Source organism: Tiliqua scincoides, unplaced genomic scaffold (genome assembly GCF_035046505.1).
Source record: "Tiliqua scincoides isolate rTilSci1 unplaced genomic scaffold, rTilSci1.hap2 HAP2_SCAFFOLD_92, whole genome shotgun sequence".
In the NCBI taxonomy this organism is placed as follows: Eukaryota; Metazoa; Chordata; class Lepidosauria; order Squamata; family Scincidae; genus Tiliqua; species Tiliqua scincoides.
In genome coordinates, this window is record NW_027101672.1 from 32,179 (window position 1) to 102,703 (window position 70,525).

At 51.1% G+C, this 70,525-nt stretch overlaps 1 protein-coding gene, 1 long non-coding RNA gene and 1 other non-coding gene across 3 annotated transcripts; 1 reads left to right on the forward strand and 2 right to left on the reverse strand.

Annotated features, from left to right (window-relative positions):
- The first annotated feature begins 20,368 nt into the window (after positions 1 to 20,368).
- Positions 20,369 to 37,151, forward strand: LOC136636132 (acyl-coenzyme A synthetase ACSM4, mitochondrial-like). The gene is made up of 13 exons (XM_066611119.1): positions 20,369 to 20,506; positions 22,323 to 22,533; positions 23,016 to 23,223; positions 24,242 to 24,385; positions 26,570 to 26,726; positions 28,070 to 28,149; positions 29,713 to 29,836; positions 30,817 to 30,897; positions 31,058 to 31,159; positions 31,711 to 31,838; positions 33,670 to 33,769; positions 36,479 to 36,598; positions 37,065 to 37,151. The coding sequence occupies exons 1-13, from the start codon at positions 20,369 to 20,371 to the stop codon at positions 37,149 to 37,151; spliced, it is 1,680 nt and encodes a 559-aa protein (XP_066467216.1).
- Positions 37,152 to 49,622: 12,471 nt separating this feature from the next.
- Positions 49,623 to 52,375, reverse strand: LOC136636134 (uncharacterized). The gene is made up of 3 exons (XR_010793481.1): positions 52,362 to 52,375; positions 52,141 to 52,181; positions 49,623 to 51,571 (listed from the first exon to the last, which is right to left on the reverse strand). It is a non-coding gene; the product is annotated as an uncharacterized lncRNA (long non-coding RNA).
- LOC136636135 (small nucleolar RNA SNORD49) lies at positions 52,246 to 52,309 on the reverse strand. The gene has a single exon (XR_010793482.1). It is a non-coding gene; the product is annotated as a small nucleolar RNA SNORD49 (small nucleolar RNA).
- Positions 52,376 to 70,525: the final 18,150 nt, after the last annotated feature.

Consider the following 70,525-nt stretch of genomic DNA (forward strand, 5'->3'; position numbering starts at 1 on the left):
TTCACTAAGGCAAAGTCGTATCTGCTTAGGGCACTCAAAGGGGACACGGCTGTATCTGTGAATGACACCACCAGGCTTAGGGCTATGACCTTGCTGGCCACGCGGAAAATTATCTGCATGAGAAACCTTAAGAAACTGAAAGGGAGATATCCGGAGTGGCTCAAAGAAGACGAGATGGTACGAATGTTCCAGGAGCTGTTACGTTTTTGGGAGGGATATGCGGAGGAGCAGGGCAATTTTGGCCTCCAGGGCCCCCCTTTCCTCAGAGTCCCGGGAGACCTGCACTCCGCCATGACGATCGCCGAATTTGTGGCGTGGCTAACCAAGTTGGTGACCTACCTGAAACAGAGGAGGCTGCTAATGAAAAGGGAGGGACTCTCGACACCCAAGATCAGAAGCAAGTTGCTGGGATCGGCTAAATCACATGCCCGGGCGGCAGGAGGAGGGGCCCGAGATGGACGGACAGGGACGGTGATGGACAGCACTGACGATGAGGAAGGCAGAAGGGCCGGTGACGTTAACCAGGGGGCATCTCCGTTTTTAGGAATGCCCCCACAAACGGGTGAGATTGGAAAGGTGGGGAGGAAGAAGTTGGCGGTCTCGGGCTTGGCGCTGTCCTCGGAGACAGTAGCGACTCTTTCCCTGGATGCGGAGGGGAACGGAGGGGGGGAACTGGGTGAAGGGGAGAAGGGGACGGGTACATCCATTAGAAAAAGCTTATTTGAAGGGGGTGATGGGAACGACAGAGGAGGGATGGGGGGAACAGGACCTCACATGCAGAAAGCTGAGCTGGGGTTCGGAGATGGAAATGGAAGCTGATGGAAAAGGAGGTTGCGAGAGGGGGAGGGGGTGAAGGAGAGGAGGATGAAGAATGACAAAAGAGGAGGAGGGGTTAAAGCAGGGCAGGGAGGAAGGCAGTATGTCGCAAGCACCGGGTACTCGCTCTGTGTTTAATATCCCTCTGGTCAAGGAAATATCTGCTCGACCGGCCGGAATCGGAACTCTGGCGGGAGAGGGCGCAGAAGCAGAAGATGAAGGCGACATGGACGCGCAGCAGGGAACTGATTTTGTGACGGCGAGCAGTCAGGAAGACTCTGAAATGGACATGGACACGGTGAGGAGTGACCTACCGCAACATCGGGTAAGAAAAGGGGAGGGGAGCGTACAACGTTCCCTCGAGCGGGGGAGGCAAGGAGGTCAGCCAACGGGCCCCCGGCCGGGTGGTCCATCATATGCGAGGGCGGTGGCCGCGGGACCGAGCGCTGACAGGGGTGTGAGACTCGATTCGGTGGGAAGGGTTGGGTTTTCGGAACTTGACATCCTCGAAGACAAACAGTTCCTCAAGCAGTTTTACGAAACCCTGCCGGAGGAACATGACCCCAGGCAGAGGTATGTGGTTAGGCTGCAGTACAAAGGACAGGATTTGGAAAAAAAATCGGCAGGCAATACGTATCTAGGCAGGTGGTGTTTAAACGATTGAACGTCGCCAGGGAAGATATCCTGGTGTTGATCATCCCCCCTGGCTCTAAAGAAATAGACTTATGTTTTACATCTGAATTGGCATACCAGCGATTTTGGGATAAGCTAAGGGCCCAGCTGCTCTCTGATCCTAACTGTTTAGAGGAGTATAACTTTATCCCTTTGTTTAGGGGAGAGACCAGGGTCCTTATGGTGAGTTTTAGAATGACAGTCATTCTGGCAAGCGATCTTTCGAGGTGGCTGAAGCAGAGGTGTAGCGTCTTGGTGGAGCCGATAAAGAGGAGAGACGAGGAAGGTCTCTGGACAGGAGAATACAGGGCCATCGTCACCCTGCAGAGAGATCCTTACATGGGCCGACTCAGACACTTACCTAAGTATTTCTTTCTGGGGGCCGACAGAGGCGTCACTCGCTACGGCAGCCAACCCCCCGCATGCTTCAGGTGCGGCACTTTTGATCACCTCCAGAAAAATTGCTCCTTCTCGTTCTGTTCTAGATGCGGCACCAGGGGCCACAACGCGGCAGACTGCACGAAAGCAATTTCCTGCGGTCTGTGCGCAGGGGTGGGCCACGTATACCGGTTCTGTCCCGAGTCCTCTATCCTGAAGTTTATCGAAGGGATCGGGACAGGGCTGAGCGAGCCAGGGGGACGGGGATGAGGGAGAAGGAAGGGGAAGGAGAAGGGGAAGGGGCAGGAGCATCCAGGTCGAGCGGCAATAAAGCGGAATGGGAAAACGTGAGGAGGAAAAGGAGGGCGATAGAGTTAGAACGCACCCCAACAGCTAGGGAGGAGGAAAGGAGGGACGGGGGCTCGTCACTTAACAGGTTCGCAGTCTTACAGGATGACCCGGAGGAAGTTTCTGCGGAGGAGGAGGAATCGGGGGAGATGGAAGTTGCTGAGGAGGGAGAGAGTCACGATAAAGCAGCAGGAGGGCGGAAGAAAAGGAAAAGAAAGCAGAAGGAGGTCTTTCAAGGAGGAGTAAGTACGGGCAGGGAGTCAGGGCCGAAGCCTTCACACGCGTACAGTGAACAATGGCCATCGGTGGGAAGGGGAGCCGGGAGACCGAGGGCAACAGGGAGAGAAGGGGAGGTAGATGTCAACAGAAGGGATGGGACTGAGAACCCATGTGCTGAATTGCTCCTAAAGCAAAAGGAAGCCAGAGTATTGGTAGCTTCGTTGAAGGGGGAAAGGGAATGGTGGGAAGAGCAGCAACTGACTAGGCCGTCTGCAGAAGGGGTAGCAGAGATTGAAGAGTTGAGGGAGAGAGAGAAAGACTGTCACATTGAGTTATATATACTGGAAAAACAGCTGGAGGCTCAAATGCCAAAGGAGAAGGATAGGGAGGAGCAGAAGAGCAGCGGGGAAGGGGATCAAAGGAAGTCGGGAAAGGGGGCCGCAGGGAGATTGGAAAGGGAGAAAGTGAAGGAGACTTTACCAACCAAGAGAGAGTCCTCTCACATCTCTGATGTAACTGGTTTGCCTGAGGGACAAACAAGAGCAGCTGATCTCTGTGTAAAAGAAGGGAATGCAGGGGAGTCGCAAATACAAATACAAATAGAAAGGGGGGTTATCGAAAGTAAATCAGGTGAGCAAAACCAAGGAAGGGGTCCAACGAATGCTTCTCCTTCAGGGGGGGTTCGGAAAGCTTGGGAATGTCGGGGGGTTTCTCTGCAAGAGCAACAAGGGCTCCAGGACAGGAGAAGGAAAAGGAAGCGGAGGGAGTGGGTGAGACGGGGGAAATGAGCAGTAGGAGGAAAAGATTATTGGATAGGTCGCAGGAACGATTGTTATTAAGGATGAGGGCATTGAGATCTAAGACAGCCTCTTTGCGGATGGAAAGGGAGCAGTTAGAGGGGCGGCAGGAATCTTCTTCGGGGACGGAGAGGGATTTGAGAGTTGTAGAACTAAAGGAAAAAGAGCACGACTGTCAGATAGATTTATTCATCTTATGGGGAAGATTGGAGGCCGAAACCCAAGCCCAAACCCAAGCCCAAGCCCAAACCCAAGCCCAAACCCAAGCGCAACACGGGGAGGAGGTGGGGGAAAAGGATGGTATGAGTGCAGAGGAGTCACAAACACGAACACGAACACAAATGCAGGGGGTGGAAAGAGAAGCTACAGGAACTGAACTAGCTGAGCGAAAGGCAGGAACTGCAGCAACAGGTCTGACGAGTCGTCCCACTTCAGAGCGTGGTAAGAGGTTTACCACTTCAAAGCGTGGTAAGAAAAAGCTGATTTGCACAGATGGAAAGCTAGGCAGGAAATTAGATTCGGATGCGTTCGTGACGCTATAAGGAAAGTCCAACGGGAGTGGGAAGCTCAGCCCAGGGACGACCCTGTACATAGCGAACTCGAACAACGGTTGGACTCTTTGCGGGAGCTAGAGGAGAGTATCCTTGTCTATTTGATGGAGGTTAGGAGAAGGCTTGAACAGGGTGAATACTCTTCCTATGAAGATGAGTAAGTACTGAGGGGGTGATTCTATAAGTCTAGACCTTTATAAGTCTAGATTTTTAGGTTAATAGAACGGAAAAGAGTGTAAGGTATAGAACGGTATAAAAGGGTGAAAATTTGATGTTATGATGTTATGAGATTATAATGATGTTAAAATGAAAAGAATGTTGTATTGCAGAAGGGTGTTTACTAAAGAGGTGTTATTAGTGATGTGTTAAGTGGGAAGGTTGGGATTACATATTGTAATACCATGGGATGTAATGAAAGGGAACGTTACGTTAATGTTAGCGTTATGTCATGTAAAGGATTATGTCATACGGGTTGTTTTTTTTTTTATCATATTGCTTCGACGTTTTTCTAATCAATGTATTGGGGTACGGGTACCATTGTGTATAGACTGGTGTGATGCTGTATCGGGGAATTTTATGGACTTTGTATAACCGAACAGTGGTATTTTGTTAAGTCGTGTATTTTACCTGTATTTTTGATATTTTTGAAATTTAGCTTTTTCGCTATGTATTACTATGTATGTGCCTTTGTAGTATGAAAATTATTTAATAAAAATCTATATTCCTAAAAAAAAAAAAAATCTATATTCCTAACCCTAACCCTCACCCTAACCCTAACCCTAACCCTCTACGGGGGGTCCCCGCAAATGGGTGAGGAGGGTCGGACTTTCAGGCTGCCCCCTCGATCGAAGGGCAAGCAGAAAAAGACTGCTGTGCCCAGGAAGCTGATGTGGTGGGAGGCCGGAAGGGGGAGCAGGGAGGTGTCCCGGAGGGCGGAGGAGGATTCGGACACGGAGTCCCTGCATGCCAGGACCCTGAGCTGGGGATCCCAAGCAGACCTGAGGGAATGGGGTGAAAGGCGAGGGGCAAACTGTTTCCAAACGAAGATGGAGGAGGGAGGAGGGAAGGAAGAGGTGGGGGGTATCTCAGACGGGGGTCAGGTTGAACACGTTACTGGCAGTCTTCTTTCCACTCCCATGCTGTTCAAGGAGCGTGCGTCTGTGGAGAGGGCAGCGGCGGAGCTGAGACCCGAGCCGAGAACCGAGCTGAGAACCAAGCTGGACAGGACCCAAGGAGTCGGAGCTGCGGAAGCGGCATTGGACGAGACTGTGACCCTAGCGTCGGCGGGCGTGACTCCGGCGCAGAGGGACCGGGTCTGAGAAATGGGTGAAAGGGATGCAGACCGAGACACCGGAGCCAGGAGCAAGCGACAGGTGCGGGACAAAACGGGTGGCGTGAGTACAAATAACGCACCACATGATGGGGCTTTCCCCGTTTCTCCTTCGGCTGACGGAGGAAGTGGGGCAACCTCCGGGACTCATGCCGGGACTCACGCCGGGACTGCCGCCCCCCTCCTCCTTTCTCGTACGCTTCAGCGGCGGCGAAGGGACTGGGGGGTGTCAGAGGGGATCCTCGCAGACGACAGTACAGGGACGAGATAGATCTAGGGATGGAGTTCTGGGACGATGAAGCTTTCTTGCAGCAGTTCTACTCTTGCATACCTTAGGGTTAGGGTTAGGGTTAGGGTTAGGGAAGAGAGCGACCCGAGGCAGCGCTTCATCGTTCGCCTCAGGTACTGCGGTCAGGATCTGGAAAAGTTGACCAGGAGATACGTAATGGAAGACCTCCTGGGAAGACTCCTAAACTTTCCTATGGATGAGATACTGGCGGTGATCATTCCCCAGGGGATTAAGGAAATAGACATCTGTTTTATCTCTGAGAGGGGTTACCAGCGCTACTGGGAGCTGGATAGGGTAGCCGTCAGGGTGCGGCCAGACTGCCTGAAGGACTTTAATATGGTTCCTCTGTTTCGGGGGGAGTCGAAGGTCCTGACAGTGTCCTTTAGGACAACGGCAATCCCTGGGGAGGACTTGATGATGTGGTTGGGTAGAAGGTGCAAGGTTCTGCTCCCGCCCGAAAAGAGGAAGGACGAGTGGGGAGTGCGGACCGGTGAGTTCAGGGCCATCGTGGCCCTTGAACGGGACCCCTGCACCGGCCAAGTCAGGCACCTCCCGAAATATTTTTTCATGGGGGCGGAAAGGGGGATCACCCGCTACAGCGGTCAGCCCCCCGCCTGCTTCCAGTGTGGAGGTTTTGATCATATCCGTAAGGATTGCCTGAGAGCTCTGTTCCAAATGCGGGGTGAGGGGACACAGAACGGTGGTCTGCGACAAGGGCGTGACTTGCAGCCTCTGCGGGACGTCAGGTCATGCTTACCGGTTTTGTCCGGAGTCACTTTTTAATCGCAGTTTCCCAGAGGTGTTCAAGAGGGATTTGGACAGGGCCAGAGAGACGCAGGCCAGGGACGAGGCGAGGAGGTGGGCTCGCGGCCAGGGGCAGGGTGCAAGCGCCGCGGCGGAGAGCCGATCACCGGCTACATGGTCTCAGGAAAGCCGACCGGAGGCCCCAGGGAGCGGCGGAGCAGAGGGAGGAGAAGACCCGGGGGAGGGATCTTCGAACACAGGAGGTGCCGAAGGGTGGGCGACGGTCTCGAGAAGACCGAAAAGCGGGCGAGGCGGGAGAAGCAGCAATCGGGGAAGGAGACCCGAACAAGGAGCATGGGAAAACAGCTTTCAGGCGCTCCAAGAGTTCCAGGAGATGGGGTCTGAGCGTGCCTTAGGGTTACATGTACTGTGCCCCGATGGCGACAAGCCTGGCCACGGTGTTCCTGCCACCCAAGTCCCTCCTGGACGGCATGATGGGGCGGCTCTTTGAGTTCCTGTGGGGCACCAAGTTCTTCCCCCTGGTGTGGGCCACTGCCTATGGGCGGGTGGCCGAGGGTGGCCTCAGCACACGGGTGCTGGGCCAGCTCTTCCTGGCAGCCAGCTGCAGGGGCGTGGTCCGGTGGCAGTGGTGGTGGCGGGCGGAGGAGGAGGCGGACATCGCCCCGGCCACGGCAAAGGGCAGCTTGGCCTGGGCACGGCTGCGGGACGTCCTCGAGGGCATGGCCTGGGGGCACCGCTGGTGGACAGGGGAGGAGACGGGCTTCCGCCTCTCGGCGGCGCTCAAGCTCAGCCTCCTGGTCTACTGGCAGGAGGCGGCGGGCTGGATCCAGGAGTAAGGGGCGAGCGCGGCGCAGTGCAGGGCACCAGACGCCAGGGAGACGGCCCTCAGGCAGACCCTCTATGGCACCCTGGTGGAGGGTCTCCTGGAGATGGCCCAGGCGCACCGGCACCTCAAGCGGGCCCGCCTCTCGGGGTACCTGTTCAAGGAGGGGGCAGCCAGGGCCACCTTCAGGGACCGCCTGATCCCCACAGCCTGTGGGAGCTGCAATGGCAGGCATTCCACCAGGTGCTGCGGGTGGGCGCCACGAGCCCCTGGCTGGTGGAGTCGTGCAAGTTCTGCCAGCAGACAGCCTGCAACCAGCAGCCCTGGCCGCGGGAGATGGTCACGCACTTTGTCTGTGAGTTTGCCCCGGCCTGGCGCCTGTGGGAGGAGGTCGCCGGGGCCCTGGACCGGCTGAGCCTGGTGGAGCAGGGCTGGGAGATGGTCGTCTTGGGATCATGGAGCGGGTTCAGGGCTGCTAGCGTGGACGGCCGGGTGAACTTTGCTGCATTCCCGTGGGCGGTGGTGAGGCTCATCAACCTCTTTGTCCTCCTCACCCTCTCCATCCAGCAGGGCATGGAGCTGCGGGGCGGGCAGCCCACTGACGCCCAGGCATGGACCGCCTTTGTAGTGTCCCGACTCTGGAACCAGGCCGGCTACGAGCGGGGCGTCCTGCCTTGGGACAAGTATCAGCGGTGGTGGGGCTGGCTGCAGGGGTGCACCCACCCATCACCTGAAGGGTCCCCCTAGCACTTTAACTCCACTGTACGTGTGTCCATATTTGTGCCACTGTGTAAATTTGTAAATATACAAATAGTTGTATCTTTGTTTTATTGTTTTATTGTACTTGACCTGGATGGGTATTTGTGTTTATTTCCTTTGTACCAGGGGAGACGTTGCTCAGGGGGAGGGTGCTGTTTTGGGGGAATGTAACCTTTTACCTTTGAATTTGTATTTGTGTTGTACCGCTCTGCTCGCGGTTTCTGTAATGGGCATCTTCCCTCCTTGTTTTTTGTAGAACGGTGGTTTTAACCCAATAAAAATTCTATTTTCCTAAAAAATTCTATTTTCCTAACCCTAACTCTAAACCTCGGGCAGATACTGCTGCCCAAACGGCCCCTTCTGACCAAGGAATTAAGTCAGATAGAGGTTAAAAGAGATGTTTCAGACCTCAATGATAAATTAAAGATCAATAAGTCACCAGGCCCTGATGGCATCCACCCAAGAGTTAAGGAATTGAAGAATGAAGTTGCTGATCTCTTGACTAAAATATGCAGTTTGTCCCTCAAAACGGTGCCAGAGGATTGGAGGATAGCAAATGTCATGCCAATCTTTAAAAAGGGAAAGGGGGGGGCCCCGGGAAATGTAACCTTTTGGGGGAATGTAACCTTTTACCTTTGAATTTGTATTTGTGTTGTACCGCTCTGCTCGCGGTTTCTGTAATGGGCATCTTCCCTCCTTGTTTTTTGTAGAACGGTGGTTTTAACCCAATAAAAATTCTATTTTCCTAAAAAATTCTATTTTCCTAACCCTAACTCTAAACCTCGGGCAGATACTGCTGCCCAAACGGCCCCTTCTGACCAAGGAATTAAGTCAGATAGAGGTTAAAAGAGATGTTTCAGACCTCAATGATAAATTAAAGATCAATAAGTCACCAGGCCCTGATGGCATCCACCCAAGAGTTAAGGAATTGAAGAATGAAGTTGCTGATCTCTTGACTAAAATATGCAGTTTGTCCCTCAAAACGGTGCCAGAGGATTGGAGGATAGCAAATGTCATGCCAATCTTTAAAAAGGGAAAGGGGGGGGCCCCGGGAAACTATAGCCTAACATCTATACCAGGTAAGGTGGTGGAATGCCTCATCAAAGATAGAATCTTAAAACACATAGAGAAACAAGCCTTGCTGAGAGAGAATCAGCCTGGCTTCTGTAAGGGGTAAGTCTTGCCTCACAAACCTTTTAGAATTCTTTGCAAAGGTCAACAGGCATGCGGATGTGGGAGAACCAGTGGACATTATATATCTAGACTTTCAGAAGGCATTTGACACAGTCCCTCACCAAAGACTACTGAAAAAACTCCACAGTCAGGGAATTAGAGGGCAGGTCCTCTCCTGGATTGAGAACTGGTTGAAGACCAGGAAACAGAGAGTGGATGTTAATGGGCAATTTTCACAATGCAGAGAGGTAGAAAGTGGTGTGCCCCAAGGATCTGTCCTGGGACCGATGCTCCTCAACCTCTTCATAAATTACCAGGAGACAGGGGTGAGCAGTGAGGTGGCAAAGTTTGCAGACGACACCAAACTTTTCCTAGTGGTGAAGACCAGAATTGATTGTGAGGAGCTCCAGAAGGATCTCTCCAAACTGGCAGAATGGGCAGCAAAATGGCTGATGCGTTTCAATGTAAGTAAGTATAAAGTCATGCACATTGGGGCAAAAAATCAAAACTTCACATATAGGCTAATGGGTTCTGAGCTGTCTGTGACAGATCAGGAGAGAGATCTTGGGGAGGTGGACAGCTCGATGAAAGTGTCGCCCGAATGTGCGGCGGCAGTGAAGAAGGTCAATTCTATGCTTGGGATCATTAGAAAAGGTATTGAGAACAAAACAGCTAATGTTATAATGCAGTTGTACAAATTGATGGTAAGGCCACACCTGGAGTATTGTGTCCAGTTCTGGTCGCCACATCTCAAAAAGGATATAGTGGAAATATAGTGGATAAAAAAATAAAGGATAAAAGGATATAGTGGAAAAGAGGGCAACTAAGATGATTATTGGGCTGGGGCACCTTACTTATGAGGAAAGGCTATGGCGTTTGGGCCTCTTCAGCCTAGAAAAGAGGCTCCTGAGGGGGGGGGCATGATTGAGACATACAAAATTATGCATGGGAAAGATAAAGTGGATAGAAAGATGCTCTTTATACTCTCACATAACACCAGAACCAGGGGACAGCCATTAAAATTGAGTGTTGGGAGAGTTAGGACAGACAAAAGAAAATATTTCTTTACTCAGTGTGTGGTTGGTGTGTGGAACTCCTTGCCACAGAATGTGGTGACGGCATCTGGCCTGGATGCCTTTAAAAGGGGATTGGACAAGTTTCTGGAGGAAAAATCCATTATGGGTTACAAGCCATGATGTGTATGTGCAACCTCCTGATTTTAGAAATGGGCTATGACAGATACGAGGGCGGGCACCAGGATGCAGGTCTCTTATTATCAGGTGTGCTCCCTGGGGCATTTGGTGAGGCTGCTGTGAGATACAAGAAGCTGGACTAGATGGGCCTATGGCCTGATCCAGTGGGGCTGTTCTGATGTTCTTATGTGTGAGGTATTTAATAATTAATGTGATGGTTGTGCTTGCATTTGCTTCACTAGCTGTGAATGTCTTGGGTTTACATGGAATACATGGAACACAAAATAATTCCCCCCCCAACTCAGAGGTTTTCACACCCGCCCAATTCAATCCAGTCTCTTTTCCCCCACACCAGACGCACAGCCCTTGCCTCTTTTAAGTGTTGAAAAACACCTCAAAAAGGGAGAGAGTAAGCACAAGGGGATTAGAGACAAGTCATGCAAGTTAGTTAAATGAGCCAACAAAAAGCACACACATCCCTCCACAGTTCCTTTTGTTACACAGCCCTGGCCCTGCTCCCCCCCCCCCACTTGTGAGTCCAGAGTCCTTAGGAAAGTGTTCAACACAATTTAGGCAGGTTGGTCCTGAAGGAGGAGAGACATGTGAAGCAAGCACCAGTTCAGAGTTGCTGAGCTGCCCCTAAAGCACCAGCCCACCCCCCAGAGGCAGAGCCCAGGGCAGAGGCAGCAGCCTCACCAACCACCTCAGGAACAACCATGGCAGCTCCAGGTGAGAGGAGGTGGGAGGGAGACAGAGAGAGGAAGAGGAGGAGTTGTGGTAGTCCCAGGAGAGGGCAGACGGAGAGACACACCCTATTTGTGCCACCCCTGTGAGAGAAGGGGAGGGGCCAAAGGGGAGGGGCCTGCCCTACATAAACCAGGAGGCCAGGGAGGACAAGGCAGTTGGGAGAGCAGGCAGGTGGATCTGCTGACAGCAGCCCCTGCTCCTGACCCTGGCAAATGCTGCCAACCCAAAGAGGGAGAGCTGGGTGACACAACCCCCCCCCCTTCTTCTGGCAGTCTGAGGCCTTTGTGAAGGAGGTGTATGGGGTTTTTAGAGGTTAGGAGAATTATAAGGGATTATTTAATATACAAGAGCGTGAGGGGATAGGTTAGTATGAAGTAGGTGAGGGAGAGTACTTAACATAGAGGGAAAGCATGGGAAAGGAAGCTATGTCTTTGAAGTCAGGCAGAGTGATGGAATGGGAAAGGTGTTAAATAGCAGGAAGGGGGAGGAAGAGTTAACTTTGAAGTGGGAAGTAGAAGAAATCCAGAAGGCCAGATGGCCTTGGGAATAAGAAGGGCCCGGAGATGACACACTGGTGCAAGTGCTGATATCACGCCAGGGAAGAGAAGTACTGCGGGGGCTCTGAGTGGACTGAGGGCAAAAGCAGACCCGAGTGCATGATTGGCTGAACAGCAAAAGTGGGACGAGCATGACTCAGCAAGACTGTAAAATTATGATTGGCGGGCTGTGAGATAAAGCTGTGCTGAGGCTTGGCTCTGGGTCCCCTCTGGGGTTGGCGAATGCCAAGGAGAAACTCTGATTACTGTGATGGAAGGATTATGTAAGTGTATATAGGCATGTGTAGAGTAAAACTAGTGAGGTTTATTATTTTCCTGTAGCTATGTATATACTGACATCTCCAGCTACCCTTGAGAAGCCCACTGTGTTGGATGGTAGCTGCTTAAGTTACTAACCTCAGTTACAATAAAGAACTTTTTACTCTGATCCTGGAGTGTGTGTGTTCAGAGGCGGGACTGGATGGCTCAGGAGAAGCCAGGGGCTTGTGCGGGCAAGCAGCAAAGGGGGCTGGGGTGACCCAGTTCCCTCACAGCCTCCACAAGGGGGTCCCCCTCGGAAAGGCCAGGCGGGCCAGCCACCTCCCCTTCCCCCGCAAGGAGGCCTCACACCTTTGATTTCCAGCTAGCTGGATTCCATCCAACGATTCTTAGTGGTGGAAATGGGAGAATCTTGACATGCGTTACTAAGTCAATTCCAAGGATGGATTGAACATCTTCACAATGTCCTCATCCAAAATACAGCCATTTCCCGGACCACCAGACTTGCTCCTTGGGGTTGATAGGATCAGCAATGCAGACATTTGAATCAGGGGGTCCTCTTAGCGGGGACTTGTCCTTCAGCTGGATTCAGAACCTGCATTATCTCCTCCGCGCTTAGCTGGGGATGTTGACCTTAAATCACAGGGCACCATCTTAAAATGCTCAGTCACATCCATATCTGTCAACATTTCCTCCAGACCCCCAGCTGGAACCTCAGAGAAAGTTGCGAAACAATTTGATATAGAGACTGGTGGATTCAGGCCAAAACTGCCCTTTGTTGGGCAGGAAAAAGCCCCCATCTTGTTTAGGTAGAGGTGAAGTATTTCCTCCCCCCCCCCCTTCTGAGGTTGCGTTGCTTCTCTGTACATAGACCTCCAAGGACAAGCTCTGGAGCCACCAGCTGTACTTACAAAGAGCACCAGTTGTGCATGGAAAAACCAGACAAGAGAGACCCAAGAGCATTCGGTCAACCCTTCATCTTGCACTGGAACCAGTAAGTCTTGACCATCAGAGGTGCAGTCTGCCCGCTAAGGCGACACCCGAGTGCTGCTCGTTCTCCCAACTTCTATAGCCGCACCCACAAAATAGAGACAATTGTGTTCCATTTTGCAAGCATTGACAGCCACCACCCTTTAAAGAAGACACAGCAGTTCCACAATATTCACTGCTCTTTCGAGTCTGCTATGGTAGGAGCACCTTGACAAACACTGCCATGATGGCATGAAGTCCAAACACACTCACTCAGAAATGAGATGCACCTAAAGCGACCACAAGATCAGGAAAGCCACAACCACCACACCGGTGCTGCAGGAGAGGAAGCTCGGCGGGATCCAGGAAACGGTGCACGACAGCCCAAGAGACAAGCTCCGCTTTAGAGGCATCTTATTTCCCCAACCCCCCCTCCCCCGCCACACACACAGGCAATCTCTATCCTCACATTATCTGCACTCACGTGATTCCACTGGTCCCGTCTTCACCGACACTTGGAGTGTCAACTTACCACAGGGGTGTGGACTACGAGTGGGAAGCTGGAATGGTGCTTCTCCTGAAAAGAATGCTGGATTAGCAACGGCTCACTTAGAGTTTGAGTTCAGCCTCATTAATTTCAAGCCTGGACTCCATTCCATCCAGCCATCAATATTCTCCACCAAGTGATTCCTCTGTTTTGTAAGACAAAGTACCACAAAAAAATTAGAGTTCAAAGCTGACAGACCTCACCTGTTAACATTTCACAGCCACATTTGGATGGGACCCAGTCACAGGTGTCAATGCAGTACCCAATTAGGCTCAAAAGCCGTGCATTGCAGAAGACAGTATTGTGTCAGTCACCATCATCTTCTGGATAAATCGATCTGCTGTTAAGGCAGGTTTCAGCGGCATTGAGACCCCTTTCCCAGCTCTCATAAGAACATCAGAAGAGCCCCACTGGATCAGGCCAAAGGCCCATCTAGTCCAGCTTCCTGTATCTCACAGTGGCCCACCAAATGCCCCAGGGAGCATACAAGACAGTGATCTGGCAGTCACAGCAGAGACCAGAGTGTGCTGCCCAACGACAGACCAGAGTGTGCTGCCCAGAGTGTGCTGCCCAACGAGACCAGAGTGTGCTGCCCTGCTTTCAAATGTCAGGACTGCAACCCTCCCACGTTCTTATGGGAAGAACCACACCAGTCATCTCCAATGCATCAACCTTTTCACAGGCAGAAGGTGGCTTCCCTGTTGTTCCAAGATCATCCAGGTTGTGCCTGCAGCTGCAACTGAGAGGTGTCCATCTGGAAGACCGGGTCCCAGAGGAGTCTCTGCTTCTGTGCAGGGGCTTGGAAGGGGCATCTTCATTTCTAAACTGCAATCAGACACCAAATTATTTTTCCTGAATGGCATGGATACAAGCCACAGAACTGTAGATAAAACCCTGGGGGTTTTACACTCTGAATATTCATCAGGGGAAAAAGGTAGGAGACAGACTAGAAGGGGATGGATGAGCCCCTGGAAGGCAGGAAAGGTTGAACCACACCAATATCCGGGGCAAACAGTGCAGCCCTGAACCCACCCAGAGATCCGTCTGATCTGAAGAGTGGTTCCACGGCCAAGAAGTTTATTAGTAGGGCCATTGAGGGATATGAGTCCCCCGTTGGCAGCACAGCGTACCTTGTCAATGGTCCAAAAACTGATGGTGTGCCTTGACAGTTCTAGTGCCTGGTCAGTGTGCCTTGAAATGCAAAAGGTTGGAAATCTCTGGACTTGACTCTTGTTTGGTCCTATTCTGCCTTTCTTGTTTCCAGTGAGCACGGACTGGGGTGTGTGAGGTTCCTCGCATGGGAAAGGCCACTTCTACTTCCTAGTCTGCCTGCAACAAATTGTAGCTTTGATTTTTTTATAACAACCATGTTCCGCAAACACAGGAAGAAAGGAATTGACCCCTCCATATCAGCATCTTCCAAAGGATTCTGGTTCTTCTTCATGGCTCATGGCCACACTGAGCCTGGGAAACTGGCAAACTGGTTCCATCACAAAGCTGTTGATTGCCTTACAATGAAACTAATTGAGCAATTAACTGGCAAACAAAACCACACCCCACTCCCAGAAGAACAGGTGCCCAGAGCTTTCCCACAGGTGGATCTCACCACTTGGGCCTTTGGAAGGGATAATTTGCTGTGGCAAGGACAAAGCATTTAATTGCTGCTGAGGAAGGGGGTGGGTTTCAGGTCTCCTGCACTGCAGCTGGGCAGCTCACATTGATCAGGGTGGGAATGACCCACATGCCAGGCACCGAGCAAATCTGTACTCCTTCCTCACTTCATTCTGAGGGTGTCAAGGTAAGAACAAGGCTTGAACCCAACTCAGAGAAGAGCACTTGTCTTCGTAATGAGTTCCCAGGGGCTGCTGCCTGCCTGCTTGTCACCTCCCAGTTCGCATTGTTCTGCAGAGGCCAGCATAGCAACATAAAAAAAATGCTCCGCCTACTTTCAAGTCTCAGTCTCTGTCCTTATCTTTGCCTCCTCCGGCCACCCCAGCCTTCTTCAAAGGAATGGCTACCAGGGCACAACCCCCTTCAAGCGATGTGCTGGGGAAATGACCAGCAATGAGCCTCCCACACACCATGCCACCCACTGCTTGGACCAAACTACTTCTCACCCAGCCATTCAGCCTAGCACCTAGCCAGAAGTCTGAGATTTTGGAGGAGGAGGAGATGAGAGTGCTGGGGTCAGAGACATATCTAGGGTGTGGCAAGTGAGGCACCTGCCCTGGGTGCCACTTGAAGGGGGCACCACTGAGCAGCAGTTTCCCAGTTCCACCAGCCACTCCAAACCTCCAAACAACTCTGTGCTCAGGGACACGCAGAGGCTCAGCAGAAGCCAGGAAGCTGCTGGAGAAGGAAGGGGGGTGGCAGCCACATTGCAAAAACACCTCCGCTGCCCTCCTCCAAACCCAGAAGTGATGTCATGGAATCAAATGACATCACCCTTGAATATGCCTCTGGGTGGGCTAGAGCAGGGGTGTCCAAACATTTTGGCAGGAGGGCCATATCATCTCTCTGACACTGTCAGGGGTGGGGAAAAAATAATTAATTTACATTTAAAATTTGAATAAATTTATGTAAATGAATTTATTAGAGATGGAACTTATATGAATGAATGAAGGTCTTGCAGTAGCTCAAGGCCTATAAAAAGCCTTGCACAAAGCAAGGCCAGCCTTTCCTTCGCTGCCACTGCTGCATCACAGATGCGAATCAGCAAGTAGTGGAGGAAGCCGTCGGCCCACAGCTCAGGTGAGAAGTCAGTCGTCCTCATGCTGAGAGCAGTTCTATTGGGCCAGCATGGGTTTCAGCAAGTCTCCGGAGGGCCAGAGGCTCATTGGAGATTAAGAGTTCCCCGAGGGCTGCACTGGATGCCCCTGAGGGCCGCAAGTAGCCTCTGGGCTGGGGTTTGGGCACCCCTGGGCTAGAGTGTAACTGACACTAGCAGGGTGACCAGATACAATGGAAAACACAGTGCCTATACCTTTAACCACTGTATAAAGGAGGGAATTTTGGCAGGTGCAGCTTAACATGGAAGGGTTTAATAAGCTGCACCTGCCAAAATTCCCTCTTCTATAGAATTGGAGGTGGAGGTGAGCACTCCCTGCTAATCCCTACTGCCTGAGGCAACCACCTCAGCTTGCCTCACAGATGGGCCAGCCCCAGATGCCAACTTACTTGGACGTGCTTCATCTATTCCTAGCACAGTCCTTGGGTGGCTTTCAGCATGCACATGACATTGCCTTTAATTGAATCCTGACTCCATCTCTTAACAGATTTGAATGTCTTAGATATCTATATGCCCCTGGGCCCTTATGAACCATGACTAGAGGTGCTTAGGCCATAATTAACTTTAGGCATTTTGCCCAAGTTAATATGATGAGCAGAAACAAAACAGTTGGAACATGCAACAGAAGCAAGAAATGGCAGGTGAGCAGGACAGAGGCAGAAACAGGCAACTAAAAGCTGAGAATCCTTTTCAGTTCCATCATTGCTAACACGCCAATCTGACTTGCACACATGACGCATCATGCGACTTCTGCTAACAGGAACGGAGACATTAGTTGGTGCCTCTCTGAAACTGAGAAGGGGGAGAGCCTTCAGGACTGCCAGGTCGGACCCCTTTCAATCCAGATGGCCAGCTTAACCAGGCTGATGTGGCACCAGGCTGCGTGTTGTGCCAGTGATTCTGCCGGTACAGGACCAAATAGCCCCATAGCAAATGCTGGGGCTTTACAGCAGCGGCCATTTCAGTGCTGTTGCATCACGGCACGGGCAGCGCAGTTAGGATTAGTCTGTTTGTTTCATACCGCCGGTTTCAGTCCATGTCGCTTTAGCTAAAGGAGCCCAGGACTGCAGCCACAGTCACACCTGTTCAGTGCTTAACTCTCTGGGCATCCCTCTGTTGCATCATCTAGTGGCCCCGCATGGTGAAATTAGAGCTTCACCTCTGGAGGATTAGGCACTCCTCTCTAGCCGTGAATTGAGTCTGCAAACATACTCCTTCCTCCCTCCCTCACTGTCCTGCTTTTTATGTCTGCGGATAATTGGTGGAATGAAAAACTGCCTTCTCATGGGGGAATAATCCTTTCCTGTGTAAACCCAAATGCAACACAAGCAAGGATCCTGAGTGCCGTCAGGACACAAGGGCGGAGCTGCGAGGGGTTGTTACAACTCACGGCCGAATCACATAGATGACATACACATTTCATCGCAGCTGATCTTCTCCCGGTAAGCGCTCACTTTGAGGCTATTTACCCATCCTGGAACACTCAGCTCTGGACCTTGGCAACAGATCCACCCTCAGGTGAGTTCTGCAAGGCAGGCAGTTTGCAGTGATGGAGTCATGATGGAGGTGAGCCAGAGCCGACCTTAGGAGCTGTGGGGCCCAACTGGAAATTTGTGGGGCCAGGTCTGTACGATCTGAGAGACTTCATCTCTCTATGGTAGAATGGGAAGCAAACACTCCTGACTGTTCAGGAATTCAGAAGACAATGAAATTTGTTGCTGTTCTCTATCAAACCTGCAGTGTGGTGTTAGGTGTGAGTTGCAAAGTGTTGTGGCCTGTTTCTGACTGAGTAGATTACCTACCGCGGGGCCTCCTTAGGTACGGGGCCCAGTTGGGAGCAATTGGTCCAATTGCCTTAAAGTTGGCCCTGAGCTGAGCATACGCAGTTAGTCCTGGAGCACCAAAGAAGCTTTTTCAGAATGGCTGCAACTTTGGAAGCTACAAACGTTGGAAGAGGCCAAAAGCCAGGACTGATCCTCAGCCACATGCCCCAACGCACTGCTTGCGCAACGGTTTCTGGTATTAAAAATGTGATGTGGTATTTTAAAAAGTTGGTTTAAAAAAGTTAAGTTTTGAATAGCAGGTGCAGGGGAGCAATGGCAGGGGGGACCTGTGCCTTTCCCTCCTGCTTGTAGGTTTCCCCGAGTACAAGCCTCTGCGTGCCTACTCAGGAGTAAGTCCCATTGTGTTGAGTGAGGTTTACTTACAGGAAAGTAGACATTGGATTGCAGCCCCAGTCACTGGGCTGGGGGGTCTGAATCAAACAGTGCCCTTTGATGTTCTTAACTGCACAGTTAGGGGTCAGCTGGTAAAACATTTATTCCCATTTTAATTGGTGTAAACAATGCTTCCAGTTATCCTCTAGTGATGGCTGCAATTCCAAGACTGAGAAGCCAACAAATTGTCAATTGCTGGGGGGGGGGGGGGGACTAAGGTGAACTTGGATGGAGAGGGTGCATTGGGCACAACAGTTTAAAGCCTGAAAGAGGAACCTCCAGTCTGGTGGTCTTCCAGGACACAGGCACACTCTGGGGTGAAAACGCTCACCTCACCTGGAAGCACTGACAAAAGTCTTCTCCACGCACCGCATCGCTGGAGATCATGTTACCATCCAGTCCTCTCTCTGGGACATGTGCTCTGCAGCTCCCAAACGTGTGTTCAGGACCTTTTCACTGATGGCACTTGAATGGTGTGGGTATGAAAGAGCAGGGGGAGGAAAACAAGCCCAGGAGAGATGGGATCAGTTTGCCAAGGGATTTAATTGCAGGTTAGGAGGGAGAAGTCAGGTAGAGGCACCAGAACTCCGTGTGCTTCTGAAACTGACCAGGCAGTGGCTCAAATACCTCCTTGGGTCCCTGTGCCTGAGTGTACGAAAGAAGAAGCTGTGGAGGGAGAGAGGAAGGATCTGAGCTGAAATCAGACTGAGTGGGAGCGAGAGAGGGAATGTGGGATTTTGTGAGGAAGCTTCTATTTGCAGTCCAAATTGAAAGGGAGAGGTGAATCCAGAAAGGGCTCACAGTTATGGCTACTCTTTAGGTGAGGAGCCCAAAGAGAAAAGGAGAAATGTTATTGTGAACTCTGGCCAAGGCTTCCGGCTGCCTGACCAGGACCAGGGACGCTGGTGCCCTTCCCGTGCCCCAAACATGAGGGCAACTGCTTACAATTACAATTGTCTGTCTAAGTGGCTGTGGCAGCCATTTTAAGCAAAGCACACCATGCTTGGAAAGAGGATGGTTGTGCTCTGTTTAGTCTCTCTCTGCAAGCGGCTGCTGCAGCCATTTTGAGAGGCGAAACAGCTTCCATTTCCCACACCCTGCAGGTTAGAGAAACGGCAACAAGAGATGTTCACCAAGGTGATGTCGGGAAAAGGGAAGTTATTTCTGCCCTCTCTCCCAACCCCAAAACCAGGGCTGTTCCATGAAACCGACCAGATATGGGAGATTTAGGGTGGGCCAAAGGAAGTGGTTTCTCACACGGTGCAGAATTAAACTGTGGAATGCCACACAAGTGCTTATTTGTCTCACATGTGACTGATGTGAGACTAAAAGCTTCCAGGAATGCCAGCAGAAGCTTTTTTCTTAATGTAAATGGGACTCAAGGAGGGCAGCGGATTGCAACTGATCCCACAGCAGAGGCCAAGTGTGAAAGCCCCCCTTTGACATCTGACAATCTGGTTCACAAGCCTCCCCCCCATGCATGCTATTTCCAAAATAAGAGACATCATTGTTATTATTAAGAACATTTATATACTGCTTTTCAACCAAAAGTGGTTCACAAAGCAAAATTGACAATTGACAATAAATCAAATAATTGATTTATTATTCACAAAATAAATCAAAAAATGGTTAAGACCTATAGAACCTAACCCTAACCCTGACCCAATAGGGCCAATGGACGCTGAAAGCAACGTGTGTTTTGACTCAAAGGTCTATTTTTCATTGAGGTGGTAAACCTGTGTCCACGCCAGAGGTGGGTGAGATAAAGTCTGGGGGCAGATCCAGCCCTCAAGAGCCTCTAGCCATCTCTCAGACCCTTCTCCTGTGTGTAGCTTGGGTTTTGGTTCAAGTCATGGGCTTTGGACTCAGTCAAGACCATAGGAGTCAGTCTCATAGGAGACTGAGGGCCTCAGTGACTTTGCTGAAGCTCAATAGATCTGAGTCTAGTCAGTGGCCAAATGGGCAACCACCTAAAAACCCACTGTAGGCCAAGGGAGGCAGCAGTGCCTTTTCAACAGTAGTGCCCCACAGTGCAATTATAACAAATCATGGTACATCATCTCTTTTTGTTCTCTGAAAGAGCAACCTCCATGATCTCAGACACTGATCCATCATGAAGACACTGAAACTCCAAACACTAAGACCTACCTGGAACACCAGGCCACATCACAGAATGTTCCAGAAAGGCAGCAGGACATGGGCTTCACTCAACCTGTCCGATTTTGAAGCCATTAACCGGTGTGAAAAGAAAGTCCCTGAGTACTTCAACTTTGCGAGTGATGTCCTGGATGGATGGTCCCAGCGGGAAAAGGTAACATTTCTCTCAATACAGGCTCCAGATTCCTTGCTTTCACACAGTGATTGGAATTATGGTTTCTGAATATTATTTTAATCTGGAAACCATCTAGATCAGACGGGTCAATTGTCAAACATAAGGCCCGTGGTGGCTCTGCATTCAGCACCCATGATAATTGGGCTGTCCCAGTGCCACTCTTTCAGCAGCACCACTTCTGCTGAGAGTCTGAGAAGGAGGCCTCAGAAGACGAGGAAAGGTACAGGTGGAAGAGGAGTGAGAGAGGGAGAAAGGAGAGGCTGCCAAGGTGTCGGAGAGTCCAATTATCACATGGGCTGCCCTTTCAGCAGTGCCACTTATGCCAAAGCGCCACTTTGCAGAGCATCTCTCAGCTTCTGAGCTGCAAAGTGACACCTCTGCAGAAAGTGGCACTGCTGAAAGGGCAGCCCAAGTGATAATTGGACTCTCCGACACCTTGAAACTATGATCCAGGTTTGCTCATTTTCTCTCCTGTCATTTGAAGCTAATGAGTCTCCAAGTGAGAACCAAGTGGGTATTTCTGGCCATCATCTGCTTGACATCACTTTCTGCTTAACAGTGTCACCTCTGGCCTTCAGTAGGCCCCACTCCACAAATGCTATTCAGCCTGCTGCATGAAACGATTTGACACCCCTGATCTAGATAATGGTGGGTCAAGACTGGAGAGAGACTGGGGACTCAGAAAGGGAGACTACAGTCTGGAAGGCTGCATGCCTGTCTCATAAACAGTCCTTTGCACCCCCTGACAACTTCTGCATGAGAAAGTGGGCACGTACTCACACATGGTCTGCCAAGTCTCTGAAATCTAATGCACTACAGAGCATTTCTACCAGAGCTGACACCGCCTCCTGCCTAGCTGCTGCCTGTACTTCTGACATGTTTTGAAGCTGGGAATATTTGTCAGAACTTCCATGTTTTCCAGTGGTTCCTGCTCACCCAGGACAGCCCTTCTTTTACTGAGCTCCGCCCTGATAAGTCGCCGTCCTTAGTTGTCCCTTTCGTGATTCTTGCAGTACTGCCTATGTTCTCTTCTTGTCCTCCTGACAGGGCTGGCCTGTCCATGAGGACAACTGAGGCAGTTGTCTGAGGGAGCAGACTGGTGAGGGGTGCCCGCCTCCACCACTCCTGTGCCACTTCCCTCTCCTTGCATTTGAAAAGGAAAATAAAACTCAGGAGAAGGTGTATACCAGAGCAGTGGGAGGGCTAGAATGCAACATCTCTGGTGAGGAGAGAAATGGCTAGAGCACGTCTCCCCCACACTTCCTCTTTCACTCTACTCTTCTCTTCCTGTTTGAAACCAGAGAACATGAAGAGAGGAAACAGCAACAGGCATGCAAGGTGGGAGGTGTCATTCAGAGTGCCACTTCAGGTGCTGGACGATCTTGAGCTAGGAGGCTGAAGGGTATGATTTGCACTTTGGGTACAAGAGATGTTGGGCTCGATGTTCCCAAAATTTCAGACTTCTGGCAAAAGAGGAGTTGCATCTATGGGAGGACCTTCACCTGTAAAGCATACAAAGGGAGCCAGGGTGATGTCATGGTTCGGGAGACATGGAAGATCCAGGTTCAAGTCTCTGCTCAGTCACAAAAGCTTTCTGGGTGACCTTGGGTCAGTCACTCTCTCTTAGTATCACTGACCTTGCAGGGTTGTTGTGAGGACAAAGGGAGGAAACCATGTACAACACCCTAAGCTCCTTGGAGAAAGGGCGGCATAAAATGTGGAAAATAGCATAAGTAAAAACCTTTCTTGCAGATGATTCTCAAGTCAGCCTGAGTCTCCTGCTGCTGTTTTTCAGGATGGAAAGAGACTGTCTACCCCAGCCCTGTGGTGGATAAACGGCGAAGGGAGGGAAGTGAGGTGGAGCTTTGAGGAACTGGGATTTCTGTCTAGGAAAGTAGCCAATGTGCTCTCGGACCCCTGTGGCTTACAAAAGGGAGATAGGACCATTCTCATTCTACCTCGAGTCCCTGAGTGGTGGTTGCTGAATGTTGCATGCATCAGGACAGGTAAAAAAATGTTGCAACTGAGAGCCTGCCTATACCGGTGTTCCTTGGCAGTTGGTTCTTCTCCTTTTATCATGTTCTCCATCTCATGTTGTGATACAAGATAGTCCTGGGGTTGCTCTTAGCACAACCGTAATCTGCTCATGGCAGAATCGGAGCAGGGCTACTCACAGGTCAGTGGTCCATACGTGCCTGTAAGAGTGTTTGGCCGGCTGGGCCTCGGCCATTTGCCAAAAAAGTGGTGCTACAGTGAAGTGTTGGGGAGGTTGCTTGGATTATGATGCTCTTTAGAGGTTCTACAAAGACAGGAAAAGGACCTGCTTGAGTAAAACTAGCTCAGCTGGACTAGGGATGGATCTCTGGTCTAATTTAGCAAGGTGTCTCTTATGTTCTTAGAGTGGAACACTACGAGATTTGAACTCTGTGTATGTTCAGAGTGCAAAATAACAGCTAACCACAAAATTATGAATCTGTGGACTTTCTAGGGACTGTTGTCATTCCTGGGACTCCACAACTGACAGCCAGTGATGTCTTGTACAGACTCCAAGCATCGAAGGCCAAGTGCATTATTACCAATGACACTTTGGCCCCTGCAGTGGATTCCATCTCCTCCTCCTGTCCCTTTTTGAAAACCAAGCTGCTACTCTCCAAAAGCCAGAGGGACGGGTGGTTGAACTTCAAGGACCTCTTTGAGTGAGTGGCTCCACAACACTGAGAAGGGCTCTGAAAAGCTTCCAGAGTCCACCAGTTCAGTGAAATGTGACAAATTGTGGTTGCTGCAGCTCCGGCTCTTCTCTTTTCTCAGACAGACGAATGATTAAGTTGAGCTGTTCTTTGGGCCACCACTGGGATTCTCCCCATTTGCACCAGACTCTGCCCGAGTATGAATTTTCCCTGCCCATTTCCTAAGGATTGGCAGTCTTGTGACATCACTGGGCCTTCTCATGACTTCACCAAGCAACTAGCGCCACCACCCCCCAGGAGTTTCAGGGTTTTGAAAAAAGTTGTATCTGGCTTAGTAATCTTACTCAAAACTCTTCTTTCTGATTATAATTTTATTCCTAGGGCACATAGGAAATAAACCAGGCTTTAAATCTTAATAATAGAAACAAAGTGGAGTTTGTGGAGTGCTTGCAGACAGTATAGAGCGCTTTGAATCACAGCATGTTCAGAGTTGGAAGTAACCTTGGAGGTCACTTATGACCTTGATATTGACCTGACTTCCTGTGCCTGGTAGTTATACTAGCCAGTACCTGAATAAAAATAGTCGCCCCCTCCATATGGACTTGGTTTTCACAGTTACCCCCCCCCCCCCGTCACACACATCTAATCTGTTTCTGTCTTGTTTGTCTGCGTGCAGCTCTCCAAACTGCTTCCTCTTCACACATGCCTGTTAGTGCTAAGGAAGCCCACTTGGAGGGCAGCATGAAGTGAAAGTAATTTGGGGGGCTTGTGTGGAGCAACAGTAAGTACAGGCCTTGCTGCTATCCATGGTTGGGGTATCCGTGGTAGCAGCAGAAATATACCCCTGATGGATATGGTGGGAGCAACTGTATCCTAGAACTTTTCTATTACCAACCCTTGCAGATACAGGCTGCCACAAGTAACAGTCAGGGCAATGTCTGTTCTCACTTTTGCTGAACTTTCAAGTGCAATGAACCAGCGTGATTTTTTTAAAAATGCAATCACACTTCTCTGCCTTCCTTTCAAGCATGGCGTCTTCCAAACATGACTGCACTAAGACCAGGAGTGACGAACCAATGACCATTTTCTTCACAAGTGGAACCACAGGCCCACCCAAGATGGCGGAGCACACTCAAAGCAGTTTAAGTCTTGGGTTGGCCTTAGCTGGAAGGTACATTTTTGCCAAATCCTTTGTGCCTCTAAAAATGCAACCCTATGCATGTTAACCTATGCAAGTAAGGGTGCTATCCTAACCCCCAGATTAGGCCGGTGCAAGTCACGTGCGCCAACCCAGGGGTGTCGCAAATGTACCATAAGGCGCGTTTGTGCCAACTTAGGAGTCGGGAAGGCCATTGCAAGGAGTTGCTGGATTCAGGCCCGACAGGATAAGTTTGCATCAGCGGAGCTCAGCAGACACAGGGGTCGGGGGGGGGGGCACAGAAAGGATGAGGGGGAGGTGTCTCAGGATGGAGAAGGGCAGGCGTTCCTGGGGAGTGGGAGGTGGAGCCAGGATCCAGCAGTTATGCCGGATCCTGACCTCATTCCTTGGTAGCAAGGCATGGCCCCTGGCCAATCCATTCTGCTCAGATCTGTGCCATCTTTTCAGGTGGCACAGATCCAAGTAGACCCACTGGGGCTGCTGCAGTGCAACACAAGTTAAAGGGAAAGTTTTCCCCTTGCCTCAAGTCGCGCCGCTTTTGGCCCCAAGTTTGCACTGGATGCAGCGCAGGTAAGCTGGCTGCTGCTGTAGGCTGTAAGGGCCCAATCCTATTCAACTTTCCAATGCCAACACAGCCCCAAGGTAAGGGAGCAACCATTCTCTTATTTTAACGAGGCCTTGTGACCACCCTCTACATCATCCACTACATGATGCCGTGTGCACTCTGTTGGCCTGGCTGCATTGGTGCTGGAATACTGCACCTATGCATGTCTACTTAGAAGTAAGTTCTGTCAGGCCTTTGGCATCTCTCAGGCCTTGAATTGTTGTCAGCCAGGATGTGGCAGGGGCCTTGATGTCCAGGCCCAGTGAATGTAAACAAAAGTAACTGCAGCACTGGTCAGTAATTAGATGCACCAGTGTAAGGTGAGAGCCATGTGGCTCAGGATATGTGTGAAGAGTCACATGGCCCATGGAGGAGTGCTGCAATGCACCACTGGGCAGCCGATCAGAGAGGGTCACAAGACTATGAAGTCACCCTGCTCTGATTGGCTGGCCCCAGTATATAAGAGGGCAAGAACAGACACCAAATGTGGGTTGTTGTGGTGGATATTCTAGGTGAAGTGCTGCTGGTTTGTTTTCTGACTCAAACTCTTATCGTGACTGTGCCTTGCTTTACCCCTGACCTCTGGACCGTTTGACTGAGCACTCTTCTGCCTGCTCCTTTTACCAATACATGCTTCTCTAGGACAGAAATGGAATAGAAAATTTATTTTTCATTGTACCCATATACACAAATACAACAAAATTAGGTGCGTTCGCAAGGTAAAGACAAGACCCACACAAAACAACAATTCAACAAAGTCAGGCAGACTACATATACAATCACCACATTGCAAAAACTCTGTTCAACATATCACTGTTGTCTACTTAACAAGCCTGTGTCTGTGGCTTTGTTTGGAACCGGTTGCTTCCTGTGCTGCCCCACTGCTCTGCCACTGGAATACTCTGCTACTGACAAGGAGGCACATTCCATCCTCCTCTGCCAGCCTGACAAGTTCCATTATAGTCAATGGGACTTACTCCCAGGAAAGTGTGGATAGGGTTGCTGCCTCAGTCTCACTATGTTCACTGGCTCACTTATCTCTGCTGCGTTTATGTATAGGATGGCAGCTTAAATATAGGTCTAGCCTGGATGGAGCTTCACTTGGGAAGCTCATCTAAGCAACCTTGAATTCCACCAAGATAAGTGGAGCCAGGATGGTGTCATGGTTCAGGAGTTAGACCTAGAAGATCCAGCTTCAAATCCCTGCTCAGCCACATAGCTTCCTGGGTGACCTGGGCCAATCATTCTCTCACAGCCTGACTGACCTCACAGGGTTGTTGTGAGGACAAAAGAAGGGAAGGAACCATGGACACCACCCTGAGCTCCTTGGAAGAAGGGGTGGCATAAAAATGTGAAAAAGAAATAGGCTTGGGTCTTTGATGAATGGCTGACCTTTGACACCCTCATTCCCTGCACCAGACCACAACTCTGAGGACTTGTGAAGGAATCTGTGACCATTAAATTGATATAAGTAAAACCATTAAAAGTTTGCACTCTGAGCAGTCTCTTTTCTGATGATCTCTGGATACAGCTCCAAATGTTGGCTTTCTTGCGTGCTGTAACTTGGGCACCTTAATTTTGGCATTTCACAGGCATTGGCTGGACTTCAGGCCTTCAGACATCATGTGGAACATGTCTGACACGGGCTGGGTGAAGGCAGCCTTGGGCAGCGTTTTCGCTCCGTGGCTCCGTGGCGTCACTGTCTTCATTCACAGCATGCCGCAGTTTGCTCCGGAAGAGATTCTGAAGGTAAGAGTCCAAATCCTGCCAGGGGACAGGTGCATGTTGCGTGCGGTTGGCCAGCCAGTCAAAACATTGTCTGATGGGACTGCAGCTAAGCCCCCTTGCTTTGGTAGTGACCCTCTGAGGAGCAGCAGGAGCCAAGCGGGGTGGCCTCTACAGCTCATTTAAACAGTGTGGATATCATACCGCAGGCGTGAAAACAGAGCCTTGCCCAGGGCAAGAAAAAGTCTCCCCCAACTGAGCAGATGCGGAAGTTCTTGTAAATTGGCAGACTTTATTTGAAACTCATTTGCAGGCTCTTCTTGTGCCTTAAAATGGTTTGTGGCTCGTGACATGCTCAGTTCTGTTTGCAGTAGGAATGGTGGCTTCTGAGGCTGAGAACGGGGTTAGCTGACTCCCCGCTAGAGATGTTCGTCTGCTCCCAATGAAGCTGCTGTTTGTCTCAGGCGGGTGGACTGCAAAGATTAATCTCAGGCCACTGCTGGGCTCGAGTACCAGATTCCCCCCACTCCCATTGTTTAAGGCAGGGGTGCCCAAACCCCGACCCGGGGGCCACTTGCGGCCATCAGGGACTTCCAATCCGGCCCATGGGGAGCCCCCAGACTCCAATGCACCTCTGGCCCTCCGAAGACTTGCTGGAGCTTGCACTGGACCGACGCAGCTGTTCTCAACATGAGGGTGACTGCTTGACCTCTCACATGGGTTGTGGAATGAGGACTGACATATGTGATGCAGCAGCAGAAGCAAAGGAAACACCAGGCTTGCTCTGTGCAAGGTCTTTTGTAGGCCTTGAACTATTGCAAGACCTTCATTCATTCATATAAGTTCCATCTCTAATATATTCATTTATGTAAATTTATTCAAATTTTATTTCTGGCCCCTGACACATTGTCAGAGAGATGGCCCTCCTGCCAAAAAGTCTGGACACCCCTGGTCTAAGGGTTAGTAGTCTTGTGACATCATCACAAACTGTAACTATAGCTGAAAAATGCAGTACGAACAGGTCAGTCCATCCCTGAGGCCAACTGAAGCAATTGCATCAGGTGGCAGACTGGGAGGGGGCGCTTTTGTCTGTCCTTGCCTCCATTGCTGTTCCCTCTCTTTTTACAATCTGGACTGGGAAAGAAATTAAAGAGGTGGAGGGGAGGTGGTTGCTGCTTTAAGGCTTTAGTGAGTGGGAGGAGTAGAGATTAGCACAGCATCAGGTGAGGGGGCAGCTTTTGGCATGCTGCCTCGGGAGTCAGGAGGTCTGGGGCTGGCCCTGAGTAAGAGACACAGCATCGGTTATCATGGGAGATGTCCAGCAGCCAAAGCATCTACAAGTTCTTACCTTTTGTCAACCTCTTCAGACTCTCTCTAGGTATCCAGTAACAACATTCTGCAGTGCTCCCACTGTCTATCGCACGTTGGTGCAACATGATCTTTCCAGGTACCTCTGCATCTTTGAGACACAGTAGGAAAAGCCCTCCTGAGGACTAGAATTTCACCTTTTAAAAAAACCTCTAAAACTTGTGGGGTGGGGAAGAGACAAGGTTGGGCAAGTCCAGCCGAGTCTGACTTGCCTGACTTAGTCTGAGCCGAGTCATAAGTCTCCGCACCCGGGACATGACTTGAAAGCAAGTCATAATGGCTGGACTTTCTGAGTCTCCTGAGCAGTTTGGAGACAAAAAACCTCGAGTCACAAGTCTTTCCCTTTAAAAAGCTTGCAGCAGTTCTGCAGAAAAAAACGGAGCTGCTGCTGGGGTGCCAGAGTTCTCTTTAACCACTCCCCATCCCATCTGTAAACAAGGCAGGAGGGGGTGGGACAGACTGCGTGAGAGCAGGGACACAAGCGGCAAGAGGGATGAGGGTCTCGTGCAGCAGCTGGGAGGCTTATCAATATGACCTGATCCTTTGCAGTTGTACTCAGTAGTCCCATTTGTGCTGGTTATTCAATAGGCTTCTTCCTCCCAAGTAACGACGGAGCCCACAGGAGCCATGTGGTTGGAAAGCATGATCGCTGCAAATTGCCTCCCCCCCTGGCTTCCCCACCCCCTTTCTCCCCTTCCCTGGTTCTCCTGCCAATTCTAAGGCAAGAACCCCCTTGGGTTCCACCTTCTGCCCTACCCCATCCAAAGAAAGAAATCAAATCGCCCATCCTTCATCCAATGACCATCAGTTCCTTCAGAGATGGACAAGAGAGCCCACTCCCGCCTCCCCCCCCCCCCGCCTCTTGCTCAATGCAAAAGCAAAACATTAACCCTTTCCTGCCTCATGGCTGGAGCTTCCCTACTGCTCTCCCGGTCACAAGGTCTTTCATACTGCAAAAAAGTAAGCAAGCACATCCAGGCACAGAGAGACTCGAGTCTGCATGCCTGGGGACCGAATGCAGAGTCAGTGGCCTCAGACTCAAGTCGATGCCCGAGTCATCGACACAGGTCACTCAAGTGTAAACAAGTCAGCAAAAAACACATGTTTTTGCAACTCAGACTTGAGTCACCTGACTCAATCCCTGGAAAGAGATCCCATCCCTGGAAAGAGATGCTCTAGATGCTGGGGAGGGGTTGAAACCAGCTAGACAGAGACCATGTCATCAAAGCTTGGCTCATCCGTGAACCCAACTGAGGTAGTTGACTCAGGTGGTTGACTGCTAATCCTTTGACTCTGGCAAAGGATTGGCAAAGGGTGCCCACCTCTATGACTCCTCCCCCTTCCTACATTCAAAAAAATAAAGAGGGGAAAGGAGCAGAAGTGGAAGTGTGGAGAAGGGTGCTGGCCCACCATTCTCCTCTACACTTCCTTTTTGGCTCTGTTCAACTCAATCAGATCTGATTGGGGGGGGGGGTGATAACATCTATTTCAAGCTCCTGCCCCACCCTGGACCTTCATGTCCTTGCCAAGTGCCCCATGCCCTCCACATCTGGCTTACCCCAAAGTTTGAGAACTGCAGACTCTGGGATGAAACCTAACCCTGTCATACCTAACCCTGTCTGTTTTATTTGCATCTATTAAGCTGCAAGTTCAAGAGTCTGAGACACTGTTTGACAGGTGGGGAACCACTTAATCCTGAAGTGCTGGTGCAGTGGAAAAGCCAGACTGGGCTGGATATCTATGAAGGTTATGGCCAGACTGAAGTCGTAAGTCCAGCTTAACGGATAACCAAGATCATGCCCAAGAGAGAAAAACTTTGTTCATCCTGCTCCCCCTGGAGAAAAACAGGAATCGTTTAATGTATAAGAACTGGACATGAATATGCTAAGTTGTGGGTAATCTAACTGTAGCTATTAACTATTTTAACTGTCACAAGAGTTAGAACAGACGAAAGAAAATATTTCTTTATGCAGCATGTAATTAGTCTGTGAAACTCCTTGCCACAGGATTTGGTGATGGCATCTGGCCTGGATGCCTTTCAAAGGGGATTGGACAGATTTCTGGAGGAAAAGTCTATCACAGGTTACAAGCAATGCTGGGTATGGGAGACCTCCTGGTTCTAGAAGTAGGTTGTCTCTGAATGCCAGATGCAAGCGAGTGACAACAGGATACAGGGAACTTGTTGTCTGATGTGTTCCCTGATGCATCTGGTAGGCCACTGTGAGATACAGGAAGCTGGACCAGATGGGCCTTTAGACTGATCCAGCCAAAGGGGTTCTTCTTATGCAAGACTGGCCCAAATAAGAAGCAAACTGAAGGGGGCTTCATTGGTTAAATTGTGGACCAGTTCTCCAACGTGGCATGAAGGTGTAACATTATTCCATGCTCATAGGTCTCCCAGGGAATGTATGGTGCCCTTTAGAAGGGCAGGCAGAAGTTCAAATCCCAGTCCAACTCTATCTGGAGCATGGGTGGAATAGGACACAAAATGGGCCTCTGAACTCTGTGTGCATGTCTGTAGAAGCAACTGAAATGTGTGAATTATTCTACAGGCAGGCCCCCATTTTGGAACCGGCTCCACTGGCCCAAGCCGCCATTGTGCATGGGTAGCACACAAAGCTCTGGCCAAAAAACCCAAAAAGTAGTTCCCAGAAGGCGACAGTCTGTTTACCTGCTTTATACCATTAGAACACAAGTGCAATTCACCAAACAAAGGCTGAGGGCTTCCAAACTTCCTTTGCTGCAGGGAATGATATCGCACAACGAGAAAGGGAGAACAATAAAGCTGGGCTCCATGGGCACCCCGGCTCCACCTTACGATGTTCAGGTGAGAGAGGACCGCTCCTTCCCCCTAATGTGGGTACAGTGAAAATAAGATGTGGAAAACACCTTCAAGCAAGAATTGGTGCCTCTGATGGGGTGTTGGGAGGTTGTTTCTGAAGCACAAATCCTTTCTCACAACAGCTGCCATATCTCCTGTTTTCCAGATTATAGATGAAACAGGCAATATTTTGCCTCGTGGGGAAGAAGGAGACATTGCCATTAGGATCCATGCCAGACGGCCATTTTGCTTTTTCTCCCGCTATGTGGTAAGCAGTTTAGACCCGACTGCCCCCCAACTGCCATCTGTCTGATCCAAGTGGCCAGTCTTGGTTTTCCCTCCAGGAAAACAGGGAGTGCACTGGGGCCGCCCTACAGCTGCTGGGAATTTCGTGTTCACAGCATGTTGATGTGGTGAAAAGGTTGCCAGGAATATTTAAAGCTTCTTTTGAAGCCCAGAGCCTGTCAGAGGAAGTGGGGAAGAAACAAGACAGCAAGTTTGACTTTAAAAATGGATCACCAAAGATCCTTTTTAGACAATAACCAGCCAGGCAGAGATTAATTTTCTCCCTGTGCTAAATCCAGCCACATGCAGAACGTTGCAGGTGGCTCTGCAAATCAGTCTGAAGGGTGTTTCCCAGAAGTGAGTCGCATTAAGATTGAACCAGACAGACTTCTGAACAAGTGTGCAGAGCCTGCCAGCTCCCAGTCTATTTATCTACCCATTGACTGTATTTCTCCCTGAACTGACTCCCAGGGCAGGGTGGGTTGCACTGCAGTCTCCACTGAGAATAACCACATTATCTTGTGCCTGATTAAGGACAATGCGGAGAAAACCGCTGCAGCCTTCCGAGGGAATTTCTACATCACAGGAGACCGAGGGCTGATGGACGAAGAGGGATATTTGTGGTTTGTTGGAAGGTCTGATGACGTCATCATCTCTGCTGGGTTTGTACCTTTCAGCGTTGCAAAGTATACATGATATCACGGTTAGTGTGCTGGATTAGGAGCAGGGAGACCAGGGGCAGACCTAGAGGGGGAAAGCTGGGCAAATGCCCTGGGCGCTATGCTGGGGGGCTCCACTGTGATCCCCCCCCAGTATGACAAGAACCGCACCCACAGTGGCTACAGGAATGCAGCCACTGTCAGTACAGTTCCACCTTGGCCCGAGGGCCACCCCCTCCCCTTTTGTTAAAGGGAACGAGAGGGGGTGGCCTCAGACACCACACCAAGAGTGCAGCAGGAGCGCAGCCAGTCTGTGCGCTTCCCTGCTGGTCTGAGTGCCGGCCCCCTCCCCTGGCAGGGAACTATACAGAACAGCTGCGCTCCTGCAGCCACTCTTGGCGCAGTTGCCAGCCATGTCTGAGGTTGTCCCCCTCTCCTTCCCTTTAACAAAAGGGGAGGGGGCGGCCTTCAGGGTGACAGGAAGCAGTGCGTGCCTCCTCCGATTTCAGAGGAGATGCAGCTGCTTCACTGGCTCCATTGGAGCGCTTTGGGGCCACTGGAAGTTGCACCCAGGAGAAGAGAGCCACCCGCCTCCTGGAAGCACTGCTCGCCTGTCCTGGGCGTCACTTCCAGCAATGGAGCCTTTTGCGCTGCTCAGAAGCCATTGTTATGCAGGACTGAAAGATACCACAGACCCCAAAGTAAGTTTAGGGCTTTTATTAGGAGGAATGGAACCTGAACCCAATGAAAATAACCTTGTTTCAAATTCCCCCAATTGAGAGGACCTGAGGCAGGCAGGCAGGCACTAAGCAGGCATGAGGCAGCAGGACTTGAGGCAGGCTGAGGACTGGAGGCTTGATGGAAGTACCCTCTGGTTCTCAGCTCCGGCAAGGGGCACTCTCTCCCAGGGCTCCTTCCAGCAGCTCTCTCAGCTCTCCCGCAGAGCTCAGGGTTCAGCTCCTCTCTGCAGCTCTATTCCTGATGGTCTCTCCAGCTTGCTCTTCTAGCTCCTTCTCTGCAGAGCTTCCCTGGTGGTCCTTCAGCTCTTTCCTGGTGCAGCCCCTTTTATAGCCTCAGTTCCTCTGCACACAGCAGCCTCTACCTTTCCTCCACTGGTACTGCAGCCTTCTCTCCTGCAGCAGTTTTCCATTTGGTCCTCCTCAGATAAACTCAGACTGACTGTCTATCGGCTCACGAAAGGCACAGGCTACGATCCCCTCAGGCCAATTTACAGCAGTCAACTGAGCCCAAGTTCTGCGCATATCACCATGCATTACAAGCCATGATGCGTATGTGCAACCTCCTGATTTTAGAAATGGGCTATGTCAGAATGCCAGATGCAAGGGAGGGCACCAGGATGAGGTCTCTTGTTATCAGGTGTGCTCTCTGAGGCATTTGGTGGCCGCTGTGAGATACAGGAAGCTGGACTAGATGGGCCTATGGCCTGATCCAGCAGGGCTGTTCTTATGTGATGCAAAAGGCTCCATCAGAGCCTGGGCTGCCCCTTTTTTTCAAAGTTGGAATAGAGGAGACAGCACACAGAAATAATTGCGGTGACGATGACATGGGTCAGGGGGTGGGGGGGGCAGCAGGCCCTGAGTGCAGGAAAGCCCAGGACTGCCTCTGAGAGAGACCCAGGTTCAAATTCCCAGTCAGTCATGAAGTGCATTGGGGTAACCCCCAGCCAGCCAGCCAGCCCCCTCCCTTCTCAAGGTGAAGCAACAAGTGCAGACACCACCCTGAACTCCTGGGAGAAAGTGTGGGAGGAAAACAGAATATGTTTCTACAAGCCAAGCTCAGAAAACACCACAAACGTCACATGCTTCCTCCCCAGGTATCGCATTGGGCCCTTTGAGGTGGAAAGTGCCTTGATAGAACACCCAGCAGTGGCTGAATCGGCCGTGGTCAGCAGTCCAGATCCTGTTCGCGGGGAGGTAACAACATGTGAAATGGTTACACTTTTGGGTTGTTTGTTCTGCCAAATTCGCTTTCCAAGCTTGACCAAGAAAACTTAGGAGTTCTATGAGTAATTAGTTCCTCTCTTCACTCAAAACAGCCCTAATCCTGCATAAAGCACTGCTGGGTACTGTCCCACCAGGGCAGCTCACCTGTTCAACCTGCAGAGATCCTCCTACCTTCCCTCTCCCACCAGTAGTGGCTGGAGAAACAGTCCTCTGCAGCTCTTGGGCATGGCAGCCACACACCAGTCTCCAGTCCAGCAGTCTTCCACAGTCTCCATTTGGTCCATCAGATCATCAGTCAGCTAGCTAGTCCAACTGTCCTCTTTCCTCCAAGCTCCTTCCTCTTGCTCTCCAAGCTCCTTCCAGTCTCTACACCCCCCCCCCACTGCTCCAGGTGCTTCTTTTATTCCTGTAATGACCTGGCTGCCTCTGGTGGTTGCAGCTGTGCAGCACACCCACTACTCAAAGCCTAGGGTTTAACCCTATGCTTGCCTGCCAGAGCAAGGGGCCACTGTTGACACCACACCCTATGTCCTCGCAGGATCTTGTGCATCTCTATGGCAGTGGTGCCTGGTCCCTGGGAACTGCAGTTTCATGAGGGCACCAGGGATCATAAACAGAGACTCTGCATAGTTGCTGTGATGAGACAGTTGTGGTTATGTGGAGGATTTTATTTCTTCACATTTTTATACCGCCCTTTCTCCAAAGAGCTCAGGGCAATGTACACAGCTGCTCCCCTACTTTTGTCCTTACAACAACCCTGTGAGGTAGGTGAGGCTGAGAGAAAGTGACTGGCTCAAGGTCACCCAGAAGCTTCGTGGCTGAGGGGAGATTTGAACCTGGATCTTCCAGGTCTAAGTCCAATTCCCAGACCACTACACCACCCTGGCTCTTCAATTTTCCCTCCAATTCTGAGGGGCCTCAGGTTCCACACAACTGGACACACCAGCACAGTTGTGGTTATTGTGCAGGATTTTCATTTCCTCTCTCTCTTCTGTGTGCTTCTGATGGAGCAAGACAGCAAGAGCTACTGTGGAGATCAGAGGGAAGGCTGCTGAGGAGGGAGACACCCCCCATCCCACATAGAAAGGGACCAAGTAACAACCAGAGACCATTAATTTAAGTTTATGTTGGTCTGTCCTCACCCTCCAGACATTGGGAGCTTCCCCTGAGAGCCTCCCCTGACCTCCTAATGCCTTATAAAGCATTAAAAAGTCACTTCCGGTTTTTTGAAAGAACCATAAATCACGTGTTTTTTTCTCTAAGAGACCGTTGGAGCCCGCAGAGGCCATGGATGTGTGCGGCCTCTGCTGGGCTCTGAAGACCTTTCGGAGGCGAGGGGAGCTGAGCGGGGGGGGGGGGGAATGTTTGAAGGGTGGGGGGGCATTCACTCATATCCATGGGGGAGATTCTGCAACAGGACCCCACAGATTTGGGGGGCATGCCTGTACAGGTGAATCCTGTTTATGCACTGATTTTCATCCATGGATCTGGCTCAACTCAGATCCCCTGGACCCACACTGAGCCAGACTTGACTCCACCTGAGCCCTCCGAAGGGAACCGGAGTGCAGCTGCAGTCCTCCTCAGAGGGAGAAAGGGATGGGAAATCACAGATTTGATTATCTGCAATTTTCTGTATCAGCGAGGGGTCCAAGAACAGTTCCCTTCTGTAGATCAATTTGTTAATAAAACCTCTTTGTTTAAAGCCTCTGCTGCGTTCTGGGATCAGTGGATTTGTCAGCATCCCCCCTCTGCAAGTACTACTGTCAGAATGAGGGCCATAACAACACTGAATACTATTCTCAGGGAGGGGTTTTGCCAGGGAACCACCGGATCTCTTGGGTTGGTGACAGCAGACTAGATGATGATGATGATGATGATGATGATGATGATAATATACCGCCTTTCTTGGTCGTCAGATTTCTCCTCAGACTTTAATTCAAGGCGGTTTACATAGGCAGGCAATACTACATCCCAATAGGGATTTTTACAATTGAAGAAGGTTCTGTCTTTCAAGAACCACAACATTTCAGATGGATCTTTTATGATCTGGTATCACATTCTGGCCTCCATTTTCCTCCCACACAGGCTGACAGCAGCCAAAGAGCAGGTGGAATAACTCAGCATAACTTGGCTGGGCTTGTCAGCTTCTTCAAGGTCTCGCCATTCACTGTGCCGGTGGCCTCGAACTGGTGACCTTTGGATGTTATCTTCAGGCAAACAGAGGCTCTACCCTCTAGACCAGACCTCCTGCCCTTGTTCTACCAAGCCTTGTTCCACTAGGCCCCCCTTGCGCTTCATGACAGTTGCCTTCAAATATTTGGGTGTGCACAACCCTACTGATGCAATATTACAGAGCAGTCTTATATATTGGGTATCAGGGTGCTCAAAAGTCTCACATTACTCACCTTCTTCAGCGCCTCCTTCTCCATGCTCTAGCCCAGCAATTTTCAACCAGTGTGCCACATTGGTGTGCCATGAATGGTCTGGGGGAAGGTAATATATTAGTTGGGCCACTGGGGATGTGAGCCCCCACTGGCAGTGTGATGTGCCTTGTCAATTGTCAAAAAATTGATGGTGTGCCCTGAAAATGTTTGCTTCCATCTGCTCATGCACTCCTGGTGAACTTAACGCCAACTCTTCCCATTAATTCTGTTGCTTTCTGCTGATCTTGTCTTCCAGGTGGTGAAAGCTTTCATAGTTCTGGTGCCTGCCTTCACAGCATGCGACCCTGAGCAGTTAACCCTTGAGCTGCAAGACCACGTCAAGAGAGTTACTGCGCCATACAAGTATCCGAGAAAGGTAACTAGGGTGACCCCTGGATCCCTAATATGGGCATCTAGGCAGGCTTGGGGCCTTCTTTGTTAAGTTGATGGTTGAGAACCACTGATGGGAACTGTTAAAATGTCCATTGTTCAGATGTGCGTTGCAAAGCACACAGGAGAATGGATGTGGTGGAGATGGAGGGACTGAGCATGGATTTAAGCCCACCCTTCTGGCTTCCAACTGGAAATCAACTGCAACGTCTTTTTGCAGGACCCCCTTGTACTTCTAAGTATCAACTGCTGGGGGCACCCATAGAAGGGGCCGCCTGCCAATGCCTTACTTGTAGGTCTCCCGCAATAAACAAGGTGCTAGACTAGCTGAGCTGTGGGCACAACCCTGCAGAGATCTATGTTCTTATTCCAAATTTCACTGCTTCAGTGGTAAGAAAAGACACTCCAATCTGTATGATGCTAACATTTTCCTCCTCTTCTTCCTCAATCAGGTGGAATTTGTCTCACAGCTGCCGAAAACCATCAGTGGCAAAATTAAAAGAAACCAATTAAGGAGCCAGGAATGGGGCCAAATGTAGCTGCGTGCTGAGGGACACAAGCGTTTTCATCCCAGGCAAGCAGACTTTAGGTAGTGCACTCCAATGATTAGGCAGACAGCATTTGCTAAAATGGATGTAACTTTTAAGAGGCGCTATTGGTGGGGAAATCAAATGTTGAATGACAGCCCAGTTCCAACAGAACTAATGGCAACTCAGACTGATATTCCAAAGTGAATTTGGATCACAAAGAACATGTTAGAGGGCTCACCTGCTAGTTTCTGTGCAAGAAGTGCAGAGAAGGCAATGTATTCAAGCATACACTTGCCACTGACATTTAAGGGTATGGAATGACCTTATGATCTGCTGTAGTGGTTAGAGCAGTGATTTTCATCTAGTGTGCTGTGAATGGTCCACAGGTGTTTGGGGGAGTTTATTAGTAGGGCCATTGAGGGATATAAGCCCCCCACTGGCAGCACAGTGTGCCTTGTTAATTGCAAAAAATTTTTGGGTGTACCTTGAAAATGTTAGCGCCTTGTTGGTGTGCCGTGAGATGAAAAAGGTAGAAAATTGCCAGGTTAAAGCTGGACAGCAACTATGAAGGCCTCTACACAGCCAGGAAGCTTCCTGGTTCCCCACCAGTCATTGTCTCTCACCCACACCTACCCCGCAGGGTTGTTGCAAGAATCACATGGGAGGAACCCTGGCTCTCCCCCTGAGGTGGTGCAGGTATAAGTTCAATGATAGTATCCCACTTTGCATGCAGAAGGTTCAATCCCCAGCAGCGGGGGGGGGGGGGGGGAGGAAGATCTGTCATGAACAGGCTAAAATCTAGGCCTAGCTCTGAACCAGTTTTGAGAGTTGCACCGGTTTTGCAGTGGCTGAGGGAAAAGAGGAATTAGCTGAGTAAAAAGGAATGTGCTATCTGTCTTTCAGTGACCAGGGAGGATAGGCAGCCAATTAAAAAGCAGAATGCGTGTCCAGTGAGGGAGAGGTAAGAACCAGGAGCATTAGTAACCAGCCTCTTCAAGACGTTTGCAGCCATCAAGCTATCTGGTTGGCTAGTTCAGAAGTCATTATAAGGGAATAAAAAGGGACCCCAAGGGGTCTGGTGTGTTCCCCTCAGGCAGGGGTGTTGGGTACAGGCCTGGCTGCTGCTCCTGTCTTAGCTCCGTTGTCCATCATGGGCTCCAGGTCTCGCAGGTAGCCTGGGAGCCAACTTGTTCTTCAGTGGTCAACTGACCCAGGTGAGAGATAGTTAAGTAATTTCTGGCACAATCCAAACCTGCGCTGGAACAGGCAAGCCAGAAGGCTTGCGCTGCATCCAGTGCAGGTTCGTTGGCTGCAGTGGCTCAGCCAGAGACAAGGGGAAGCTCTTCCCCTTAACCCTGGGTAAGGGCTCCGCGCCCCAATGGATCTCCTCGTACCTGCGCCACCTGTGGAGGTGGCGTAAGTCAGAGGAGAGCGGAATGGCTTGAAGTCGCTCCGTTCTCCCCGGGAACGGGGGTTGGGATCTGGCATAAACGCTGGGCCCCAGCCCCGTCCCTGGCTCCCCACGTGCCCGCCTGCCCCTGGGGCCACCCATCGCCCGCCCTTCCCCCACCCAGTAACGCCTCCCTCCCACCTCCTCCACACACACACCCCCATGCCTACCTTTGCCCGGTGCAGGTGCGCTGGCACAAGCGGCGGGGAGGAAGCCGCCACAGAGGCTTCTGCTGGCCTCTGTGCATTGGCGCATCTAGATGCGCAGGCGCAGCTTCCTCCCACGGAGGCACAAATGCGCGTTAAGGCACGTTTGCAACCCTCCCAGGGCTCCTATGTCAGCATGAGTGCTGGTTAGGGTTGCGCCCTAAGTTTAGGAAGCTAGCTTTGTTATTTTGATGTATTTTCAGCTGTCTGTACCTCTTGCAATTGCTGCCTTACCTGCAGCCTGTGTAACCTTATTCTCTTTAATGAACTATCTTATACAAGCCCGTGTTATTGTGTGCTGGGAACAGGTGTTCAAAATCCAGCCTAGCCAGTTGGTCAAGCTGCATTGCAGTCTAGAGGGTCTGGGTTTGGGGGCTGGTTCCCAAAGTAGGAGGGAGCCTCAGTACCTACAAGGGCTAGAGCAAACACGGAGGATCTCAGTTCCTCCCTGGACTGGGGTACTGGCTAGTACAGGGTGGTGGCAGTTCTACCAGGATTGGCTTATACTTCTAATTAGACAATGTTCTCTGGGCTGCGTAAAGCTAGTAAACAGGGTCAGAGACAGCAAAACACCCAGATAGGGTCAGGTGCCTGGCAGGGCCTGATCCCACAAGACCCTTCTCTGAAACACTAAGGAACTGCTGTGGATGTTGGCAACAGCTAGATGGACTCCATGAAAGGTAGTTACTTTTGCGTAATAACGGTGGGATTTTAAATAAATTATATATTGTCTGCTTGCCCTGCTTAGACCCTAGAAAGTTACAACCAGTCAAAAGATACAATACTGGGCTACACAGACCATTGGTCTGATCTGGTCTAAGGCAGCTTCATGTGGTTCCATGTACACAAGGACAAGCATGCTACCATCAACACCAATTTCTTGATAGTCACAATTTTAAGAAGTGCCACCAAACTCTAGTCAGAGAACAGCCACTGACAAAATTCAATGTTTCAAACTGAACATCGGTTTAATTTTTTTTTTAAAGAAATATACAAAACAAAAACCACATGCTTTCTTTAAAACTTCATTAGAATTTCTACATGACAGGGATTCTTTTCTGAGAAGAAATTCCACAATAACTGAAAGCTGAATGCATGCAAACAGCTTTTTTTTTTTTTTTAAAAGGAAACTTAATGTATCAGCCCATAGACTTTAAAGGCATTCCATCACCCAAACAAGCCCGTACACCAGCAAGAAAGCTTCTAGCAAAAAAAGCTCTCAAGAAAAGGAGTGATATACAGCCAATCCCTGGAGACTTGCTAGTACTCTGAGATTTATTTTGCTACTTGGTGGCTAGGGACAACTGCTCCCCCACCTCATGAAGGATCCATTCATTCTGGCTTCGTCACTGGCTGCTGTCACCCCTGCTTCTGGTCCGGGGAAAAGAACAGCCTAGACCTTCCTGTCTGGAGAAAGCCAGGAGAGGTCTCTGGCATCTTATCACAGCTCAGCTTTTCACAAGCAAAGAGTGGCAACCAGGAACACGCAGAGACCACTGTTTGGGCTGTGGTGCTCTTCCTCCTAAGTGGCAATGCTGTTTGAATGCTCCAACATTCCTGTGGTCACATCTGGTGAGGGAGGGAATGATCTCTGGTGTTTTCCTGCCACTGTTTTCTGCAGGGGATTACGTACTCTGGGTCCCTACACTGAGCACCAAAACCAACACTGGTGCAGAGTTTTCGGCTCTTCAACTTGGTCTTATTAAAGACTGTCCCTGGTGCCCGCCTTCCTGCATCGGCACAGTGCTTCTCCCAAGTTGCACTGACGCAGGGTCCAGGAGGGATTTGTGCCAGCGCCCACGGTGCGCCAGATGGTATTGGCTCCACCGGCATAACTGCAATTGCGCTGGTGCTTCTGTCATTATGCCTGTGCAACTGCAGTTTAGGATTGTGCCCTTAATCTCTAACTCCGGGCCTGGTTCATCCATGAGCCCAACACTGCTTCAACACTTCAGGCAGCAGACAGGCAGGGATGCCCCTTCTGTCCATCCACTTGCCTCCTCTGAAACGCCTCCCCCCACACAGAGCGCACACTCCCATTTGGGGATTGCATCAGACCCTTAGCCAGACAAGACACTGTGGCAGCAGTCAGAGAGGAACGTAAACCATCATTGTGAGAGAAAGTTAAAAACTTTCCCTCAGGGAAGATTCGTCAGGCTGGGCTGCATTTGTTTCCAGAATTTTTTATTTTATTAAAATAGCTGCTACTTCACCAGTTACTCAATATTTCTGACCCACCTATACAGGAGCAAGGCCCAATGACCATGATAGGATTTACTTCTGAGTAGACACAGTGCTTTGAGCCAGGAATGGAGAGTAAACAGGCACACAGAACAAAGGAATTCAAACTTTTTATACTTCATTCACACTCAGTTTTACATATGCATTAATACAGAGACATCTGGCTTTATGCCACATGAGGGAAGGTTGTACATTTGAACCAATCCGAACACAAAGCAAAATACAGATTCTTTGAGGAAGGAGGCTAGACATGCATATTCAACAGAGTAATCCAGGCACATTCAGGAAGACTGTATCCCCTTACAGATCACAGCATCTCCTTTCTCTGAGAACTCACTTTGCATTCCTGAGGAGGGGGCCTTATTCCTCAGATGTACACAGGATTTCTTACCTCTTTTGCTCAGCACTTCCTTTGGAATGTGAGGTTTTCAGTTTCCCAGGGGACACTTTTAACTTCAGTTCTAGTAAACCAAACAAATAGCTTATTATTAACTTATTATTATTAAGTTTATTTTTACCCCGCCTTTCTCCCTGGAGGGACTCAAGGTGGCTTACAAACAAGGTTAAAACAAATTTTAAAACATAATTTAAAAACAGATAAAACATAACGACATATCATAAAAACAGTAGTCAGAGGAAAAAAAGTAGTCAGGTAAAAGAGCATAGCGCAGCAAATTATAAAAGGATCAGGCCTGTAACCAGATGTTAAAAAAGATATTAAAAGATGTTTAAAAGACGTTAAAAAGGCCAGGAACTCAGAAGGCTTGTCTAAACAGAAGTGTCTTCAGGCCTCGCCGAAAAGTTTCAAGAGAGGGAGCAGTTCTTAAATCAAGGGGAAGGGAATGGGCCCTGTTTCTTGCCGCCACCCCACGTTCCTCCGGCGGCACTTGTAAAAAGGCCTTCTCTGATGACCTAAGAGGAGGCAACGTAATGTAACTTAATAACTAAATAAAATGATGAAAAATGAATATGGTGGGATCACATCAGAAATGGACCCTGCATTTCTTCAACAATTTCTCCCTTTTGAGCCTGGAATAGCTCATTTTTGTAACTTTTAATCAAGACTTTATAACCTGTTGGAACGTTTTCATCACTTGGCAATGTGCTTTATCTTTGTTACAGTAATTTACTCTTATTTACTGCAAATAACTAAATATGTTAAAAGCATTAGGACCTAGATCATGGCCCAGGTACCATATGCATATCTTACTCTATTCAGGACTACGTTGACTTTACATTTATTTCTCTTAACTTTAGTCGTACTCCCATTGCATCTCTAACAATACTGTCTTTCTATTTCAGTAGAAAGGGCATTAAACTCTTTTATCATCTCAAGTATTATTCTTTCTCATTTTATCAAACCAGATGTCATAAGAGCATAAGAAGAGCCCCGCTGGATCAGGCCGTAGCCCATCTATTCCAGCTTCCAGTATCTCAGTCGCCCACCAAATGCCCCAAATGAATGAATGCCATTCATTTGTGTACTGCTCAAGGGAATATAGATCATAGATAAGAGGCATATCTATGGGCAGGGCCTTGTGCACGCTGCCCAGGGCATACTGCGTATCTATGCAGGGCCCTTTGCACGTATCTAACAGTCTTTGGCAGCAAGTTCTTGGGCAATTTGATTCAACAGCATATATAGTTGTATATAGTACTATACAACTTTACAGTATGAGAAATCAAACTGAAAAAGGCACAATAATACATTGTGGCTAACTTATAATAGTTTATGCCTACTGGAAACACTCAGGACAAATAGTCGGCAATCTTTGATGAAGAGAAGACATGCAGTGCAATCTTATCTTGTACTGGAACAGGCAGGCCAGGAGGCCTGTGCTGTATCCAGTGCAAGATAGGGTCCCGAAATGGCTCAGCTAGAGGTAAGAGGAAACTCTTCCCCTTACTCCTGGGTAAGCCACTGCAGCCCCTATGGGTCTCCTCAGACTTGCGCCACCTCCTAAGGTGGCATAAGTCTGAGGAGGGCAAAGCAGCCTGAAGCCGTGCTGCACTGCTCGGAAACGGGGCTTGGAATCCTGCATAAGAGCCGGGTCCCAGCCTCACCTCCTGCTCCCTGCTTGACCACTGCCCCCGGGACCAACCTCCGTCCGTCCTCCCCCACCCTGGAACGCCTCCCTCCCACCTCCTCCCCACCCACCCCAGAACCTTGTGTCAGCTGAGCTCGCCCAACGCAAGGCTCCCTCCCTGAGTCAGCACAGAGGCTGGATTCAGGAGCTCAGCCAACTCATGAGGAGACACAAACCCATGCAACTCCAGGTCAGGATTGCGCCCTTAAAGTGTGATCTACTATTGGAGGTTAGCCCAAGCCCGGCTATGCTTTGTTAAATAACCTGTTCAAGTGAGGCTTGTTGATAGTTTCTACTGGCTATACTTTCTCTTATATCTACTGGCACTTGTGTTTGAAAGAGAAAGTATATTTTAACAAAGCAGTTCAATAGGCCAACTTGTAATAGAAGAAGGACTAAAGTGGGCAGAACAAGCTTAAAACTGATTGATGAAGAACACAGTCTAGTTGGTGCCAGGGGTGAAATTTCTTGTTGAATTGAGTTCAAAGTTTGTGCTTGCACTGATTTTTCTCAACGCTTTGACAGCTATGTTATTAGCAAACTTTTTGACCTTTGAGGTCGAAAGCTTACTGGTGCCAAGGGTTAACACTTGGTTGGACACCTGTGTGTTCCTCACACTCTTCTACAGATGAAGTCTTGTCTTTGTCTGCAGAAGCTGCGTGCTCTCTTAATGAAGTTTCATTGGACTCTTCTTTATGGAACAGATGACCATTCTCTGGTGGTGGGTGCCTCTGTGGGCTGCTGGTCTTTTTGATGGGAGAGGCGTAGACCCAGGCATCTCTTTCTTGAACTTTCACTGATGTCTATTGTCACAACTTTAAACCTGGAGACTTTGTGTAAGTCTATATATAAGAACACATTAGCTCCAAAATAAGAAGATCCATTTATAAAACGACTGCATAACACAAGACAACTACAATACATGACTGCAGTTAACTTCATTACCTTCTGACAAGTACTTCAAAAATATTCTATTTGAAAGCCTCAATTGTTGGCCTAATCTTAAAGGTCTTCTAGACAAAATCTCAAAAGGAGTTCACTCATGTTTTTGTTAGATGTTTCTTAAATGCATCATTATTAAAGGCAAAGCATCTACTCATTTCATTCCTGTATCTAGACATTTTTTTCCTTATCTTTGATTTCGCAATTTTTTTTCTCTCTATATACGACTTGAACTCTAAGGGTGATACAAGGTGTGAAGATTGGGTTTAATCTTAAGAGCTCTGCATAGCTTGTGCATGATTTCACCTATGAACTGCATCCTTCTTATAGCTAATGAAACTTCATACTTTTGGGACAACTTCTCTCATCAACAGCAGAGTCTGCAGTGGCATTCTTGACAGGAAAACATTATGGCCAACTACCAAAAACATCTACTACAGGTGGAGCCTGTTTACCTGCATTAGTTCCGTTCCATGACTTGGCACGATTAACAAAAAACGCATTGTGCTAAATGCCATAGAGTTATGCAAATTCGCTGCAGCCTGACACTTCCAGATGGAAGGAAACTAAGGCAGCTGTTCTCAATCCCCTGCCCTCCCCTCCATACTCAGCCCTCCCCATTGCCAGCTGCCCGGCTTCTTTCGCATGGAATGCTGATCTTTTAAGAGTCCAGCCCTATGTCTACTCAGAAGTAAGCCCCATTGCAGTCAATGGGGCTTACTCCCAGGAAATTGTGGAGTGGATTGTAGGCTAAATCTCTTGCCTTGCTTGGTGGGAAGGCTTGCTTGTGTCCGTGATAACCTGCACCATGGGGGGGGGGGGCTGCATCCCCTATGTTGCTACCACACCTGCCCCTGTGTGAGTGAGAGAGACAGGGCTCCACCTTGCTGCACATGTTCTGGCTTCAGAAGTGTTCTGGTTACAGAGATTTTAAGCCCCCCCCCCTTCCCCTCTTCAGCCTCTTTGCTGGCTCAGGGGCTCCAAGAGTGTTACTGTTCCTTTGCAAGGAGAACCTCTTCCAGGGCTCCAGGGCTATTTCCCTGCCTGAGCAAGGCAGAGCCTTTTTGCAGTGTTTTGGGCTGCCTGGAAATTGAGTGAGATGCCAGCACAGAGCAAAGGAGGCAAAGGTGTGTGTGACTTTCAGTTCCCCCACCCCATTCTTGCGGAGACAAATCCGCAGATAAAAAAATCCGTGGATAAATAGGCTGCACCTGTACTCTCAAACAAGACTTCCATTCTCTACATCAGGGGTCTCCAAACTTTTTGGCCAAAGGGCCACATCAAATATCTGGCACGGTGTTGAGAGCCGGAAAAAGAAATTTAAATATAAAATTTAAATATAAATAAATTAGAGATGGAACTTAGATGAGTGAATAAATGAATGAATGGGCTCATTCATTCAACCTCTCTGGCCCTTGAACACTCTCCAGATGCAACCAGAGCATAGTTCCAGTCATGTTTGGTCAAGTGGGCCAGAGGCTTTCAGGGGACAAGAGGCTGTCCGTGGGCCAGATAGAGGGTTGCTGCGGGCCGCATCTGGCCCCCGGGCCAGGGTTTGGAGACCCCTGCTCTACTTTCAGGACATTTTAATGTAATCTGTTTGCAATTTTGGAAAAGGACCATATAACCACGAATGAGCACTTTCAGGGCTCCTACAGCACAATCCTAGCTCACTTGAAAGGCAGTGGTCCAGATAGGTCATATCCAGAGCTGACCAAGCCCAGGCATCCCAAGCAACCAAGGCGTGCCTGCCAGGTGACTGAGTGCAGGTGACCCTAGCAACCAGTCATGCCACTGCCAGGAGGAGGGCAGGAATGTGGCATGGACAGTCAGTGGGTTCCCGCCACACACCCCAGCAGGGCACCCTAGGCATACAGAAGAGATAGAGATGGTGATCCCATCACCATCACTTGCATCCCAGGGCTTTTGTCACTTCTGCTACCATGTCAGCACCTATGCTAATGTGCTGGGGCAGGCAGCTGACAGGGGACTTCACACACTCACATCATGGCCCTGGCAGGGACACAGCCCTGGGGTGCAAGTGTGGGCATGTGCAGGTTGCTGCCCACAGCATGGCTGGGCAGTAGCCACCTCAGCAGCCAGTGCAGCCATCTGGAAAAGGGGACCAACTCAATCCTGAGTTGTACACAGGATTTCTTATCTCTTTTGCTCAGCATTTCCTTTAGAATGTGGGAAGGCTTTCAGTTAGTTTTACATCAGAAATGGACCCTGCATTTCTTCAACATTATCCAGACCTCAATTCTGGTAAGATCATCAGAGGAACCCTGCTGGATCAGGATCAGGCCCAGGGCCCATCCTGCCCCACTTCCCACAGTGGCCCACCAGATGCCTCAGGGAGCACTCCAGACAAGATACCTGATTATGACAGCCAGGATGGTGAATATAGTGGTTTTCAAGCTTTTTCGTGCCTTGACCCCAAAGAAGGCAGTGGAGACCCACTGCCAATCCCTTCCCCTCCCAGGGCTCGATCAGCTCATCCCCAACCCCATTCCTTGGGTCTTTACAATAACCCTGTGAGGTAGCAGCCTGAGCAGGGCTGAGCTTTGAAGCCCCCGCCTGCTATGACCACCACCTCCAAGGCAAGGGTTGTTTTGAGGAACAGGAACAAAAGGAGGGGAGGAACTGTGTTCACCAGCCTGAGCTCCTTGGAGGAAAGGTGGTATAAAAATGTGGCAATTATGCTGTTGCAACTCCCTTGCGACTGGAATGCAGACATGGCCTACATGAAGGTTGCCTATAATCATGGATTGAAATCTGTGGACTTTTCTTCCCTACACTTGTCCTATCTCCTTTTAAAAGCATCTAAGGCCAAGTGCCATCACAACATCCTGTGGCAAGGAGCTCCACAAAGTAGTTATCTGGTGGGTAAAGAAATATTTCCCAAAATATAGTATGTCAAGACCCCTCTCCCCAGTTCTCTGATCCAGCAAGACTCACAATCTGCTGCCTAAAAGAATGCCTCACAAGCCCCCACCACCACCACCACAACTGTCCATTTTTCCATATGAAGAGCAGAAAAGACATTTAGCTCCAGGAGTCTATGACGAGCTGGCAGCAACCAGGCTAAGCTAATTCTACCCAAAGGAGCATCACTGAATATCCCCTTATGTGTCTTGTCCTGCACAGGGACATCCAGCCTGACCCTGAAAAATACAGGGGTCATGCCCCATATTCAGATCTATTTGAGGGACTTACGAGGTCAAAAAAGGAACCAAATTAGGGACCTCATAAAAACTATGGAAACAACAAAAACGGAACTCAAAAGAATTTTTTTTTAACCCCTACTACTAAGCCAATTAAGGTCAAAATGGTTGGCAACCTTCAGTCTCAAAAGACTATTGTATAAGCATACAGCACCCGGTATTCCCAGGCAATCTCCCATCCAAGTACTAACCAGGCCTGACCCTGCTTAGCTTCTGTGATCAGACAAGGCAGGATTGTCACGGCACATGCCGTGATCAGGCACGTGCAGGATAAAAAACATTTTGTGCTCATTTTAATGCGTATTAACTCTTTAAGTTCAATTTTTAGCTTGCTTTTTAACTCAACTTTTACGTTTGATTTTAGCCATATTAAACAACCAAGAACAAGTTTTTTTATTTGACTCTGGCTGGAGTATGGCTGATTTTTATTTATAATCAAGATACAGAAATATACAGAATACTTTTATACCTTTACTCATTTTTTTAAATATCTTGAGGGCTTCCCAAACTTTTTAGCACCAGGACCCACTTTTCAAAATGACATGATTGGGACACATCTAGCTTAAAGAAAATGCTCTTTACCAGCCACTCAAGCCCCTATTTTCAACCTTCTTACTATGGTGGTGGGACCACTTTCTGGAGCATTTGTTGAGCTCTGTGTTAATTAGATTGAAACCATTCTGGTGGCATTCCCCTCAGCCAGCCCTTTGAAATGGACCAAGGGACATTTGCCTATTCACAAGTGAAAATGCACATGTGGCTCAGCTTTGCTTTCCACAGGGCTCACAAAATTTTCTTTGTCAGCTATCAGTTTCACAACCCTATCACATTTAATTTTGGTCAACAGGTAATTGGTCCTTTTTTGTTAATTGGTTCTTAACAAAGGAAACTTTTGACTTAATTGTTTTTGTACATTCTCCAAGCACCTATAACAAAAAAGTATAAAGTAATTTAAAAAGCTCTGAGTCCACATTCATTTCAATATTTTATTTTATATATTAGACTTGATGCTGCCATGGTATATGACTGCAGTTGGGGAAATGTTACAGATCTGTACTTTTAACAAGCTACTATGCATATTCTTTTGAGAATCTTAGTCAATGGGTCTTACTCCTGGGTAAGTGTGGGTAGGATTGCAGTCTAGGATTGTTAAAAAATTTCCTGCTTGAGTATGTCACTTCCAGTCATGACAGAACCTCCAGTGGGTCCTGAGATTCTCATTCTAAAAAGCAAGTCCTGGTGCTAAATGTGTAAGAACCACTCCCTTAAATGATTGTTGGGCGAGTTAGGACAAACAAAATTTCTTTACCCAGTTTGCAATTAGTCTGTGGGACTCCTTGCCACAGGATGTGATGGTGTCTGGCCTAGGTGCCTTTAAAAGGGGATTGAGCAGATTTCTGGAAGAAAAGTCCATCACAGGTTACAGGACTTGATAAATATGTGCAACCTCCTGGATTTACCTCAGAATGCTACCTCAGAATGCAAGGGGGTGGCAACAGGATGCAGATATCGCTGCTCCCAGAGGCAACTGGTGGGCCATTGGGAGAGTCAGGAACCTGGCCTAGATGAGCCTTTGACTTTCATATTATGTGCTCTGACATTGCACGATTCTGCTGACCTCGAGTCTCCTGTATATTAGGAGCCTACTCTCAAGACCCTGTTAGGCTGAGTCCCACTCTGGTAGCAGGCAAGCAGTTGGGCTGGATTTAGATGAACCCCTCCTGCCCAAAAGGCATTTTAAATTAGAAATACAATTATAAACACAAACAGAATAAACAACAAACACTAAGCTCCTGCTCTCTGTTACTATCCCTAATACTCACCCCAAGACACTCAGCCTTTGAACATGGGTACAGAACTCTGTTCTGCATTCCTGAATCCAAGTTGGACTTTAGAAGTGAAAGTCTGACCCCTCCCTTCTGAATAGGAGATTGAGGCCCACCTAGGGATTGATTCTGTCCCAATCAAACTGTCCTGAGCAGCTGATATCCCTTAACTGGAACAGGGTATCAAAAATGGAATTTGGGAAAGTCTGGATTTTAACTTTCACCATCACAATCCACATGAAATGTTGAAACATGCCCATTTTTATAGATATCTGAATGGCTGCAGCTTGCCTAAAAAATTATACTGAAAAAAAAAACTTTAAAAATCTAGGGAGCAAATACAAGCACTGGATAGTGTTGTCGCATGTATGCAGGTGCATCTTACTTGACACACATGAACTCTGGAGCTGGGGAATGACTCAGATGACATCAATCCCACCACTTCTAATTCTACCAGGGGCACTGCCAAGGTACCCAACAGAAAACAAAATGTCAACAGTTAAGTACTTTTCCAAGATAACCATTTATTTAGACTCACAAACAGGCTTAGAACACAAACACTTGAGGCACAAAAAAGCTCATATGTCACGGGGAGCCCAGCTACTTGGTCTTGGTGCTGGGTTTTCACAGGAGCAAACCATCCTTTCTGGACCAGGCACGGGAGACAGAGGAGACTGAGACTTGGGCAGTAACTCTATAAGGAGGATTTGGGCAGCCTGCTCCAGAACTGAAAAGCACCCAAGGTTCCTGCCAAGCAGTCTTCCCATCAACCACTATCCATCTTTACCTACAGGCCAGGCAGTAGTAAGGCTTTTTGGTGCCTGAGTGACTGCTAGCAGTCCCTGCTCAATTTTCAATTATTTTTATTTCAGCTTCTTTGGCTGCTCCAGAGGTATCAGGTTCTGGCACTTGGGTATAGAGGTTTCAATTGGGGGGGTTACCTTTGGACAAGCCTGCTTCGAGAACAATCTCTATTTTGCACATCCTCAGGAAACTGTGGTGCTGGGTTTAAGATGCGACTCTTGAAAGCACAATGTTTATTCTGCTGAACCATTTCTAAGTGTCTTCTTCCATCATGAAACACAATTTAGCCATACAACCGTAAGGGAAGCAGATTTTCAAGTCAATTTCACAAGCATGCAAACTGCTATAGCTTACCAAATTGCACCAGTGGCAGAGCAGACAAAAACAGCAATCTGGCAAATTCCAGCTCCGCTAAGGGACAAGTTAATCTTTTCTTTATTTAATGCATTATCTCCTGCAAACTATTAATCTCTACAAAAAATTATGCCCTCTTGAACAGGTAAGAACAGTTCAACAAAACATCCCACTTTCAAGCTACTCCTGCTGAATTTTGCCCGATTCTGTGGAGGAGGTTAGTACTGCCCGGGGGGGGGGTGGCTGTTCACTGGACCTGCGATACAAGGACATCTGCAAGAGGGATCTGCAGGCCTTAGGGATGGACCTCAACAAGTGGGAAACCCTGGCCTCTGAGCGGCCCGCTTGGAGGCAGACTGTGCAGCATGGCCTTTCCCAGTTTGAAGAGACACTTTGCCAACAGTCTGAGGCAAAGAGGCAAAGAAGGAAGGCCCATAGTCAGGGAGACAGACCAGGGACAGGCTGCACTTGCTCCCGTTGTGGAAGGGATTGTCACTCCCGGATTGGCCTTTTCAGCCACACTAGACGCTGTGTCAGAACCACCTTTCAGAGCGCGATACCATAGTCTTTCGAGACTGAAGGTTGCCAATATATACCTCTCAGGCTCCTTCCTGACTCACTGGACCTTCCAGTTCCTACGCAGTGCCTGAGCTGTAACATGGTAACAAACTTTGATAATTGTCAGCATTTCCCTTCCCAAAGCTACGCACCTCAAAACTCATTTGCACTCAAGACCAGTGTTTATTTTAGCCATTCCTGCTGCTCATAGGGGAAATCTGCATGGACTTCACAGCAAAACCAACCCAAAATGTGGGGAGCTCTTGTGCCCAGCTGCACAGCCCACACATCCCACCAATGGCTTCCCTTATGAAACACTCAGAAAGCTCTCTTCTGCAACTGTGTGGGAGGAGGAGACAGAGCAAGGGCTTTGCAGGAAGCACTCTGGCATCAGCAACACCCTCTGGAGTCCTCCGCAAAGAACACAGCTGCACTGGGGAGACGATCTTCGGCCAAGGAGACGCGCACAGGATCTGCCTCCGGGCTCTGCTTTCAAAGGACTGAATGATGTTGAACTGGCAGCACTCACCCTCTCTTCTCAGCCCTGCTCCCACAGCCAGGCGCAGAAGAGCCAGACAGGCCCATCAGACGCCTGGGCGCCTGTGAGCAGGGCTGCGCCGGCAGTGTGGACAGCATTCTGGGGAGGGAGGAGGCCTCCTTGCGACATGGTGGTGAGACAGGCAGAGGCCCCTTCGCTGCCTAGAGACGCGAAAGCAGATCCGACTCCTCCGCCCAGCCTGAAACAGGAAAGGTTTCCAGTCAGCCGCTGCAGCCAGCTTGAGGCGCAAGAGGCCAGCTTGGAAGGGCCTGCTGCTGCTCAAACGACTCTGGGGCAAGCGCAGCCAGCAGGACCCGGGTGCCGAGGAGGCCGTTTCCAAGGAGGCTGGAAGCCTCTTCCTTGCGAGCAGCATCAGGCCCAGGCCGGCAGGGCAGGCCTCGCGTAGTGCTTGGCGCCTGCCAGGCCAGGCCGAAGGAGCAAGCGACGCGCCTCGCCAGCCCCACGGAGGCCTTGGACCTCAACTGCCGCTGGGGCCGCTCCTCCCGCTTGGCAACAGCGACGCCGGGTCAGTAGGGCCGCCCCGAGTCGCCACGCGGCCTCCCCGCACGTGCCGCCCGGCTGCAGCCCGCAGGCCCCCCGCTGCCCCGCCCAGACCACGCCAGCACCCGGCGGAGGCCCCCCGTCCCTCCGTGCACCCCCCGGCTCAGAGAGCGAGTGTCAACAGCGAGAGTCTGCCGGTAATTCCAGCTGAGCTTCGGTTTCTCATCAGCGCCGGGCGCCCCTCCCCCCGAGCGCGCGGGAACTCACCGGGCGCGCCTCCTCCCGCGCCGCTGGTCCGGCTCGGCGACCTGCAAGGGGAGAACGCGGTGAGCGAGGCGAGCGGAGCGCGCGCGGGCGGGCGGGCGGCGCTGCGGTCAGGGGGGGCTCTCGACAGTTCTCGCATCCGACGGCACTTCCTTTCCCGGTCATCACCCCGCAGCGCCGCCAGGCCCGTCCGCCGCCCCGGCCCACCCGCACAACCCACTCACCTCGCACGCGCTCGGGCGGAAAGGCGGAGGCGCGCGCGGCGCCCGCTCTTAAGGACGCGGACGCCCCGCCCACGCTGGCGATTGGCCGGGAGGCCCGCGTGACCCGCTGGCGGGAGGAGTCCCGCAGGAGAGCGGCGCGTGCGCACTCTGTCCAGCCTCCCACGGCCCTCCCCTCCCGAGGCGGGAGCGTCGTGCCCCGGCCTGGACGTGCAGGAGGGCCCCGCGCGCTCCTGGGGAGGCCCCGGCGCCTCCTGGCGTGCAGCGGGTCTTCCTCGGCTTCCGCACTCGCCTCCTCGCTGGCGGGGACGCGCGGTGGGCAGCCAGGCTTGCAGGGGCGCTGACGCAGAGCAGAGGGGCCTCCGCGCCGCGGCCTTTCCGCCCAGGCAGGCGTGAAGCAAGGAAGCCGCACTCCACGCGTGGCGCAGCCCGCCTTGCGCGGTGCCGCGCCGCTTCCAGCGCAAGGCCGGCCGGCAGTGGCTCCGCTGGGGGCAGGAGGACACTTCCCCTTCCCTGGGGAAGCCACTGCGGCCCGGTGCGTCTCCTCAGGAGGTGGCGCAAGTCCCAGGAGAACAGCGGCTTCAGACCCTGCACGCTGCTCGGGAATGGGGTGGGATCCAGCACGACAGCAGGCCAGTCCTGCCCTCCCCGCCACGAAATGCCTGCCTTCTCCCCCCCACTCTCCATCGGCCAAGCTCAGCCAACACGACCCTCCTCCCCAGGTCGACACAGAGGCTGTAGGCCAGCACAAGGGTTAGGGTTTGGCTTTGGGACTGGCTTTGAGACTTGCGCTGGCCGAGCCTCAGGTTAGGATTGCACCCACGGAGGCTAAAGAGGTCTGGTCAGGAGAGAGATCCTGGGGTGCTGATGAACACTTGACGGAAGTGTTGACCCAACATGTGGTGGCGGTGGAGAAGGCTAGCTGTACGCTTGGGATCATTATTAAAGTACTGAGAAAAAAGCAGCCAACGTTATAATGCCATTGTACAAATTGCTGGCATCCAGTTCTGGTCCCCACGTTCCAAAAAGGATATACAGGCATGTGCCGCCTAACAATCTTCTGCTTAATGATGGGCCGCAAATACTGCAGTGGTCAAAGCACAACAAAGAGGCTCTTAATTTATACAACATCTGTCTCCAGTAGCCTGTGCAAGCAGCTAGTGTTTGGCACACAGTGTCTGTTTACACAACAAAGGCACTAGAATGGGTTGAATGTTTGGTTAATGACCTAATCGCATAACAACAGGGATAGGAGACTGTATCCCCATCATTAAGTGGCGCACACCTGTAGTGGAAATGGAAAAGATGCAGAAAAGAGTGATCAAAATGTTGACTGGGCTGGGGCACCTCCCTTACCAGGAAAGGCTACAGCATTTGGGGCTCTTCATTCTAGAAGAAAGGCACCTGTGTGGAGACATGATGGAGACAATACAAAGTTATGCATGGAATGGATAGAGGGATGTTCTTTTCAGTCTCATACAACACGTAAACCAGGGGACATCCACTAAAATTGAGTCTTGGGAGAGTTAGAACAGACAAAAGAAAATATTTCTTTACCCAGCATGTAATCAATCTGTGAATCTCCTTGCTACAGGATGTGGTTATGGTGTCTGGTCTAGATGCCTTGAAAAGGGAATTGGATAGATTTATGGAGGAAAAGTCCATCACGGGTAACAAGCCATGATGGGTATGTGCAGCCTCCTGGTTCTCGAAGTAGGCTACCTTGGAATGCCAAATGAAAGGGAGGGCACCAGGATGCCGATCTCTTGTCTTGTGTACTCCTTGAGGCATCCAGTGGGCCACTGTGAGATACAGGAAGCTGGACCAAATGGGCCTTTGGCCTGATCCAGCTGGGCTCTTCTCATGTTCTTAGGCCAAGGGAAAAGAGGGCTGGAGGTGGGTTCAGGACACATCCTGAGGTTCCTGTCAGAGGCAGACTTCCCAGGACTTCCCGCTCCACTGCTCAGTCTCTGCTGGCCCTTCTGGCTGTGCCTGCTGTTTGCTAGTCTGGACTCTGCCCTTCCATCCATCCTCACCTCTGAGCTGTGTGTTTGGTCCTTCTGCAGGCAGCGAGGCTTCTCCTGGGCACTGAAGGCCTGCACCTGCTGTTGGCCAGAGGAGACTCCTGCCAGACCCAGGCAACCTTTGCGAGGTGCTCCTGCTACAGACGCCTGCCGGTGGGAGTGGGGGGAGCTATATGTGCTCCTGCTGCTGTTTTGTGCCTTCTTCTTCTAGGCTCCCTGGGAGCAGGACAGAGTTTGGCATCCTTCTCCCTCAAGGGTTCCTTGATAAGTTTGCTCATGAAAGAGGTGCCACACTTCAGGCGTTATGGTAGGGCTCCCCCAAATAATCACAAAGATGCACGGCATGGGACTATACCACTCCATGGGGTATCATGGTGAAAGGGCACTTGGTGCCAACAGCCTCACATCCTGAACAATGTATATGGCAAGACATTGTGTTAAACTTTGTCCTCTTCAAATCTTCATAATTCTCAATGTGGGTAGGAGTGTCCTGCAGGTGGGGCTAGTGCCCCCCTACCTGCGCTCTTAGGCAAGTGGCCAGGTTCCCCCATTTCTTTCATTGCGTCTCTCCCATTCCTCCTGCCCCTTCTCTGCTTCCCCCTATGTGTACTCCTATGTGCAGCCACATTGTCACATAGGGTGGCAGCAATACTTGCTGCAGGTGGCTTGGCCATCTGCTGGCCTGTACCTGGGCATAACATGTGCCAGGATGTTGGTGCCATGCATGGTTGGCAGGGTGACCAGTGGCATGCAGCTGATGAACACGGGGTAGGGCACACCCCTGTTGCTCTCTGGGTGCAGCACCCGTTAGCCTGCGGGCATGGCAGCCGTGGGCCTTGGCAGCCGCACATCTGCCCTGAACTATTTGGCCAGGTCTGCTGGTGTGGGTGTGATTGGCTATGAGTCTCCTCAGGCCCCAGCAGTGTTGCATACCTTGCTCCTGAGCAGAAGTGTCTGGGGTCTGGCCCAGGACACCTAAGGACACATGTCCTTAGGACACTGTGGCTTATCTGTTGGGTTCCGTTTGTGTACTTCTTCCACAGGGGTCAGGTGAGTGTCGGGTTAAGGGCTTGGCAAGCAGCTTTCTGGTCCAGTGGGTGCCTCTGTGCATTGTTGCTTAGTTACTGTACATGCACAGTTCTGTCACCAGGCCATTGTAGGGCTGACACCTCAGCCAGCGATGGCATCCGAGCCGGATGGATGTTGCTGAGGACACCAGCGGTATGACTGGGCCGGATGTAACTCTGGCTCTGCCTCCTCTGGCCAGGTTCTGGCCAGGTTCAGGATACAACAGGTGTCACGCTGGCATCCATATAACACTGGCATGGCATCCAGGTAGAGTTGGGTCCGCAGTGAAAGTGCTCAGGGTGATAATTATATAGAACATGACAAGAGTTCAAAGCAGTTCATTTGCAGAGTGGTTGGCTGTGAATCAGAAGACCCTGGAAGTGAATAGGCGTGGCAGAGTGAGGAGCAGGCTTCTGACAAGTAAAAGTCACAAGCGCATGGGTGGATTTTGAGACAAAGATGCACGGAGGGTGCATCTTCCCAGAAGGGTGCAGCAGCCTGTCTTGTGGATGAAAGTTTGGCCTGAAGGCACAGGGAGGAGGCTCTGCTGAGCTGGAAGTGGTTGCTGTCTCACTTGAGGTCTTCCTCGCCCTGAGAGGTGGGGGGGGGGGGGAGAAGCCAGCATGATGTGCTTATTCCTGCAGGGGGCAGTCTTGCTCTTGTCATCTTTGTGGACAAATCACTTGAAAGGAGGCTCCCAGTGATAAAGGAGCCTGGCTTCTTCTAGTTTTTCTGCAAGGAACTTAATGTTTCTGAGTGCAGATCTTTCAGGGGTTTCCACATACGTCTTGCTGTAACAGCCCAGTCCTACCTTCAGGGTACACTCCCCTCTTCAGGGACCACCACCTGACGTGTGTAAGTCTCTTTGGGAGTCGGACATTGGCCTGCCTACCTTGCCTGCAATCCATGACTTGGGAGGTTTCAAGTGGCCTGGCTTGGCTCCTGGGGATGCTTCCAAAATGCTTCTCCCAATTCCTCCCTTGATTTTATTTATTTAAAAAAATGTACGTACTGCTCTAAGCAATTCACAACATAAAAATGCAATAATCAAACGTTTTGGAGAGCTCCTGTCCCTGGTTCCATTTTGAAGAGAAGAGTTGCGTGAGAAGTCACCCCGTTTCAGTCTTCCTGGCTCTTGTACAGCCTGCTGCACAGGCATTGTCTGCCCCAGAAGGTCTGTTTCTTCAGGCCGAGAGTGTCTTCCCTGCCCAAAAGTGCCAATCTGTAGCGAGAGTCTGGTATTTTCCTTCTGTGCACAGGAGGGAAACTCGTCTATTGATAAAAAATATTTATATTTTAAAGTATTTAAATGTTTAATATTTTAAACAACCTGCTTAGTCCTCCTGCAGTCAGTCATGGTATAATTTTAAAATATCACCAGAGAAGGTGCAACACTTGAAATCAGCCAAGAAAGTCACCCAGGCAAACGTGTCCCGGCGATGTCTCAAAAGTGCCCTCAAAGAGGGGGCTGGTCCAGCCTGTTGGGGATCCTCACTGTGGGTGCTGCAGCTGAGACATCCCAGCCAGCTGAACCCCCAACAACAGAAACCTCCTGCAAGCCCACAGCCAGAAGGCAAAGGGTCCAGCGGGGCAAACTGTGCCTCGTGCCCCAGTGCTGAACTTCCCCTTCTGAAATCAGCTCTGATAAGTGGAAGGCAGCACAGAGTGGCTGGTGGTCCTCGTGGGCCAAGAAATCCTGCAGCTTATCCTCCAGCCTGCTTTCAAGAGTTCCCAGCAGCAGCAGAACTTGGCAGTTGTTGAGCAGAGGGTCCGAGTGCCTGCAGCACAACAGCTCAGTGGCCGTGCACAGGCCCTTCGGCCAGAACCAAGCTGCAAGCACCTCACCAGAGTGAAATTTCCATAAGGCATTCCTGCAAAGGCTGTTTTAATAGGGGCAGCAATCAGGAAACTGATGCAGCTGTGGCAATGGAGCATGTAGGAGAAGTAGGACAATTGAGAAGTAGACAATGGACAATCCTATGCCTGTTCCTGAGGGTGAGATGCTGCGGCCTTCCTCTTGGGAGCAGTTGTGGTTTTGGAAGGCACAAAATGTCCGAGGTGGCTGCGTTGTCCACATCTCAGCGAAAGCAAAGCAGGCACTGAGGGCAAGGCCTAGGCCCTCTCCCAAAACCTGAGAGGCACAGGAAGGACCAGCTCTCCTGGGAGTCAAGTGGCACTTCCTCCACGTGACCTTTGTCAAATTTGCACCCCCCCATCTGGAATTTGTGGGCAGGAACAAGGAGGAAAGCTTCCTTGGGAACATTTTTCTTCCTGACAACCAGTCATGAAGATCAGAAGAACAGAGGGTGGGAGGGCCAGAGGGAGGGAGGCAGCCATCCATCACACTCCAAATAAACTCCAGTTCTGGGAGGTGTCACTCCAGAATCGGTTTGGGGCAATGTTGATGGGCCGAAGTTGGAAGACCGCCTCTGCCATCCACCCGCCCGCAGCATTCTCCCAGCTGCTGAATGTGTTTCCCCTCCTGCTCTCCCACCAGACACCAGACCACGCTCTAGAGAAGACACAGCCCGTGAGGAAACTGCCGAAAGCATCAGGGACACATTCTGCAGGCAGAGGCTGGAATAGGTGATGGTTCAAACAAAGACGGGGGGGGGGGAGAAACAAGGCTTCACAGAACTGCACTTTCAATCAGATATGGAATTGCAAAGCAGATTCCAGAAGCAGCTTTCAACATTGTGGTTAATGCGCTCCACACCAGCCATAGCTGTTTACAGAGGAAGGGGTGTCATTGGCTACTAGTGACATGCCCTCCTTGAGTTCTCCCCTCCTCAGGTCGCAAGGTCAATCTTGGCAAGGAAGTCCTGCAATGTAGCAGCCTCCCTCCCTGGGAAGGTGTTCAGCATTTGCTGTGTGCCCCCCATAGCCCTGACCAGCCTTCCAGTGTCCTGCAACCTTTGTTGCCTGAGGTCCTTCATTAAGCCCTCAAGCCTGGCCTGCAAGCCAGGGAGGGCTTACTCCTGGCAGGCTGCTTTCCTTTCCAGACTCCCTGACCTGGGGGTGGTTAGGATAGTCATGTGCTTCTCACTTATTTCCTAGTTCACCAGGAGGAACCCTGGGGAGAATCCCAGGCACTGCCACCTCTGTTGGGTCCTGAGGGCCTCCTCTTCTCTGCCGTGGTCCTGTGAGTCCTTCTCTGTTGCCCAACTTCTGTAATGGAGAAAAAGGCTTTGAGAAGGGCTAGTCCTCAATCCTTGCCCCAGGTTGTACCGAGGGTGAGACACACAGCCCCCCCACTGCTTGCCAGATGCCCAAAAGTCACCCCTCCCCCTGCTACCCACCAAATCTTTTGAAACTACCCTCCACGTGGGGCAGGGAGAACTTACCTGTATCTTCAGGCACCTGTGGGAAGGGCTCCTTGAGCATCTGGGGGCTACCTGCTTTTCTCTCCCAGGGTTTTGGACAATGTGGAGAGTCCTGGCAGCAGGTTGAGGACCACTTCTCCCTCACCACCTGGTTTTTCCCCCACATCCCCTGGAGTAGCAGCACAGCTCCTCTTCTGCACTGTCCATGAACCTGCTGAGGCAAGATATGATCACTCTAGAGTCCACAGTGGTCCAGGATACCACTGAAAGGCATGGCTGCCCTGAAGCCTCCAGGCCACCTGTGTCCCCCCCCTCCCCAGCCAGCAGAGAGCTCCTCCTCAGTGTCCTTTGACTTGTTTGCAAGGAAGCCTGCAAACCCACACATTGAGAGGGGGGCAAGTGGCATAAAATCCAGGCACTAAGGAAGCCCAGGAGGGTATTGCCTCCCAACAGGGCTTCATCTGCAGAAAATGCCCATTTCTGGGTGGGTTTTTGCAGGTTTGGTCTGGGCCTGAGCGGCAGCTCTCGTGTGGGAGCCCTAAAGCAAGCTGCAGTATGTGTGGGGTGATAGCAATGCCTCCAAGACAACTGCTTGCTCAGAATGGACGATGCAGATGCCTCATTAGTGCTTGATTTGCTCCAGTTACTTTCACACAGGGATTGTCCTGGAAAGCAAAGATGAAGCAGCCAGGGCAACAAGCTCACTCCAAAGAACCAAGAAGGAGAATCACAACCCAGGAGAAGCTTTGGCAAGCTGGAGGGCTGTTCTGCGACCTGCGTGTCTCCATCTCTACCACACATGGGTCTCCTGCACAAGGCATACACACACACACACACACACACACACACACACACCCTCAGGCCTGGTCCTGTTTGCCAGCATTGGCAGCTGCGAGGAGCTGTGTGCAGCTTGGCCCACCAACGTGTGCAGTGCGAAGGGAGGGGGCTGCTCTAGGTAGCCAAGACAGCACTAATTCCTAATCTATCAACGTTTCTCTTTTCTTAATCTATTAACTATAAAACGCTTCTTTGCATCCAGGCAGAGAGTGATGTGGGGCTGGGGGGGGGGGGGAGAGCAGCGAGACTCATAAATGCTCCAATAATTGGTTTCTAAGTTTTTTTCCCTTCCCTCCTTTCTTCTTGGAAGATTTGCAATTTCCCTATAAAAGAGGAAATTCATTTCCAGACACTAATGTAATGTCAGCGCGCGGGGTACTCAGCATGGATGATGTATAGGGAGACACTGCCGAGAGAGGACTACTTAATGATGCATAGAATTAAATCCTGCCCTCCTCAGCTGAGCCTTGCACCTCCCGCCTCATTCCCAGGCTCCCAGGGCATCATGGGATATGCAGGCAGGGCCATGCCAGTGAACACCTGCTCAGCCCCTCCCCCACATTTCCTCCCCTCTTCCCCTGGCAGCAACCTCCACAGGGACAGCCGAGTCACTTTGTGGTGGAAAATGCCACAAAGGGTCTCTCAGACCCTCCCCACCCGCTCAACATTTCCTGCAGCAGAAGCTGCTGCAGACTGAAGCAAAGCCTGAAATAGCCACACAAGTTCTTGCAGAGCTACAAGGAGTCGTCTTTTCCCACCTTGGCAGTCGTCATCCCCAACGCAGGCACTTTGGCATCGTGTGGCAGCTGCTGGAAGGTGCCTCCTGTGCTTGTTTCTGCGCTTCTCCTCACTATGCACCTTCCCGGGCTCTGTGAGCCACTGGTGTCTGATAGAGCATGGGCCCAACGCTCTGCTAACCTGTTTAGTCTGGCTGGCCTGGGAGCTTAGATGCTGCTCTCCAGTGGGAAAATCAGCACAGTGAGAAGCCTGCCTTTCAGGGCTCTTGTGAGAGGCACGGAGCACGAACTACACATTTGTGGCCTTTGGTTGCTGATATCAGGATTTCTCAAGCCAAGTCTTTGTTGGCTGAAATTGCAGAGCAACACAAGCCACACTCACCACTCCTTACAATTTGGCTAAATCTGATATTGGATCTGATAACACCTATGGAAAATTCGAAAGCCTTGTTCTTCAGCACCCAGGGCTTGTGGCAAGTGCTCTTCTGCAAACCATGGCCTTCCCTGGACACCAAAGACGATGTGCTGTGTGTGGGGAAAGGACAAGATGACAGTGGAGGGACAATGGAGGGTCAGGTGGCCAGCAGCACCGCATCAGTGCCAGCAAATCATGTGTTTGCCGTACCAAAGGCCCTGCCCAGAAGAGTCCTCAGTGTGCCTCTGGAGGCATCACCTTGAAAGCCCCGTGTGGCTTGACCTGGAGGGCCACCTCTGCCCACTTTGCACCTGCATCATCAGAGCATCTTCCCTGCCCCCTCACAAGGCTGAGTGAGGCCTTTGCTTGCTTGCTGCTGAGGTCCAAGGGTTAGGGGTAGGATAGGGACCCAGGGGGCCCCAACACTGTTGCCTGCCAGTGAGTTCCTCTCCTCTCTCAGCCCATTACCTGTGTTGCTGCTGCGCTGTGATTATCTTGAAGCTGTTGCTTTACAGGCTGGCTTCAAACACTGTTTTATCGAAGTGCTGCAAGCCTCCAGAGTCCATTGGGACCAAAGGCGGCTTAAAAGTCTTTTAGAGAGTCCTGGCAGTATTATTGATATGGGGTGGGCACTCTCAGTGGGACAAAAAGAAGGCAGCCAAACCCAGCCCAGCCCTTAGCACACACAGTGAATGGCTGCCAGGACTGTGGTCCCTTCTTTCACCTCTTTTCAGCCTCTGGACAGCAATAAGATCCACCCTTGCCCCAAATGTGTGTGTGGGGGGGGGGGGGTGAGCTTGCTTCTGAGCCTGATCTCAAGAGCTGTGCTGTTGGTGAAGTAACTGCAGAGACATGCACCTCCAAAGTGACTTTCCTTCACCCTTGAGCAACCTCAGCTTTTTCAGTCTCAGGGTTGAACATCCCAGGGAGTGGCTTCCAGGTATCTGGGAGTATACTGATTTTTTTATTACAAAATTGAGTTGAGACCACCTCTCAAAGCAACCTGCATCTAACCAAGGGCTACACAAAGGATAGCCGCCCTGGGTCCCTTTGGGGAGAAGGGCAGGATAAAAATAAAGTTTATTATTATTATTTTATTATTATCAGGCAAGCCTTGGCCTCTGGGATTTGGCATGGATTTGGACTTGGCACTGATTTTTCCCTTCAATTTTGGGCTGTTTTCTGAAATACTCTCAGAAACTGCTGAAAGAAAAAAGCAGGGATGTGAGGTTGAAGTCCCGATTCCTCTGGGTGGAATGCTTCAGTTGGCAGGGTTGGAGGAAGGGCCATGTCCCAGTTGCCTCCTCCGACCCAGCAAGTTGATTAAAGGTGTGATCCTAACCCATTAGTGTTTTCCAGCACTGGCATCGCGGTGCCAAAGGGACGTGTGCTGCATCCTGCAGCTGGGTGTCACTCACAGAGGAATGTTTGTTCCCTTACCTCAGAGCTGCACTGTCCTTATGTCGGTGCTGGAAAGTTAAGATCCACCCTGGAAAGCACTGACATAAAGGGTTAGAACTGCACCCACAGTTTCCTCTCAGAGCTCTCATCTTCCTTCCCTTCTACTGCTGTGCATCTTTGCAGCCTGGGCCAGACTTTGGCTGTCTTTAGAATGGGAGGGGATCAAACAAGTTCTGGGCTAAAGTACGTATTTCCAGGGCTGGCTCTGTCCTCCTCAGTTGTGCTCCCCAGAATATTCCCAGCAGTTTTTTCTCCTCATGGTCAGGCGGGTCCTCAAAGGACAAGCCCCTCCCCCCAGCCTGATCTGCTCTGGGCCTGTGCATGCAGAAACACACGTGTGTCCCAGTGTTAGCAGGGGGGACACTCTGCTCAAAGACCCACAGAAATGCATAGCCAGTAGCGGGAAATGTGTGAGCCTGCTCTTTATTCAGCCGAGGGCTGCACAGGCAGCCTGGATGAGCAAGCAAAGTGGACACATCTCCTCTTTCCCCAAAAAGCTTGGGGCCACTCTACCCGTGCGGCAGTAGCCTGGAGAGAGTCCCATATGTGGGGATGCCCACAAATCTGTCAGGGAAGGGCCAGTGCTCCCTGCTGTTGTGCTGCGTCCTGCTTTGCCTGCAGAAGGCTGGGAAAACCCCTCTTTGCCCACAGAGCCACCAGCAATCGCAGCAGGCCAGACTGAGGTCGATGGACCAGGGACCTGGTTCCAGAAAAGGGCAGCTGGCACCCTGTCATCTCTTGCCCAGAACTTTGGCTTAGGGCAAAACTCTGCCCTGTACTCAGGGGCTTTGCTGTGCTAGTTTTGGTAGGTGCTTTGTGTTATCACACACAAGCTTGACCTGTGCAGCTTTAAATAGCCTTTGCACTTGCCAGCCTGGTTAACCAAAACTCTAGCAGACATACCAGTGGTCGCCCCCCCCCCCCCACACACACACACACAATGTGCAGAAGAAGAGCCCTGGGACTGGAACCTCAGGGGGAGGTGTGGCTTCCTGATACTGGAGTGGAGGGGGACATCTTTACTCATAATTTCCTTGCTTTGAAGGTGTGGCTGGTTTTGTAAGTCCTTTAACTCTTTGGTTAAACTAAAGGGGTTTTTCCTTAAATATTAGCATGTTGTAAAGTAGGAGCACATTTGCAGTTGACACAGCTTGCTACCCAATTCCTTCCAGGCCTTGTGCTGACAGAACTCATATTCATGTGCGGCTGCTACAACATCATGAGGGGGGGGGGGGCTGCCAGTCGCAAACAGCCAGGTCAGCAAAGGGGGCATTTTGGAGGAATATCATGGTCAGGATCAGGCTGGCCTGGAGGCACATCAAGAGCAGGCTGGGAGTGGATAGCGGTAGCAGTGCTGCTGCCAAGATCCTATGCCCCTGGCGCACCTACAACATGCCCCCTTAGACCCACACCAGCCAAAGAGCAGCAGTGGACTTGTTTATTTACCTCACCGTCATTGCCTTGTCTCCTGTTGGCCCATCGCATGCAGCAGAGGCTGCACCAGTATCTACACTCTGGGCTGGCCCAGGATAGAGCCAGCCTGTGCATTTTGTCTCATCTGCTAAGTACAAGGTCTATGGTCCAGCTTCTGTTGCCCAGCTTTGTCAAGCAGTAGATTAAAAGAAAAGTGGGGGAAATTGACTGAAATCAGGAATGAGATTCTGATCAGGGGAATCAGCAGAGTGGGGTAGGCAACTGCCTATGGTCAACTATTGCTGGCGGATGTGAACTGTTCAGTCAGTGTCTTCCTTCCTGCAACCTATGCTGGCAGGAGGGTGCCAACCTCCACATCCTTTGTGACCCACACACTCACCTAACTTTCTGAGCAGGTCACAGTCCGGAGCCCTGCAGCACAGTGATTCAGAGCCCTGCTTTGAGTCAATGGGAGACTTTGCACTTTACTAGACTGAGGCCTTCAAGTTGCTTCAAACCCGCTGCAGAAATGCAAGGTAATGGTTAACCAGGGCTGGATGTTGCTGAGTCACAGAGCATAATCCATCAACCCAAACACTTTGCAGGCTGCAGGGCCCACCCCAAAACACTGACCACACAGGAGTTCCAACTCAAGCACCTCCACACTGCTGTCCCACATGTGGGGCCCTGGACATGGAGACACAGCTGCATGACTTGGTGGAGTGGATGCAGTCAAGAGAAGCAGATCCAGAACAGTGAGGAGGGAAAACTGTTGGGCACGTCACATTTGCACCACAGAATGTGCAGTCGCTGATCTGAATCCCGCCCACACTTGTCCGCCAGTGTGGACTGTTTGTGTCGGAACAAACAGCTGAGTTTAAAGATCTCCAGGAAGGGTGGTTGTTTCCCATTGCTAAGTTCCTGCTGCCTCCATCTCTAACCCAAGAACCACAAGACACAGGAAGTCACAATAACATGTTAACAAGGCACTTTGCCAGACACCAGGAATGACACCCCACAGATCCAGGATATTCAGGTGGCCCGCTGAGCAGCCAAGTGTGTGTGGCTTACCCACACGTCTCCTGGGGTGCCACTGCTCAGAAGTTTTGCTTCTAAGGGGCACGTGGACCCCCATACATGTACCTGGCTCCCCTGATGCACCAGGGTATGTCCACCCTCCAGGATGGACCTCAGCAAAGGTGCCAGGAAAAGGAAGCCTGTGTCAGGAAGGCGATTTCAGCCTGAGGTTACAGCTCATCCAGTGATGCCGCATGAGCGGGACTAACCCTGGGACCTAAAGGAGCAGGTTGGTGAGTGACCCCCATGATATCAACAATAAGTGGAGCATCACCGAACAAATGCCAGCTTGCAACCCACTGTCTGTCCCCACATGGACCCTCATTCATGCACCCTCATTCACGTTCACAGTCCTATGTATGAGTGGGTGCCTGCATGGTGTTGCATTGAAGTATAGCCTTGAATGTTACAAACACAACAATTCACTGCCCTCTGCCTCTACTGCAGACTCTCTGCAACTCATGGTGTGAGTGAGGCCCACCAACCCATGCAGACAGATTGGTCTTGCTGTCAGTTCTGCAAGAGCTGGATGCAACAGTCACTCCTATCTTTTCCTGAAGGTTCATAGCAGCTCCCAATGTGACATTGGGTGAGCAGAGGGAAAATCTTTGTTTCTAGTCTTTCCACACACATGATTAAGCAGCAGCAGCAGCCTCTAGTTGGGCTTTGCATGTGTGGAACAACCGGTCTACATGTCTACAGCCCAACTGCAACTTGTCCCTTAAAACGGCCACTGTGCCAGAGGACAGCAAATATCACACTGATCTTTAAAAAGGGAAGGAGAGCGGACCCGGGAAATTATAGACCAGTCAGTCTCTGTTTCAGGTAAGATGGTGGCATGCCTCATCAAAGATAGAATCTCAAAACACATAGACGAACAGGCCTTGCTGAGGGAGAATCAGCCTGGCTTCTGTAAGGGTAAGTCTTGCCTCACGAACCTTTTAGAATTCTTTCAAAAGGTCAACAGGCATGTGGATGCAGGAGAACCCATGGACATTATATATCTGGACTTTCAGAAAGCATTTGACATGGATCCTCACCAAAGGCTGCTGAGAAAACTCCGCAGTCAGGGAATTAGAGGGCAGGTCCTCTTATTAATTTGAAACTGGTTGAGGAAACAAATGGTGGGTGTGAATGGGCAATTTTTCACAATGGAGAAATGTGAAAAATGATGTGCCCCAAGGAACTGACCTGGGACCAGTGCTTTTCAACTTGTTCATAAATGACCTGGAGACAGGGTTAAGCAGCAAGGTGGCCAGGTTTGCAGATGACACTAAACTTTTCTGGGTGGTGAAGATCAGAAGGGATTGTGAAGATCTCCAGAAGGATCTCTCCAAACTGAGAGCAAAATGGCAGATGCATTTCGATGTAAGCGCAAAGTTATACATATTGGGGCAAAAAAAAAAAAATCAAAACTTCACATATAGGCTAATGGGTTCTGAGCTGTCTGTGACAGATCAGGAGAGAGATTGTGTGTTGCTGGTGGACAGCTCAATGAAGAGTGTGTGGCGTCAGTGATGAAGGCCAATTTCATGCTTGGGATCATTAAAAAGGGGATTGAAAATTAAACAACCAATGTTATAATGCCATTGTACAAATCAGTGTTAAGGCCACATCTATAGTACTGTGTCTAGTTCTGGTTGCCACATCTCTAAAAGGAAACAGTGAAACTAGAAAAGGTGCAGAAGAGAGTGACCAAAATGATCACTGAGGTGGGACACCTCCTTATGAGGAAAGGCTACAGCATTTGGGGCTTTATAGTATGGAAAAAAGGAGCCTTAGGGGAGGGACATGATTGAGATGTACAAAATTATGCAGGGGATGGATAAAGTGGATAGAGGGATGTTCTTTTTTCTCTCACGAAACACCAGAAGCAGGGGACATCCACTAAAATTGAGTGCCGGGAAAGTTGGAACAAAGTATTTTCTTTGCCCAACATGCAAGCAGTCTATGGAACTCCTTGCCACAGGATTTAGTGATGGCATCTGGCTTAGATGTCTTTCAAAGGGGTTTGGACAGACTTCTAGAAGAAAAATCCATCACAGGTTCCAAGTTGTGATGGGTATGTGCAACCTCCTAAGGCGCAAGGGAGTGGTACCAGGTTGCAGGCCTCTTGTCCTATGTGCTTCCTGGGGCATCTGGTGGGCCATTGTGAGGTGCAGGAAACTTGACTAATATAGCTTCTGGCCTGATCCAGCAAGGCTCTTCTTATGCACACGTCAGCTGAAGATGTGCCCTCAAATAGACAATTGCTGAGTTTGAGGCACTGCGTTCACATTTCCCTTGTGTCAACCCCTTCCTCTTTGCCTTGTCTGAACACTTATCAGAGTCGACCAGGCAAAAGACTTGGCTTTTATCCACAGGTCCTTCTTGGCTCCCTGCAGTCACCTGCTGCTACTGTGGCTGAACACTGGCTCTGCCTGCACACAGAAGGGCCCTGGCTTGACCTGTGCAGTCACACGTGCCCAAACCCTTGCAGAGCCACTGCCAGTCACTGTGGACAATACCGATCAGTCTATCACTGGGATGCATCCTGCAGTGGAGAGGCAATCAAGGGGGCCTCCTCATGCCTCAAGGGGGCATACTTGTTACCTTACCTTGGGGTAACGTTGCATTGCGGCCAGACCAGTGCTGGAAAGTTGGCTAGGATTGCACCCTAAGTATCTTAAAGAAGGTGCTGTGCCCCCACAAGTGAGAGCATAATGGACCAAGGGCCCATTCCTATCCAGATTTCTAGTACTGATGCAGCCGTATCATAGGCTGCATCCTGTGGTGGGAGGACAGGGCATGCAAGAACAAGGCTCGCCAAATCGAGATAGCTAAAGGGAAACCATAAGAATACCAGCAGTCCAAATCAAAGAAATATTGGTGGGACCCTTTACGGTGGATCATCTGTGCATCTAAAATGGTCTAAAATGGTGCTTTAGGAGTCTCAGGAGACGAGTATGGATTCTTTGACTGGTTAATGTGTATCTTGTGCTAGATGCAAAATAACCTGCTTTGCAATGGTCAAGTTAGAATCTGCTTTGTAGTTTCTCTTCTCAGACTCTCCATCCTCTCAGAAGCTGTAGTTAAAAAGGGAGAAAAGTCAGTCACTGGCATCCGACTCTGAAGCCATAAAAACTGAATGAGGCTCCACATCGGCTAAAACTAGCTTGTGTTTAAAAAGAGAACAAATCCTGAAAAGCAAACCCAAACCTCATCATCAGATTTTGACGAGGTGGCCTTTTTTTCGCCTTGTTAGAGTCAGTCTGAGCCTGGCAAAGGCTTTGGATGGACACGTGTGGCTATTGTTGGGCTCAGAAGGCCATCCGGAGGTGGGGGGTGTTGCCTGGTGTCTGCGGTTTCACTTAGCCATCCCAGTGGATACCGGGGCACACCTGTATGATTCATTGTGCATTCACTGCTTGCACCCTGAGTCTCAGAGAACTAGCTCTAGAAAACAGAATGTGCTGCATTTGCTGTCACCCCATTCAAATGGAGAGGTGGACTCCTCAGGGCCAGTTCCTGACCTTCGCTTACATGGCTAACAGAGTGACCACAACAGCACTGCGCAGTGAAAGGCCCTCTCGTCTGGAGAATCCTGCTGGGGCTGGAGAACAGCCTCTGGTCCTTGGGATCATTTTCGGATTCAGGTCTCCTGCTGAAGAAGGCCTCTGCCTCATTGGTCCAGGCCCCATGGCCCAGCCCCTCACTTGCCCCCACCCGACACCCCACCAGGCCTTTGGAAGGGGAGCTGTCCTGCAGGCAGTTCAGTGGGTCCTGGCTGTGCCCTGCTGAGCCTGTGAACTTGCGAGCTGTTGGCTTCTGGCAAGGGCCCCTGGAATTGGACAAGGTCTCCCAGGAGGACACACGGGTGGGAGTCAAGGCAGCCCTCTGCGACAGGCCTGCCTGCCTGCCTGATCTCAGAAGCGCAGATCCCGGCAGTCCTTTTTAACTCTTAAAAGCAGTCAGCCATGACCCCCCTGCTGCCCCCCCAAACCCCAGGCAGCCAATCCAGTCAGCTTTGCCAGGCAGCGCTGAGGGGGACTGCACGGGATAAAACCAGCTCTCGCTCACGGGGGACAAAACTTCCAAGGCAACGGGGAGCACCTGGATCTGGACTCTCTTCCTCCAGCACTCTCGCGGACGAGCTGGAGCCCCACAGGTGAAGGGCTCACCAGGCGGCTGGAGAAAGGGAGTGGGGAGGCAGGGGGGTGCAGTCTTGCAGGGACCCTCACCTACTCCCAGCCCCTGAAGAACAGGTTGCTGATAGGCAAGGACCCCCCACCCCCAATAACGGGCCCTCTCCTTTGCTAGGAAGGCAGGGCCAGCTCAGCTGGAGGTGCCCGGACAGGTCACCTTGGCCATTAGCTCGTCAGACTAAGGTCTCTTTTCCTTCCCCAGCGCCTGACGTCGGGGAGTGTGGACCCCCCCCCCGAACTAGGGCCTTCTGCATTCGGCGAGCCGCCCCCTCCCCGCCGCCAAGCCGAGAAGACCATGCCCCACGGCTCCGTGCGCCCAGGTAAGCGCTCCCGCAGGCGGCTCGTGGGAGGCAGGTCAGTGCCTGCCTTGCCCGCTCCGGAGAGCGATGGGAGCGCCCCCCCCCCCACTGGCCGCTTGCGTGTGCAGCAGTCCCAGCTCTCCTGCCCGCTCCCGCCGTGCAGAGGCCGGCAGGTCGGGAGGGGTCGGCAGCGCCCGCCCCGTTGGGAGCAAGGGGGGCAGGCGGCTTTCCCTGCGGGGGGGGGGGGGAGTTGCGAGGCGGCCGCCACGTCCTCCTGGCCAGCCAGGCATGCGCGGCCGCGGCTCCCGGCCTGACCTGGCCTGGCCCGAGCGCTGCCTTCGAAGGCGCGGCCGGCCAGACCTCGGCGCCGTAGAGTTGGCCGCTGACGCGGCGCTGCCGGGCTCCCTCGTTGACTGTGGCCGCGGGGCACAGCGCCACCGCCCGCGGCCGGCCCGCTCCTCCCGCTCCGGGCGTGCGGGAGGCCCTCCCTGGTCCCACTCGGGGGCACCGCCGGCTGCGAGGCTCAGGGAGAGGTCGTCCCCGGAGGCCCCGGCTCCTACCCACCGCGCCGCCGAATTGCCCCGCGTGGCCTGGAAGGCGCGGCGGCCGCCTGTAGCAGCCCCGCGGGGACCAGAAAGCAGCGGCGGCGCGGCGGCCTCAGGCCCCCGTCCTGGCCACGGAGGCCGCGAGCGCCGCTGGCCCGCCGACGAAGCGCGCCTCTGCGGCGGACGCCCGGCAGAGACGCCGCTCCGAAGCCCCCCGTGGAGACGCCCGTGTTGCGGACTGCGCGGAACTGCCGCGCCGGTGGACGGCGGCGCAGCGCGGACAGGCCCGAGGCGCGGAGCCGGAGCCCCGGTGCCCTCTGCCCAGTCGGGGCCTCTGCGCGCTCTGGCGGACAGGTCGTCGTGCACCGACGATCCCCGGCACGTGCCCCGGGAGCGGCCCCGCCTCGCGCTCTCCGCGAGCTCGTGGGAGGCGTCCCTGGAGCTGCGCGCAGTGGGAGGCGGAGGCCGCGGCCGCCCTGGGCGCTCCTCGGGGCAGAGAGCGGCCGGTCCGGATGAGGGCGGGGCTCCCAGGAGTCCACGCGCAGCCCGAGAGAACGCCCGGCCGGGCCGAGGAGGGGCTCTCCTGAGCCGGCCGCGCGTCCGGCTCGCTTGCGCTCCAGGAGCCTCCTCCCGCCCGCCTGCTCGGCCCGCCCTCGATGCAGACGCGCCGACGGGGCGGCCATCCGGCCCGCGTAGCACTAGCCGTGCGCGCCGAAAAACCGGCCCTTCGCGCGGCAGGGGCTGAGCCCGCCACGCGGCCCAGCACTCCCGTCTACGCGCGTCC

Bases quoted from the DNA above. Each gene is read 5' to 3' on its own strand.
- LOC136636132 (XM_066611119.1), top strand. From the start codon at position 20,369: ATGTTCCAGAAAGGCAGCAGGACATGGGCTTCACTCAACCTGTCCGAT. The intron at 28,150-29,712 runs GTACCTCTGCAT...GCATCTATTAAG, and splicing joins GTGCAACATGATCTTTCCAG to CTGCAAGTTCAAGAGTCTGA. The intron at 29,837-30,816 runs GTAAGTCCAGCT...CCTTTGCTGCAG, and splicing joins GTTATGGCCAGACTGAAGTC to GGAATGATATCGCACAACGA.